Genomic DNA, 71039 nt, shown 5'->3' on the forward strand with positions numbered 1-71039 from the left:
CTCATGGACTTTCCTGCCTGGGCTGGCTTTGAACCGAGATCCTCAGATCTTAGCCTCCTGAGTAGTTAAGGGTGACAGGTGTGAACCACTGGCACCTTTTATAGCTTTTTATTTGGCAATGCAAAGGGGGAAGGAAGGGTCCCTTTTAAAATCTCTTTGTCTGGGTGGCCTCAGCTGGGGTCCATACGTCCTGTTTCTCTTTGGCTTCTTGTGGGACTTCTGGATCCTTTGGTTCAGAGACTTCAAGTAAAACCAGTCATGAAGGGGGGGAAAAGTCTTCAACAGGGATGTGATCTGCTGATATTTGATCCAATGATATCTGATCAAAAGATATTCTGACTATAGGTTAGAAAAAAGGCTGCAGGGAGCTGAGCACAGAAGAGCTGAGTTCAGGGCTTGAAGAGAATGATGGGCAGCAGTCAGAATGAAGGAAATACAGACCAAGTTGATGTCAGCAGTCGGCGGAGGAGGAAAGGAAGGAGTACGTGAAAGAAGTCAGCGGGTGATTCCCAGGGCTTTGCTCACCTAGGTAGATCACGATGCCATTTCACAAGAGGGGAAAGACCTCTGTGAGGATGGGAGGAAGCTTCAGCACACAGACCCTAGCAAGATGTTCCAGGTACAATCCCCCCCCCCTTCTCTCTCGTACTCCTAAGTAATCATCTTCTAATGATGAGTTCAAATCTACCCTCTTCAAGATCCTCACTGACTCTACTACCCTCAGCTTCCTTGTTTGCTTAATGTTGATTACCTATTCACCATGTACTTGGAAGTTGCAAAACAACATTTTGTGTGTTGTAGAAAATATATATATTTATATATATGATATATATAATATATATATAAATAATATATATATAAAATATATATAATAAATATATATATATTTAACCTCGTGTGTGTGTGTGTGTGTATGTGTGTGTGTGTGTATCTTTAACCCACGTATATTAGAAGCTCCCAGAAGACTAACCATCTACAAGCCTTTGTAATCCACCCCAGATCTGGTAGGTTGCCCAGAAGAGTTAAAACAAAACTCTGGTAATGGATGCTAACATTCACTCTTGTTTTCTTTTGGTAGTTTTGTGCCAGGCCTTGAGAACTCATCTGAATCTCGTGGGCTTGGGGTGGCAGCAAGCTCAGCAAGACTGTATCAACCAACCCCCCTGAAAACGAGGCTGCAATTTTCCAATGCCTTGAAACACCCACGGAAAATAAATGCTGATCACAAACAGAGAGAACATGACTCAACCAACACTGAAAAGAGTCAGTTTGAAAGTAGTTTTCCACAGAGACAACTGACAAAATAAAAAACGAATGCCTAAGAACCACTTCAACTATGTCCACCTCTACTGATGGATAATATTCTACCTAATCAGTACATATCTTGGTGTATTTGTGTGCATTTAACACCATCTACCTCTTGCCAGCCTGGAGTCCATCTACAGCCTAGGAACTTTCCAGAAATACCTCCAGATGGCTCACCTGGCCCTCAGCCTTGAACGGCTCAGAGGGCACTGGAGATTCTGCAAGGTCCCCATGCAGTATTCCTCTTTCCTGCTGGTGCCAGCCCATCTCCCCTCCAGACTGCCCCTCACCTCTCCAGTTGCATTTGTTTTAACTTTGAACCCCCCAGTCCTCCATCTGGTTCTCCTGGCTCTGCTCCCCACAACAGCCTCCTTCTACCAGGCAATTCACCTTCCCTTTGGTGCCAAAGCTGCAGTTTGCAGCCCCCACTGGCTGTGACAAGACGCGGAGACACTGATTAGGTCTGAGTCTGTTTTCCATGGCTGACTGCTGCTGCCAACTGACCAGTACCTGAGTGTTTCCCAGAGGCCCCATTATTTATTGTCACCAGCGTGTCTCCACTAGCTGCTCCACCCTGTTTCCTCAGGAGAAAAATGGAGGCAAAATCCTGTGAAGCGTTGTTGTGGTGGTTCAAGGAGATGGCACAAGGCAAAAATGACTATCTTGCTTCTAAGTAGGTAGGGGCTCAACAAACATTAGGTTGGACTATATGAAACTGCTATTTGTACAAGTCAAGAATGGGCTGAATTTTGACAATTGTACACAGTCCCCCTTCCATCAGACCTCCCATGAAAGCATCATTTACTTGGGTTACTGACACAAAGAAGGTAGAACCTTAAGAGGTAAATCTTTGGAGTTGACTTTTACTCAAATCATGAAAGATTCAAACAATGTTAGTTCCCCCACAAGACTCTTCTTTTAAATTGCAACAAGACTTTTTCTTTTAGCTTGTGATGGGGCTTGAACTCAGTGCCTAGGCACTGTCCCTGAGCGTCTTTTGCTCAAGGCTAGCACTCTACCACTTGAGCCATGCCACCACTTCTGGCTTTATCTGTGTATGTGGTACTGAGGAATCAAACCCAGAGCTTCATGCAGGTGAGGCAGGCACTCTACCACTAAGCCACATTCCCAGCCTTGAAGCAAGATTTTATTAACCTATATATTTTATAAACAGGCAAAAGCCTGTAGAAGTACTATATTATCAACTGGAATAACAAATAATATAGTATTGTAAAGCCAGATAGTTAAATAGAACAGGACAGAAACACAAAGGAGTATACATTTATTATATGAAGAATCTTTTACACTACCACTGGAAAATAAACATAAATCTTTCACTTATTACCATAGAATAAATATGTTTGGTACTGGGGCTTGGACTCCGGGCACTGTGTGGTCATTTGGCTTTTAACTCATAGCTGGTACTCTACCTCTTGAGCCACAGCTCCAGTCCAGCTTCTTTGCTGGTTAATTGGAGATAGAATCTTCTAGGCTTTTCTTCCTGGGCTGGCTTAGTATTTGGTTGTCAAATCTCAGCCTCCTGAGTAACTAGCATGACAGACATGAGCCAACAAGACTCTTGAAATGCTGGGAGATTCTCTGGAGACTCAGCTTATAAGAAAAGCTGATTTAAAAGATGAGGCCTAGAGTCAGATTCCAACTCTGCTACTCAGCAGCGTTAGGAATTTGAGCAAGTTTGTTAGCCAGTTTTCCAAGAGTCTCAGTGTTCACTTCTATGACATTGGGATCACGCAGGATTGTGGCAAGGTTTACATAAGGTGGAAAGCTCTTACAACACCCAAGTGTTAAGCCGCTTTAATTTGCCTGTAGGAAGTGGTTTGGTCTGATGAGTTAGTGACATCTCTGTCACAAGAAAGCACTGATGGGGATGTCAGAGGCCTAGAAAGGGGGTTGGCTTCTCTTTCTGGAACAGGCAAGGGCAGAGATGGGAACCAGCTTGTGTAGAGTGAAAATGGAGGATGTCGCTATCCATGAGAGCGCACTTTCCTTCTGGATGCTTCCAGGGCCAGGCGCAGAGCCCAGGTGCTCTGTCTATACCCACCCATGAGTAACTCTAGAGGTGAGGGGATGGATGGGGCTGAGAAAGGTGGGGAGAGCCACAGAAGGGCTGACAAGAGATCAAGGCACAGCACGTGCATAAATGAACGTGCAACACCAAAACCCCTTTGTGCAATTACTTAAAATACAAAAATAAAATTTAAAAAAATGTAACTTAACTCTGGGAAAGGGACAGCAGGGGATGGGAGGGAAGGGGGTTTATCCACCACCCACCAAGAGGCAGGCACTGTTCATTCTGGTGGGAACATGAAGTATCATTTGAATTCATTATCAATTCAGGAACTCAGAAATTATGGGGACAAAGATATCATTAAAAAAAAAAAAACCATGGCTTGCAGTGCAGCTCAGTGGTGGAGTGTTTGCCTAGCATGTATGAAAGCCTGGGTTCAATTCCTTAATGCCACATGCACAGAAAAAGTTGGAAGTGGCGCTGTGGCTCAACTGGTATGCTAGCCTTGAGTAAAAGAAGCTCAGGAATAGTGCCCAGGCCTTGAGTTCGAGCCCCAGGACTAGCAAAACAAAAACAAACAATTTTTAAAAAGAAAAAAATGTCCTATTTTGTAAATGTCATAATGAAAGATCGTTATACAATTATGCTATAGAAGTTGAATTTAAAAAAATACCATGATGTCCTCCTATAGCGCTCCCTATAACCCTTTGAGTTATGTTATCTGGATATATCCTTATACAAAAAATCTGGGAGTCAAGTAAGCCAAGCCAGCATTGTTTCCATGTATAGGGAGCTGGAGTGTGTGTGTGTGTGTGTGTGTGTGTGTGTGTGTGTGTGTGTGTGTGTGTGTGTGTGTGTGTACTGAGCCTGGGTGCTGTCCATTAGCATTTCTGCTGGAGACTGGCTCTCTACCACTTGAGCCACACCTCTACTTCCAGCCTTTTGGTGGTTAATTGGAGATAGGAGTCTCATGGACTTTCCTGTCTGGGCTGGCTTCAAACCATGATCCTCAGATCTCAACCTCCTGAGCAGCTAGGATGACAGACATGAGGTACCTGTAATCCTGTAACCCAACTCTTGTTAGAAGGCAACTGGAGTCTGTGGGTCTGTCTCCAAGGTTTCTAGATGCTCTATCACACTCTTTTTGTCCTTCTGCACACTAGTCTTCACGCTCACGAATCTGCTTTTCAATTGTGTATCTCACACACTCTTTATCAGTGGAGTATTTTTACCAACTATCCTAACATGAAGAACAGCAGAAAAACCTGAAAAGAGATCACAGCGCTCAAAATAAGTGCAGGGACTTGCCATGTTCTTGGGAGGGGAGAATACACAGCAACATAAAATTGACAATGTGTAAGTTCACCTACAAATCCAAGCAACTCTAACAAAACCTCAAGAGAATGGATTTTAATAGACACACCATCTAAAGTTAATTGGGGGTGTATTTTAAGATGGCAGGCTTTTATCTGCTCGCCTGCCTGAGGTGCCAGTCATTAGAAAGGAAGGGAGCTACCAAAAACAAAAAGGTAGAAATGCATAAAAGGCAGAGAGAATAAAGAAAAAGATAGCAGACAAGAGGATCTGACATAATCCTGAAAGACGGGATGGGATGAAGGACAGGGGCACCATGAGCGGAGGAGGCAATGATCTAAGTCCTCTGGAGAAGGTTACAGTGACAAGTTTTGCTCTGTCACTCTGGTGGACATCAAAGGTCCTCCAGGCTAGGAGACTCTGAGTGCCAGGGGAGGGGCTGGGTTGATGTGAGGGGCCAAAGCTAGGCATTGTCAGACATCTGCTGATGAAGGGATCACATCTCTCCATCATGTCACAGGTTCTGACTACTAGTCTACAGTTTAACTGGGTTACCCAGATGGGGACAAGCCAGAGGTGACATGTGAAAATCTGTAGAAGCTACCTCTGCATATGAAAGACTTAGGGAGAAGCAGAAGATTCTTTCTGGACAAATCAGATGACTCTAAAGAAAAAGCTTCTAGGCCCACGGTTTGCATTTATAAGCTCTGGCTCAGCAGCCAGAAGGGGGAAGTCCACAGGTTCTGACCATGCACTCGCAGCCTCCAAATCATCTTGTAAAGTCTTAAAAGATGAGACATAAACTGAGGGTCCAGGTTTTCCCTACATGATGAAGAAAAATCAATGCAGAAAAGAAAAGGAGTTGGGTATCAGTGGCTCACACCTGTAATCCTAGTTACTCAGGAGGCTGAGATCTGAGGATCACGGTTCAAAGCCAGCCCAGGCAGGAAACTCCATGAGATTCTTATCTCCAATGAACCACCAGAAAACTGGAAGTGGAGCTGTGGCTCAAATGGTAGAACGCTAGCCTTGAGCTGAAGAGCTCGAGGACAGCTCCCAGGCCCAGAGTTCAAGCCCCATGACCAACAAAAAGAAAGCAAACAAGAAAGAAAGAAAGAAAGAAAGAAAGAAGAAAAGGAAAGGAAGGAAAAGAAACTAAACCAAACAAGAGACACTGGAAGAAATAAGAGGATCCAAGATTTTTCAAATCTATAAGTCTTTGAGAAATAAAATTCTGTATCCTATTACCATATAGAAAAGGTTAAATCAAGAATAAGGAATAGAATTTTTCTTATTAAAATTGAAAAAGGGGGCCAGGCACTGGTCGTTCCTGCTTGTAATCCTAGCTATTCAGTAGACTGAGATATGAGGACCTGAGGATCATGGTTCAATATCAGCAATACCAGTCAAGAAAGTCCACGAGACTCTCATCTCCATTAACCACCCAAATCCACAAGTAGAGCTATAACCCAAAATGGTAGAGTGCTAGCCATGAGCACAAAGTTCAGGGGTAGAACCCAGGCCCTGAGTTCAAGCCCCAGGCACAAAAAAAAAGAAAGAGAGAGAGAGAGAGAGGAAAGGAGGGGGGCTAAGAATGAAGTTGAAGGACTCTTCTAGGAGATAGCACAAAATCGAAAGAAACTGCACTAAAAATTGGAAAAGAATAGATTGATATTAAGGAGAAAAAGGATCGAAGAACAACATATCCAACCAAAATGATCTAGAAAGAGAAGAGAGAGGATGGAAGGAGGGGGGGAGCGGGAGAGTGACAGAGAATGGTATGTGCTCAGAGGGGAGGAAGTCTGAAAGTAATATGGCCATAAAAATTCCTCAGCTCTAAAAATAAAAGTCTCCAGATTGAAAGTGTCCCTTTATGCCTAGAAAGATGCATGGCAGGGCCTGGGAATATGGCCTAGTGGCAAGAGTGCTTGCCTCATATATATGAAGCCCTGGGTTCAATTCCCCAGCATAAATAGAAAAGGCCAGAGGTAGTGCTATGGCTCAAGTGGTAGAGTGCTAGCCTTGAGCAAAAAGAAGCCAGGGACAGTGCTCAGGCCCTGAGTCCAAGGCCCAGGACTGGCAAAAATAAAGTGGGGGAGGTGGCTGGGAATATGGCCTGTGGCAAGAGTGCTTGCCTCGTATACATGAAGCAATGGGTTCGATTCCTCAGCACCATATATATATAGAAAGCGGCCAGAGGTGGCACTGTGGCTCAAGTGGCAGAGGGCTAGCTTTGAGCAAAAAGAAGCCAGGGACAGTGCTCAGGCCTTGAGTCCAAGGCCCAGGACTAGCCAAAAAAAAAAAAAAAAAAAAAAAAAAAAAAAGGAAGGAAAGACGCATGGCAGGAAGCTCATCCACACCCCAAACTTGGAAGGCTTAAGGATGCAGCGGCAAAGCAGCTTCTGCTCTGATGAAGGAGAGATCCTCACAGTGCAGAGCTGTGGCCTTTGGCAGCTCCACTGGGCAAAAACTGGAAACAGGTGCTTGCCAGGTAGAGAGAGTCTGAGATATAGCCACACTGCAAGGTGAGATGCTTAGCAGAACTTCCCAAACCTATCCTCACATGTCAGTCACTGCAGAGCAGAGCTGCAGGCCAGGCCAAGGAGCAGAACCGTCACAGGCTGTGGCCGCAGGAGACAGGGCTCGCTGTGAGATGTTAAGGCCATGGGCCCGTGTATTGGGGTACCACTGCTGTGAACTGGGAGTTTTCAGGGTCCCCTGGATGGAACATTAGTGAAGGTGGTCCCAGAATGCCCAAGCACTTTAAACCTCCCTATGGAGACAGGCTCAAAATTCTTTCTAGAATGAAGACTTCAATGGGAGTTCTCTGTGAGAACGAAGGGTTTGAGAAGACAAGATAGCTACAGAGAGAGGTAGCAGGGGACATGTCTGCACTTGGGGGTGTGGAGGCTGGAAGATTGCTAGCTAGAGACCAGCCTCCACTACAACAAGTCCTTGTCACAAGAAACAAGTGATTCCAACTCAACAAAGCTGGGCATGGCGGTTCACACTTGCCATCTCAGTTATGTGGAAGTTGTAAGTAGGAGGACCACAGTCCAGGATAGTTTGGGGAAAAACACAGTAGACACTGCCTAAAAAAAAGTAACTAAAAAGCAAAAGGCAAGTGGAGGTGTGGCTCAAATGGGACAGGCAGCCCTGAATTTAAACCTGATCCTGCCAAAAAAAAAAAAAACCCCAAAGATTCAATGTGTATTATCCACATCCAAGTAAAATAAAGTTTATGAGGAGATAAGTTCTTTCTACTATTCTGTTATTATAGATATTAGTATATTTGGGGTGAGGGAGGTATGAGGGACAAGGTAACAAACAGTACAAGAAATGTATCCGATGCCTAACGTATGAAACTGTAACCTCTCTGTACATCAGTTTTATAATAAAAACTTAAAAAAAAAAAAAGAAACAAGCGATTCCAGGCTGTGAAAGCAACAGGCAGAAGCTGCGCACTAATAACAGGAGTCGTGGAGCTGTCATCAGCAACAGTCTGGGAGTGGTGCATTCACCACCAAAGTCCGCCTGACCCACTGGGTTCTGCAGAGTCTCCTGTAGGGGACGTTGCGTCTCTTAATTCAGGTGGCATTATAGGGGGATCGCTGTCCCTTTCTGGTCATGATTGCTGTCCTCTGTTCACTAGGAGTCCAAATGGCATTCAAGACCAACTTTCCTTAGGACTCCATGCTAAAAGTCTGTCACACAGGCCAGTTCACCCCACAAGGTTCTCGTTCCATAGCAGGAGCCTCAGATATCAGAGGAGGAAAACTATTTTAGCAGACTGACCCAAGCAATTAGAATATGCCACCAAACCTCTGGTCCAGCTACAAATTCTATTGAGGATTGCAAAGCCAGAACCAAAGTAAGACTGTTACACATGGGTGTGAACAGCCACACCCAAAGGATACTGAGTAAGGAAGGAAGGGAGGAAATCAGCCTTTAAACCCCTCATGCACCACCACCCCCACACACACACCAAGGAATAGGCCCAGGTGCCCAGATGGCCTAGATATTGCTTATCATGTTTTTCTTTCTTTCTTTTTGACTGCTTTCATAGCTTCCTGGCACCTGAGCGAGTTTTGCCTATGAGATTAGGGCTCTATCAGGGCTCTGGGTGGCCCCACAGCCTGTGAGTTGGGGTGTTCAAGTCAAGCCACCACTCCGTTTGTGCCAGGTTTTAAACAGTGCACTGCTAGCCAGAGTGGCACACGCCGTCGGAGGGCGTGAGGCATTCTGACTCGCCCCATATGGCTACAGCTATAAGGAGTTTGTCATTTGCTATATCGAGCCGAGTTAGAAAAATTTAAACCTGAGTTCTAATTCTAGCTTTTCCTCTAAATAGCTCCCTTCTACACTCTAGGGCTCCGTATGCTCAGCTGGGAGACGCCAGGCTTGGCCCAGGGAGCTACGAGCATTCCTCCTCTCGGCATTCGGTGGGGGCACGCTGCTGCTGCTGCTGTTGCTGCTGGCTATTGCCTGGCAGTCGTGCTTAGAAAAATGTACTTTCTGGGCTAACAGCTGGGACAGAGGGCTGACAGCTGGAACAGAGGGGGTGAAAGCTGGGACAGAGGGGCTGACAGCTGGGACAGAGGGGGAGACAGCTGGGACAGAGGAGATGACAGCTGGGACAGAGGGCTGACAGCTGGGACAGAGGAGGTTACAGAAGGGACAGAGGGGCTGACAGCTGGGACAGAGGGGGGTGACAGCTGGGACAGAAGAGGTGACAGCTGGGATGGGGACAGCTGGGACAGAGGGGGTGACAGCTGGGACAGAGGGCTGACATCTGGGACAGGGGAGCTAACAGCTGGAACAGAGGGGGTGACAGCTGGGACAGAAGAGGAGACAGCTGGGATGGGGGACAGCTGGGACAGAGGGGGTGACAGCTGGGATAGAGGGGGTGACAGCTGGAACAGAAGGGGTGACAGCTGGGACAGAGAGGTGACAGCTGGGACAGGGGAGCTAACAGCTGGGACAGAGGGGGTGACAGCTGGGACAGAAGGGGTGACAGCTGGGACAGAGGGGGTGACAGCTGGAACAGAAGGGGTGACAGCTGGGACAGAGGGGGGTGACAACTAGGACAGAGGGGCTGACAGCTGGGACAGAGGGCTGACAGCTGGAACAGAAGGGGTGACAGCTGGGACAGAGGGGGTGACAGCTGGAACAGTAGGGGTCACAGCTGGGACAGAGGGGTGACAGCTGGGACAGGGGAGGTGACAGTTGGGACAGAGGGCTGGGACAGGGGAGCTGACAGCTGGGACAGAAGGGGTGACAGCTGGAACAGTAGGGGTGACAGCTGGGACAGAGGGCTGACAGCTGGGACAGGGGGGTGACAGCTGAGACAGAAGAGGTGACAGCTGGGACGGGGGAACAGCTGAGACAAAGGAGGTGACAGCTGGAACAGAAGGGGTGACAGCTGGGACAGAAGGGGTGACAGCTGGGACAAAGGGGGTGATAGCTGGGACAAAGGGGCTAACAGCTGGGACAGAGGGGTTGACAGCTGGGACAGAGGGCTATTTCGGAGCTGCTTTCTGCCTGGCAAGTCTGCGAGGCCCTTGTCGGAGTGGGGGAACAGCCAGAGGAACTTTGCTTCCCTGGCTGTTTTTCATCTTCACCCAGGAGGATCATCAGCACCGACAATGGCGCCTGTTTCAGCTTAGAGGGTCTCGAGAATAGTGGAGCCCTCAGACCCCAGGCAGTGGGTCTTCTCTGGGGTTCAAGAGGCAAGTGAGAGCCAGGGCCTGGTTATAAGCAAAGACCCTGGGGCAGAAACCCAGGCTTGGAAATGGGTTATTCTCCTCACATTCTTTATGAAAATGTTCAGACTTCCGCACAGTGGAGAACCCTCCTCGGTATCCCATTATCTACCCACCTGTGCCTCCATTTCCCATTACTCCGTCCTAATTCTGATGGGTTTTAAGTAAATTGCAGGCTGCAATAGGACTCCCTAAACACTTCATCATGCCTGTCATTTGCTAGTGCTCGATATTTGTTTATAGATTTCTCTAATGTTCCATCTACCCCCTACGAAAGGCACACCACACCAAGTGGACAGGGGCTACGTGCCTGTGTAAGGACAAGTTCCCAGGGACTTCTTTTCAAACAATCTCAGTGGAAACAGCAAAGGCAGTGGAGAGGTAAAGGGAGGATGTAAGAGAGGACAAAGCCCAGCTAAGCTCATCATGGCAGATCTCGGAAAATCCAGGAATTGAGGAATAAGAGGCCAAGGCCAGAGACTTTGATAGTGTTGACTACTATTGGTGGTAAAAGTACTAGAAGGAATTTACTTAAGAGGAAATTACATATTCTTCAATACTCAATTAATGGAAAGAGCCAAAGGTTCAGTTCGGATGGATACAATTGAAACAAACGAAAAAGTCATTTTGGCCCAGTATGGTGATACATGCCTGTGATCCTAGCACTTGAGAGGCTGAGACAGGAGGATCCTTAGTTTGAGGTCGACCTAAGCTCTATGGAAGGAGATTCCACCTCAAAAGACAAAACAAAAGTTACTTTCTTATTTAATCCAACATAGAGCTAAAACTGGCCTCCATCTCCCTATGATTACCCACACCCAAGTCCATCCTGGCCTCCCTCACTCAGGCCCTGGGTGCCCACTCTCATTCCAATGTCTCCACAGCAGCCAGAGGAGACTTCTAGAACACAAACAGGACAAGTTCACTCCCTTGCTTATATAAAATGCTGATCATGGCCTTGAACCTTTGCAACTTCCTAACTTTTCACTCTCCTCTTCGGTCTACTGAACTCAGGACATGAACAGCTGTTTGGCTTTCTGGTACCAGCCCCTGATTCGTGCTGTTTATTTGTGCTGCCTGGAGAACTTCCCTTGGGCTCCCAGATGTGCTCTCCTGCTTTTCTCTAAGACCTCAGAGCTCTCTGCTATGTCCCCTCCCAACTTAACTGGGTCCCCCTGCTTTCAAGGACCCTGCACTTCCGGTTCCCTTGCTACTTACATAGGCATGTTGGTGTTGCTTCTGTTGCTCTGTGCCCCTCACTCATCCAGAGTACCGTGATGACTGACTGCTTTTATTCATTGTCCTGTCTCCAATTCTAAGCAGAGGACTTGACACGCAGAGACAGACTCCCAATAAGCACTTGCAGAGTGAATGATAAACAGATGGGTTGCCATGAACACACTACTCCATGGATCTAGTTCTAATCAAATGCCTTGGGGCCCACTGGCTACACCCCTCTCCGACAAGGTATGCCTCCTCTTTGAAGGCACCAGTTTCCAGGCAGGATATGGCTATTCCTTTTTTCCCCTCATCAGATTTCAAATACCTCTAGGGACTGGGACCCATGTGCCCACCTTTTGTCTTCTCTATAACGGCTACCATGATGCCTTATATAGAGTCTAAAGAGTGTTTAAAGAAACAGCAAAACCAAGATGGTTGACTTGGCACATTGATCTTACCTTTCTATGTCTACACTGTTAAATTGCATCTTTGTATTACCAGTCTAGCAAAGGAGAATGGGATAAGGGCAGAGAGAAAAGTGGAAGGAAGGAAGGAAGGAAGGAAGGAAGGAAGGAAGGAAGGAAGGAAGGAAGGAAGGAATAGATGAAGGGAGAAGAAAGGAAAAGGGAAAACATGGAGGGGACAGGAAACAGAGGTAGTAAGAAATGGAATTACAACATTATGTTATGCTTAATGAGATGGATTTAAAGTTCTGGTTATTTAAAACGGGTTTCACTTTTTCTCTGCCTTTTTCTCTCTACTGTAACTTGCATTTAGTGACTTATGTTCAGAAGTTTCTTGCTAAAAGTTGCAGGGTCTAACGGTGGCAGGTGGCATTTTCCTGTCTCCTTTGGCCCGGGTATGTTCTCAGGATATGTCTCATGGACTTTTTTTCTTTCTTAAGTGGGTATGCTATTCTTATTCATTAACTGGTATCAGTGGTCAATCATTATCTATTCCATCTGATATAGACCGTAAGTAGACTTTCAACCTATATACCAAGAAATATTCAGATGAAATATGGCTGCCAAATGAAGTTGACATGTAAGTGGAGAATAGCTTAGAACTCTATTAATATAATCTGAGATAGATACACCTATTTGTAGATATGAGGAAAGGATGGATGCCTTTGGAGAGTAGGGGGCTATAGTCTTAAGGAAGGTAAATTTGTAGGAGGGGTGAGGGGAAAAAAAAGGCCTGCAGGGAAATGTCTACTTCTTGGAACAAGGATTGGAAATGTGGGCTCTAGAGCTCCCTCAACCAGAGATTAGTGTGAATGAGTTAAACTGAACTCCCACCCTGGCCCTTTATGTCCTAAGCCTGAATACTATCTTAGAGATTACTTCTAGCTCCTATTCTTCAAGAGACAAGGCACTTAGGTTAGTGTTCCATGCAAGCACCTCTTCTTCTTCTTTTTATTTTTTGCCAGTCCTGGGCCTTAAACTCAGGGCCTGAGTACTGTCTCTGCCACTTAAGCCAAAGCACCACTTCTGGCCGTTTTCTATATATGTGGTGCTGAGGAATCGAACCCAGGGCTTCATGTATATGAGGCAAGCACTCTTGCCACTAGGCCATATTCCCAGCCCCAGCACCTCTTCTAAAGTGCTCTAACATAAACGCAATCCTCTTGGCTCAGACCTGAGTGACAGAGAACCCTGCTTCCCAGACTAGAATCAATTTGTGGTCCTAGGATCTGCTGAGCTGTGTCACTTCCTCTCACTGATCTTAGTCTGTGCACTCCAATAATTCAGAATGAGAGATCTTTTTTGGCCAGGTGACAACTGTTTAAATACTTAAAGTCATCATCCTGGCCTTCGCCTTCCAACTTAAACCTATCCACTTCCTTTCACTGTGTAAGTCACATGTAGCCAACACAACACCTATTCTTCTTGCCTATGCTGGCCTCCCTCTGGCTAATCAGGATCTATTTTAAAAATGGGTCCCAAGGGTGAGGAGAGTAGCTTTAGTGGTAGAGTGCTTGCCTAGCATGCATGGAGCCCTGGGTTCAATTCCTCAGTACCACATAAACAGAAAAAGCCAGAAGTGGTGCTGTGGCTTAAGTGGTAGAGTGCTAGCCTTGAGCACAGAGAGGCTCAGGGACAGAGCCCATGCCCCAAATTCAAGCCCCAGATGGGCAAAAAAAAAAAAATGGGTCTCAAACCTCACATGGATCTGCTCATTGTGGTCTGCAGGTTGCTGGAAGAGTGACAAGTTTGTTTGTTTTTCCTAGTAAGTATGGGCTGATTGCACATGTTTAAAAATGCAGCACCAGGAAACTGGTTAGGTGGATGAACCTATTAAGACTCTAAGACACAGAGAAGAGATTTATTATCTCAAGGAAATGCAAATTTCACAGGCAGGTCTGGAATGGATATATTTAATTCAAATGATGCCAAGAAAGGCTTCATTTCCGTCTCCCACTTAGCAGTTGCAGGGAAGAACTTAACCACTTCAAACCTCAAGTTTCTGACCAAAATAGACAAGGAAAACCAAACATTTGTTTTATTGCAAGTGTTAATAAAGCTCAGTGAAAGGTTGGCTACTTCCAATGAACTACAATGTCCTCAAATTCCAAAACAGAGATGAGCGAAGTAGCCAGCCCAGCGGACTGTAGTGAAGACTGAGCAACATGAAGCTCAACACACATGCACTCAGGCCCTGGAAGGGCCAACAGGAAGGGCTCATTCTTTTCATGATGGTGCTGGCAGCACTAGTGGCACTAACCCTGTGTGGCTTCTGGCAAGTATGTGTGACAGAAGTCAAAGAGACCTGACCCAAGCTCTAGGTGTGTGGTGCTTTGCATCTGAGAGGAAGTCCAGAGGACATGACTATGAAATCAAGAGTCTCGTCATCTCTCTTCTGCCTTCACTCCTAGAAGGCAGGCCCCTCATGGTGTGGGATGGCCGCCACGACGCCATGCCAGCCAGTCCCCACAGGTGAGAAGCAAGGAAGAGAGCGTCCTTCCTTTTTTTTTTTTTTTAACAACAAAAAGGAAAATACTTTGTACCTGCAAACCTTCTGATCTTCTTTTGTTCCAGTCCTGAGGTTTGAACTCAGAACCTGGGTGCTGTCACTTGAGCTACAGCTCCTCTTCCAGCTTTTTACTGGTTAATTGGAGAGTCTCATGGACGTGCCTGCCCCAAGCTGGCTTCAAACCTCAATCCCCAGAGCTCAGCCTCCTGAGTAGCTAGGATGACAGGCTGAGCCACTGGTACCATCTTAAAAACATGGATTTTTTAAAATTCAGTGTGCATCCAGCATTAACCCCTTTTCTCCAAAGAAACCTACCTGGTGAGTCTGCCCTTCACCCCTGCATAGCAGAAGACATGAAAATGAAAATAAAGGCAGGGGTAGGAGAGGGGTATCCTAGTGGTCACTTTGTAACCATCACTGGATATAGTCCTGGCAATATTGCCATTCTCCAGATTTTTCAGGTGAGGAAACCTTGACCGAAGCTGTCAGTTTTCTATTGGGGTCACCCTAATTTCACACCTGGCCTATATTCTCTGGGGTTCAGGTTAATTTGCAAGATTGCCCTACATTTCCTTTCAGAGAGCGGCTATTTGAAGGCACTTTGTCACCAGGGCACAAACACCTTTTCTGCTAATTAAGGAAGACTGGAACGCAGGAACAAGCCGGGAGGGCAGCCTCTGAGTCACCCACTGGCTTCATCTGGCACAATGAGCCCTGGGGAGCCAAAGGCAGAGAGAAGATAAAAGTCAGGCTGCCTCCAAGCTGTTGGAAAACATTTGAAACATGGCTTCTGTCTGACCCAGAAATAAGTTTTCTATAACTGAAATATGTTCACTCATCAGAAAAAAAAGAAAACCCACACCTCTGTGCCTTTTTTTCTCTCCCCCAAAATGCCTGTGGTGTCACAACCAATCTCAGCTGGTGTAGCCTAGAACACCTCCTCCCCTTGGAAAGACCAAAGCTGTCTAATTTTAGGGTCTAACAGTTGGCATGCAATTTAAACTATATTTATTATGGGCCTCGGCGGATAATAATTTATTTGTGGCTAAATTAAGATCATTGCAACTACACACATGTTTCCACAGATTAGGAACTGGCGATAGTCAGGGTCTGTGGACTGCTGCCACTGGTTACAACTTGGGGCTCACTGCTCTCAAAAACATCACAAAGATCAGACATTGATTGCTTGCTCACTTTGCAGCGTTAGTCTATATTAGTGCTTTGTCCATACCTTAGCACTGGTAATGCTCGGAGCTTATGTGATCAATGGAAAGTATGAACAATAATAGTTTCTCATCCTAACAAGAAACGTTCCAGTGTTCATGTTCAGCCTGAGTATTTTTGGTTTGGTTTGCTTTGGGTTTCTTGCAGACTAGAATAGAGGAGAGTCCACCCAGGCTGGTTTATTTTCTGTCATGGCTTTTCTAGAATACAGTAGAGGAAAGCCTGCCTTATATTTAAATACTGACAAAAGAGAATTCAGTGAAGCGGCTTGAGGAAAGTTTCCATTGGCCCCTGGAGAACAGGGGGATAATGCCTGCCTAATTGGTCTGTCTTTAATTTCCTCTATCCTTGTCCCAATCTAGTCAGAGTAAATCCCCACCTCCAACACACTGACTTTATAAAAAAGCTTTAAAAAAAAAAAGACAACTAAAAGCACATGCTATAGCCAGCTTTATCTCAACATTGCAATGTGAGTGGTACTTTCTTGTTGAACTTTTTATGTTCTGGTGGAGGAAAAAAGCCAGAAACCTACAACTAGAATGTGGCGCTGATATTCATTTCTGTTGCATCCAAATCATGTCTATGCAGTTTGGGACAATCTGTCACTCGGTGGCCTTGTTTACATCTTTCTTCTTCTGCCTCTTGTCCTGTCCTACACAGGGCAAGCACACGAGGACAAACAAGGGCCTTCTGCGTGTTCTCTCTGGCACCCCTGAATCAGACCCTTTGCTTGGGAGGAAGTTGACAGCTGACCCCTGAGCATCCATCTTGAACACACACAGGCATCCTCAGCCCGGCTCCATTTTCCTTACCCCATGGTCTCACCCACGAGTGCATGACAGCACCCATGGGCTGACTGCTTTGCTTGTTTAGCAATGTCATGATTCAGTGTCTAGGTCACAACTTAACCACATTTTCATAAATAAAAAAACAAAAAACCAACCAAACAGGGCTGAGATTATGACCAAGCTGAGCTTCAGGATAAAAGGGGAGGAGTCACCTGGGGGCAAAACTGGAACAAAAATGTGTGGCCCTTCCAAGTTAAGTGTCTACACGAGCTGATATTTGCACAGGTGTTTGGAATTGGGCCACACCCTCCTTCCTCAGATCTATTTATGTGTACTGACCTAAATGGAGGCTGGGCTCCAACATGGACAGACAGGGCTGGCAGTCACCAGGGCTCTCATAGAAGCCAGGTTTTGGGTTCAGGGGACCTCTAACCAGGAGTTTACCATCGTGGAGCAGCCTGGCAGTCCCAGGAACAAGGCTTTCTGAATAGAGGAAAGTGGTTCTGGCTAAGGGGTATTTCAGTACCCCCAGACCCAACTGCCTGGGGAAGTATCTGTGTCCCAGGAAAAAAAAGTTCTCTGGGTTTCAGGACTAGTAAAGCTACCCCTAACCCAGGAATGTTCTAGAATGGAAATCTTCCACAGGGGTGGGGCTGCAGTGCTTCCGGTCTACCTTGCTTGATCCCTTCTTCCTACTCTCAGTCCTCTAACTCTGTGGTGCCCGCTCTGTAATGTGAACTGTGGGTCTGAACCATGTTGGCCTCTACACAAAATGTCTACCACTTGCTTGCTGTGGCCGGGGACTCTCCGGACAAGAGCTGAGGTTTCCAGACCCTGGGAAGTTTGCCCATCAGGCCTGAACAAAGCTGCTGTCTTGGGTCTGTTCAGCGCTGACCAAAAAAGCAGAGAGCCCACAGTCTCCAGCAGTGTAGGGAGGCCCTGGCCTTGTTGGGGTTCAGCTTTGGCCTTGAGGGGGAAGGGCAATGGAGAGCACTCCCTAGACGCCGCCCTTCCCCCAGCCCTAGGGGAATGCGGAAGCAGGCCACAATTCTCTGGGTCCGGAACCAGAAGAACTGGCTTTGCGAACAGACCCCCAACTCTCTAGCCAGCCCATGTGCTCCCCATTCTCGAGGGCTTTTTGCCCCTGGGGTGGTGCTAAACAAGTGACGTTAGCTCATGACGGGGTCCTATGACAAGCTCGCCAGCCTATCGCCAGCTCTCTGATCGATCACCCCTTCTCTCGTCGCCCCCTACTATATCAACTGCTAGCCACTCCCTTATTAAATCATATTTGCTCTTGAAGTGTCTCTGAGATCCGCGTACGCCTGGCTTTCTTCACGGGTAAGGAGGGAGGTAAAGCAATCTCGTACGGCCGCGTGCACCTGAGGTCTTTCCTGAGCCCCCCCACTCCACTCTGGCCTTACCTGCGGGTCGGGTGACCAGGGAAGAGGGTGAGAAAGGGAGCGAGTAGAGTAAAGTAGAGCCTGACTCCCCGCGCCAGGGGAGGCGACCCAAGCCCGGCATGGCCTGCCCAGGTTGCTTACTGTGGGAGGGGTAGAACACATGGAGAATGCACCTAAGGCCGGGCAGGCTGGCCAGTGCGGGCTGACCTAGGCTGTTACCATGTTCTGTGGTGAGATGGAGGGCGGACAGCAGCAGACCCTTCCTGTCCACACAAGGCCTGGGGAGTGGGGATCCCTCTGGCAGCTTGAGGGAATTAATTATTGTGTAGCATCACTGAGATTCCCTTCCCACCTCCCCAGTCAGAATGGCTGTCACTGTCATCTTCGTCAAGAACAAACAAGGGCTGGGAATATATGGCCTAGTGGCAAGAGTGCTTGCCTAGTATACATGAAGCCCTGGGTTCGATTCCCCAGCACTACCTATATAGAAAATGGCCAGAAGTGGTGCTGTGGCTCAAGTGGCAGAGTGCTAGCCTTGAGCAAAAAGAAGCCAGGGACAGTGCTCAGGCCCTGAGTTCAAGCCCCAGGACTGGCAAAAAAAAAAAAGAAAAAAGAAAACAAACAAAAAGTGATGGTGAGGATGTGGACATCAGTGTGGAGGTTTCTTAAAAAATGAAAAATCAAACTACCACAAATCCTGCTATGCCACTCCTGGGCACCCAAAGGAATGCAAAGCAGCACACAAGAGAAGAGACCCATTCAGTGTTTATAGTAGCACTAGTCACAATCGCTGAACTAAGAAAATGAGCCCCAATGGATATCAACTGATGAACACATAAAGCAAATGTGGTGTACTACTCAGCCATGCAGAAGAATGAGGTCTCGTCCTCTACAGGAGAATGAATGGAACCAGAGATCATCACATTAAAACAAAAATAAGCCAGATTCAGACCAACATCTCACAATATTTCTCATATGCAGAATCTAGTCCTTAAAAATGAACAGCACAAGCTAGGGACCAGTGTGACTTACACCTTTAATCCTAGATACTCAGGAGGCTGAGATCTCAGGATTGAGGTTCAAAGTCAGCCTGGGCAGGAAATATGAGACTCTTATCTCCAATAATTGGCTGGTGAAAGATCAGAAGCCAAAAGTCCCTGAGACTCTCATCTTCAATGAACCAGCAAAGCATCAGAGGTGGAGCTGTGGCTCAAGTGGTAGAGCACCAGCCTTGAATGAAAAAGCTGAGAAAGAACACCAAGGCTTGAGTTCAAGCCCCAAGATGAGCATGCACAGAGAGAAGAAAAGAATGAATGACAGCAATGTAAAATAGCTTCTGTTTGGTGAATGGGCACCAGCAGAAAGAGGGAAGGGAATAGAGAGGATGGGGGTTAGCCCAATCAAAGTTTCCCATGCTCATACATGAAAATTTGCTGAAATTATTCTGAGAAAATGAGTTAGGAAGAGAATATAGGAGATGAATCTGATCAAGGCACACTGAATGGATATATGGAAACATCATATTGAAACCCATTGGTTACAACTAATATATGCTAAAAAAAAAAAAAGGGAAAAAATATCATTGGAGGCAACTGGCTGAAATGCCAAGTAAGTTCACTGTTTTATCTCAGAGACCCTCCTCCAACCATGACTGGATAAAGTGGTCTCAGCCACAGGAGACATTCCTATTTTATCTAGAATATTGCTTCCAGTTTACCTTGCCTTTGTCAACTTGAAGCTCACCCTGCCCCCACCCACCCACCCTTCTACATGAATTTGGTTGAATAAGTTAATGATCTTTGGACTCCTCCTGTCTTTTATATCATTTACAACCTAACAGGTCACCTTTTTCTTCAATGGCTTTGTTTGCCTTCTACATCTCAGTGACTGTCTTTCCTCCTTTCAACCACGAAAGCATGCTGGAAGCAGTAAGTTTGTTTTGTCCATAGCACAACACCAGAGGTGTTAAGGAACAGTGGAGAAAGAAGAGCTCAGTGCTCGTTCCTTCTCCATCTTACACACACACACACACACACACACGTTATTTTAAGCCGAAAATAAAGAAGATTTACAGAAATCAGAGCAGCCTTGTTTTGAGGGAACTGCAACAGAGCAAATGGTGTTCCTTCAGGAAAGTCATAGAACTGACATCGCATCCAACAGATGCTTCACAGTCACCTCAAACGGGGGTGTACCTACACATTCAGCACAAGCTGTCCTGCCATTCTTTTGTTTAAGCACAGTTTTTATGAAAATCAGGACTTTTTATAAACATAGAAACATCACCTGTACTCAACTAAGATTCTCCATTTGCAAGCAACAGAAACCAGCATAAGCCACCTCAGCAGAAGAGTTGTTTCAGTAAATCAGAGCTTGTCGGCTACAGGCCTGACCTGCATGCCTTCCTCCCACTTGCTTTTCCTGCCTCTCAGAGCCCTGCACAGGTCCAGGAACCCATCACCCCTCCTATACTGCTTGCCCTTTATGCCTCACGCCGCACGAACATAAACTGCAGCTCCGCATGAACGTAAACTGCAGCTGCCTGAATGAAAGTCCCTCTTTCCTGGGGAGACATGCTCCCTCAGGAGACTGTGTGCTGACAGCCTCTGAAACGCTGCCTAGTACACAGTACATTCTCAACAAAGTCTTGTTGAACACACTTTGTCACTTCTGAATGCAGTGTTTATCCTTCTAAGCTTCTTCTGAAGAGTCAATTATCACACAGAAAGTTGATGTGAGTACTGACACATGGAGGTGAAAATCTACAATATGCTGGCCTATGCCTATAATTCTAGCTCACGCCTATTTATCCCAGCTACTCGGGAGGCAGAGATCTGAAGATCACGGTGCAAAGCCAGCCTGGGCAGACAAATCCAAGATACTCTTAGCTCCAAGTAATCACCAAAAAGCCAGCTCAAGGGCTGGGATGTAGGTCAGTGGCAAAGCGCTTGCCTAGCAAGTGCAATGGCTTGGATTTTTTTTTTATTTTTATTTATTTATTTATTTATATATATATTTTTTGCCAGTCCTGGGGCTTCAACTCAGGGTCTGAGCACTGTCCCTGGCTTCTTTTTGCTCAAGGCTAGCACTCTGCCACTTGAGCCACAGCGCCACTTCTGGCCATTTTCTGTATATGTGGTGCTGGGGAATCGAACCCAGGGCCTCATGTATATGAGGCAGGCACTCTTGCCACTAGGCCATATCCCCAGCCCTGGCTTGGATTTGATACCCAGTACAAAAAAAAAAAAAAAAAAAAAGCCAGCTCAAGTGGTAGAGTACCAGCATTGAATGAAAAAGCTAGAGGACAACACCCAGAGTCACAAGTTTAAGCCCCAGCCCCAATACACATGCATGCGTGTATGCACACACACACACACACACACACACACACACACACACACAAAGTCAACCATATGAGGTGGCATAACAGGAACAGAATTGGAATCATGCCATCTCAGGTGGCCTCCTTCCTACATAGCACCAGATGGCTGTCAACAGCAACCACCTCCCCATATTGTGCATGTCTTGGCCAGAGGCCTGGTCACCTGATTGAGTCTTAAAGGACTAGCAGTGGTGAACAAGCACCTGCTTCTTAGCAAATACAGGCACCCAGCAACTGAGGCCTTCCTAAGCGTCCAGGTCTGCATCTGGGTGCAACGGACTTGGCCCCTCTCCTTTGACATCCCCCTGGCACCAGTGCTTTGCCTCTGGCCTGGCTTGGTGGATGTAGTGGCCGGCCCTGCACAGGGGTTGGGAAAGCACAAGGTTTGGAGCACCAATGATCCTAGCATGGTTTCTGATCAGCTATTCTGTCCTCTCATCTACAGAACAGAAGGAAAATACCTCCTTTCCCCATGGTGGCCTGGCTGCTGGACCCTGTGCTCTGGTCAGAGAGGCACAGACTTACTTGCAAGTGCAAGGGACACACACTTAGTGGTTAGAATGCTCATACTTCAAACGCTGTAGTTGCTTCCTTTGAACCATCAAATACAGATGATGACTGGGCACATCTTGTACACTTTGAGGGCAGCAGGCCTAGCTTTTTCAGGTTTGTTGTCTGAGCCTTGCACAACTGGAGGAACTATATCTAATCATTTGAAGACACCACTGCCTTCAAAGTGCTGTGTTCTCCTACCACTAAAAGGACAAGCTGCTTTCCAAATGATCAAGAACCTGTTCCTTAGCTACACCCTTCCCACAGGCAGCAAGAGACAGAATCTACTTCCCTCTGGGTGTCTGCGGTCAGCTCACAGGGCTCAACACATGGCCAGTATTCCCACAGACATGCAGTGAGAAACCCAACCCCCACCTTGGAGAGACCCTTCAAAGTAAAGTTTTCAAGACGTTCCACACAGATCTCATCCAGGGCATGCTATTTCAGGACTTATTCTAAATATTACACAATTTTTAAGGTATTAGGGTCTCATGACCGGGCTTGGCATGATTCAAAATTCTGAAATCTTTTCTAAGAGCTCTTTCCGTCTTTAAAGAAAGTATGTCAACTTTCTTGTTTCAAAAACCAGCAGTTCTTTTCAGTTTTATAATCTAGAATTCAGAAAATAAGACATTCAACTTTTGGGGTTTTTTTTTTTTTTGCTGGTCCTGGAGCTTGAACTCAAGGCCTGGGCACTGTTCTTGAACCTCTTTGGCCTCAAGGCTAGTAGTGGTGCTCTACCACTTGAGCCACAGCTCTACTTCCAGCTTTTTCTGGGTAATTTAGTGGAGATTAAGGGTCACAGGACACTTTCCTGCCCTGGCTGGCTTCAAAGCACGGTCCCTCAGATCTCAGACTCCTGAGTAGCTAGGATTACAGGCATAAGCCACCAACAGCTGGCAAAGTTTTTGGTTATGTATAAAATAATATCATTGTAGATATAAAGTTCATGTAAAGGTTTAAAGCCAAATAAATCTAGTGTTGAATTTTAATGACCTATTTTTTCCACCAAAGAAAATAACCTACTATATTTATTAGGAAAATATATTCTGGCTACTCAATGTAGCCTTACAGTGGTTTTTTTTTTAGGGAGGACGTTAAATGTTTATTAAACCAGGCCTTTAAACTCTATATCCACCTGCAGACTGTAAACAATTACAGTATACATGTAAGTAAAAATGAGCAAATTAGTGGAAAACAAAGTTTTATAAATCTCGAGAGACATATTCTCATTAACTATGAAATTGTAGCTTAGAAAAGTTACCTAGCTCAAGGGGTTGGAGGCATGGCTCAGATGGCAAAGCACCAGCTAGTAAGCTGGTATTGACAGTCAATAGAAACCCGTGCACTTAAGTAATGGATCAATCTCTGATACTCTGTTAGTTTTCTCTTCCAAAACAAAGCATGTTTGTGGTGAGTTCTCAACATTTATTAAATCTAATTGAATGAATAAGTAAAAGGCACACATGTAACTTTTTTTTTTTGCTGGTAATAGGCTTAAACTCAGGGTCTGGGCACTGTCCCTGAGCCTCTATGCTCAAGGCTAGCACTGTAGAACTTGAGCCACAGTGCCACTTCCATCTTTTTCAGAGTAGTTTACTGGAGAGTAGAGTCATGGACTTTCCTGCTCGGACTGGCTTCGAATCACAATCCTCAGATCTCAGCCTCCTGAATAGCTAGGATTACAGGTGTGAGCCACCAGCTCCCAGTTAAATCAGATTTTTTTTTTACACTAGAATTACAAATACTCTCTTAAAGCCTATTTGGCTGCACATTTTCAAGTATGTAACTTTTTTTTTAAAAGAGTCAAAAAGTTCACTATCAAAATTATATTGATCAAGTTCACAGAAATAGAGGGACAAAGGGTGAACAAATGCATCACTGGTACTCATTGGACACTAGGTGGAAAATGAACTAAACAGCATATGGGGGGAGGGATGGGAGGAAAAAAATAGGCGAGGGAAGGGGCAACACTGACCAAAAAGAAATATACTAATTACCTGACTTCTATAACTGTAACTCCTCTGCACATCACCTTTATAGTAACAATTAAAAAATAAAAAGAAATGCAAAAAATAAGTTAACATACACTTAAATTTGATGCAAATTCGCTTTTATTAAACCTTACAATGAATGTTGTGGCATATCACTTTCCACTGTGTGACAATTTCTTGGCTGGCATCTGAATACAGTACTTCTTGAAACACACACAATGGGAACTGACAACAGGGAGAGAAACTAGGTGCTCAAGTGATACATGAGGGAAAAGGAAAAAAAGACAGAGAGAAAAAGATGAATGCCAATTAAAGTTCCTTAGTATCTAGCTCCAAAATTGTTAGTGTTGTTGTTACTGCATGTAAGAATGTGGTATTACCTTATCTAGCCCATGCAATTCTGAGAAAACAAGTTACAAGGGCTATTCTGCCTATCAATTCAGCCTAGAGTTTTGTTAATTTTGAAGAGCTACTTTTCCAAGTACACCCTAAACAATATCCCCAAGTAACAGTAAGTGGGAGTTTCTAGAATATTACAAGTTAAGATAAAAGGGCGAAATTATCTTTGCTGATTTGGGTTTACTTTGGGCAGATGTAAAGGTAAGAAAAATGACCATGTTTAAGTCTATAATCCATGTCTTTAGAAAGCAGACTAGCATCTAAATGGAATGGCCTATTTCTTTAACAGAAGTGATCAAGACCACAGAACACATAAAATTCAGAAGAGGGCCAGATGTGACTTTTTTTTTTTTTTAGAAATGCAATCAAAATATACACATTAATCCTAGCCAATACTACCATGCTAGGATGAACGGTTTGATTCAAATGAGTATAATTAGCTCATCTAATTTACTCATCTTTGGCTTCTAAAAACATAAATTGAAGTGTCTCACAATTGAGAAAACTTTCCAAGGAAAGACTGAAGAACATCCGGTGTCACATTTATTACTCAACTTCCTCTAATATAAGCCATGGGTGATTCTGATTTTCCATGTGCTCCCAATGGCATTTGTGGAGAGAGCAAGCAGCAGGGAGAACCACATTCCAATGGAGGTACAGCACTGCAGGTATCAGGCTGAGCACTAGCCCTTCTGATTCTATGTTGAGTGGTAGAAAAATGCTAGGAAGAGAAATCCTTATTGTACGTTCTAGAATTGCAAGGTTCAAGTTTCCCTGTGGACAGATAAGCTGTGCCTTCCTCTAAGGATGAGGAAGCACATAATCCACAACCCTGAAAAGGAAGGGGGAGTGCTAACTCACTGACAAACCCCACTGTCACCTTGTACCCTTCAAGCTGAGATCAACCAATGTGGACTGACTAGACTGACAAAAGTTAAAAATAAAAAAAAGTAGCTCATGCCTATCTACCTCTCAACACCACCAAGTTAGAGGCAGATAACTTAAAAATACTCATGTTTGGTATCTCTAAAATATTTGTCTCAATCACAAATTAAAGTATTCTTAACATATGACAGCTGAAATGTTTTATTTGCCCATAGTAAAATCTTTTTATCAAAAGGTTGGAAAGCGCCCACTGATACATAATCCACTTTATCCCAATGGTGAAATGCATAACCTAATAAAATGAGTGAGGACACCTTTACTTAACCCAAAAGTTGCTAATGTGTATTAATTTACTGCTCTTCATTACAACTGTACTGCATAAAAATGAAGGTAAACCTACATGACTATGTTGCAGCCAAGACTTGAACAGCTTGACATCAACCTCGAACAAAAGCCAATACAAATCCAGTGAGCTCCAGCTCATCACACTCTGAGGCCCACTCTGCAAGGAGCTCCTCACAATTTCAGCAAGACATCCGCAGCACAAACATGCCGTCACAATTGTATTCTGAAGAATAAAGTGCTGTATGACAAATACCTGAATCTTTTTTTGGTACTTTTCAGTTATCTTTTCCTAAGTTAAAATAGAGCCCTTTCTGTGGCATTAGCAAATATGTGAAAGAAAGGAGAGAAGGAAGAAAAGGGAAGGAGGGAGGGAGTCAAGAGGAGGAAGAAGAGAGGACAGAAAGAGAGAAGAAGCTTGAAAGAACAGAACAGAAAGCGTTGTGCAACCTTTGTATTTAACTAGGGTGACAATAACTGAGACCAAAGTAATTCATGCAAGTATCTCAAAGGTGCACATCAGCTTGAAGAGGGCAAAGAGCGCCGTTGCTGACCTCCGATGCCACCACAGTATAGGGCGTAGGGATACCTGTGCAAGTCTGGAGCCTAGGGCAGGGCAAGCACCAGGCCACCAACACCCTTTAGCTCTTTTTCTAACTAACACTGAGCGGCAGTCCAAAGATGGAGTATTTCAACGTGGCTTGTGATGTAAGCAGTTTGATAGATAACTTTGAGGTTCAATTTAAGCAAATTCTCTACACCTAGTCACACGGTGAGCACAAGCAGGACCACGCTGATGCTGATGCTGGAGCAGCCCGGGGGTGAAGGGGGTCATTCTGGAGAAGGGGATTCCTTCTGCAAGACAGGTTACGAGGATAGACCTGCTCTGCAACTGGGCTAATGAATTATAATGCTTTCCCAAAATTAGCACACCAACATTTCTATAGAATTAGAGAAAGAAACCTCATATGTAGGGGGAAAATAAAAACACGGCGGGGGGGGGGAGAAGAAAGTTTGAGCTCAGATAAGCAAATCCTCATGTTCAAAGAGTACTTTCAGAGTGAACTTCATAAGGAACACAAGAAACCAGGGGTTTTAGTGAAGCTGACAACTGCTGCATAGGGATTATGCTAACATACAACAGTCAAGTTTAAGCCAGTGCATAGAAAAGATAAAGCACTTACGGTAACTGCAAATGGTAATGAGTTCATAAAGTTTGTACGAGCTAGCATGGGTCTACACAGGGAAACTGGTAGAAATGTTTAGGAAAGAAAGTAGAAATGGACAAAGCTTGGAGAAGAGAAGGAATAAGCAGAGGAAAAAAAGGACTTTCAATCTGTATAAAATTCACAAACTAGTAGAGTATAAAGACACCACTTAAAACCAGATAACTCTGTCCCAAATACCAACCGCGAACAAAACCAGAATGGATTAAGCCTTTGGCAGACAGTTTCAGAAATTTGAATAGGACGTTACATTTTTCAATAATTCACAAACAATATATTATATGGTGTATTTATATTAAATACTGGGAAGCCAATCCTGTAAGTCTGACGCTTGCGATGCGTTAGCCAGTGAGAGCACAACACAATCAAGCCGAGTGAATGCTGGTGTTACCACAACAGTGCTCGTGCAGGAAACAGCCGTCTCCGTGCTCCGGCAGGGCCCCATCAGTCAGACTATCATCTGTGGAGCGAAACAAAGGTCTCCAGCTTCTCTGGGATGTGCCCTTTGTAATATATTCTATGATTCACAATGACACGCGCAGCCAGGCACTGCAGTGTGGTGTGGTTGATGGGCTGGATCAGGTTTTTAGCAATTTCCTTCTCATCCAGCAAGTCACTCGCCGTTTGCTTGTGCAGGTTTGTGGCATCAAAGTGTGCACCTGATTTAATGAGGAGGTTCATGATGTCCGGATGGTTGTTGATGGCGGCGATGTGCAGGGGACTGTTGTCATCAGAGTCCCGGACATTCACATCAGCACCACATTCTATCAGGATGGCAGTCACTTGCAGTGATGGAAACTTACATACGGGGTACCGCCCCACACAGGTGGTGTTCTTGTCCACAGCCAAATGAAGAGGGCTGAAGCTGTTCTTTCCCCGGGGGTGCAGCTTAAGGAACCTGTAGATCGTTTGCTTCTTGAAATGATCCTGTTCCAGAGTACAGGGGACTTTTTCTAACAAGCAAATCAAATGCAGAATGATGGACAGAGCCTTATTCAGCTGCAGAGGGTCAGCTGGACACTGAGTTTGTTTAATGGCGCGCTCAATTTCAAGGACGCTTTTGCACAGTATGCCCATAAGATCATCAAACGTGACCGTTGTGCCCAGCAGGCCTTTAGCCCTGTCCTGCAACATGAAGGAGAACAGCTCGGCAAATGACAGCAAGCTGCTGGCAGTCATTGGGCTCAAAGGGTCCAAGTTGCTCTGCTGCATGTCCAGGGCGTACTTCCACAGGTTGATGCATCGCTTGAAGTTCCCCGAGTCCGCATAGACGGCGCCCCTGTACCTGATGTAGTAGGAGGTATCAGGGTGAGAAGGACCCAGAATGCGCTCCCTTATTAGCAGTGCTTGCATTCGCATCTCATCAGGATCAGCGATGAGGCCTTCCAGCTCCTCGGCACTGTTGACCTCCTTGGCGTAATCATAAGCCATGATCAGTGTCTGCGGCACTGGTTTACTAATGATATTAGTCCTGTCGCTATACCGCATGGTCATGGCCTTCTTCCAGTATTTCAGAGCCCCCAGAAGGTCTCTTTTCTTGTCTACAAACGTGGCTCCCAGAAGTTCCAGCGCATTGATCCGCTCTGTCTTGCTCGTCTGGGCATGGTGTGTCAGAAAGTCCACGATATTTGTATGGCCGGTAACGCTTGCCGAGAGGAGGGGGGTCATTCCGTAGCCATCCTTCTCCATCTTGGCACAGTACATAAGAAGCATCTTCATGATGTCCAAGCTTCCAGACTCTGCGCAGTCATGCAGTGCAGTATTACCTTAAAGGGGGGGAGAACAGATACTTTGAGGGCTCATGTACCTCAGAGCTCCCCCCCACTTAAAGAGCACTCTCAATGTGATTACAATGGAGAAAATAATCACCATATCTACCATCTGGGAAAAAACTGTTTTCCACATGGCAGGAACTGAAGAAAATACCCTTACTGATTAAATGATATGAATAGATTGGGTATGAAAAAAAAGAAAAACCTATTTCGTCTGATGAAACTAAAAATTAATCCATGACATCTAGGTATGTCTCACTGTTCTCAAGTGTGCATTCACTGGCTACGAACTGGTAAATACAACTAATAAGCTACTGGTAGTCTTTATGACAGTCACTGAACTTCCTGGGTCAGCTTACACACAGATAAACAAGGACTCTGGACCATAAGAGCTGATTTTTCCATTTGACTCTAACAGTGGCTAAGAATTACTTTTCTAGCTACTTTGAGCTATATTAGTCAAAATTCCTAGCTACACAGTACTTTCTCCACAAAACTGCTCCCACAAGAAAAACAAATCTGACAAACACGTGGGTGGCTCCATATGAACTTTCAGGGAGGCATCTGAAGTGTCCTTTCATACATGACTACTTCCCACCGCAGCCCAGCTTCCACCATTCCCTTCCTCGGTACTGAATGTTCTCACAGTCCTGTGCTTCCCACACACCCGCACCGGCCTCTCTGGAAAAGCCTGTCTGGAGTACATGGAGACTCTATGCAGCGGGTATTTTAGCAACGTTAATGATCAACATTTCACTACCTATCAAGAGAGAAATCATGCCGCTTCTGAGAGGTACATCCTTGTGGACTGCTTCCACAGTGAGTCCTTTTAGACATATCTGTAGCCAAGTGTTAATGAAGCAGGCTAAAAGAGCATCCTTAGACAGATTTGCAAGGCTGACCCCTGGGCTGGGGACTTGGTACATAAAACTCAGGGTGTCAAAACAGTAAGTAGTTCACACTAAACACATGGACTCCTCCCCTAGGAAGTGGAAGTCCTAGAGGGTCAAGTGACAGATGTCAGTCCACAGCAACAGGGTCTCCCAGGGCAGAAACTTCCAATGTACTTTCACTGTGGGAGAGTTGTGCTGTGTGAACCTTCATACCAGGAGCCTGACCTTGCTGGGCCTTTCCCCTCACTGGTCCAGTTGAGTGCACTCACAACCACACTGGGATGAACTTAGCCCCCCAATACAAAGGTGGCTCTGGGGACCCTCAACAGAGCATGTGTGCCAGAAAAGACTTTAAACTCAAATGCTCCAAACAAATCCACTTCATCAATAAGGCCAGAAGACTTTCAATCTCCTGTGATATATACACGGCCAACATGGCTATTCTGAATGCTTGTTCTGACCTAGAATTTCAAAGATCAACAATGCAAAGCAGTGTGTAAGATATCCAAGCCAGCACGTTGGCTCACTGATGCTCATTTGTTCACAACCATATCCATTAAACACAACCATGCAAGTGTATTTAAAAACTACTTTGAATCAAGATTCTAACTACTCCCATTTTCTCCACTACATCCAGTGAAAAAAGGGCAATACTGTAAGTAAAAAGAAATCTGAGGAGAAAAGGCTTACATCGCATTTTCTATTCAGAGTAACAAAATCCAGCAAAAGAATGCAGCAAATGCCAAGTTTAAAATGAATTCAATTTCTTGTTTTCTTGGAGAAAAAAAAGGAATATGTATATCTTGAATAATGCACATATAGGGAGAAAGGGGGGGACTTTTTTTTTTTTTAAGAGAGGAGACTTTCACACCCAGCAACAGCAAGCCTAAGATAATCACCCTCCAAACCCAAGAACCAGGAAGGCTGGGCATGGAGGCACACAGTGAAGGCCTAGCACTCAAGAGGATAGCTGGCAGTAGAGGACAGCCAGTTTGAGTTAAGCCCTGGCAATATAGTAAGGCTGTCTCAAAAAACAAATACCTTTGCTAGGCACACTGGCTCATGCTTATAAGCCCTGCTACTAGGAAAGTGGGAACTGGAAGGATTATGGTTCAAGGCCAGCCTAGGCAAAAAACACAATAAGCTGGGGGTAGTGGTATGTGCCTGTGACCATAGTTACACAGGAGGAATAGGAGGAGGATTGAGATCCAAGGCCAGCCAGGCAAAACCACAACAAGCGATATAAAAAATAACTAATGTTAAACAAAGATTTGGGGGGGGGGGGCTGGGAGTATGGCCTAGTGGCAAGAGTGCTTGCCTCCTACACATGAAGCTCTCAGTTCGATTCCCCAGCACCACATATATGGAAAACGGCCAGAGGGGGCGCTGTGGCTCAAGTGGCAGAGTACTAGCCTTGAGCAAGAAGAGGCCAGGGACAGTGCTCAGGCCCTGAGTCCAAGGCCCAGGACTGGCCAAAAAAAAAAGATTTGGGGCAAGGCTCATGTGGTGTGTGGTAGAGTGTCTGCTAACTAAGTTTGAAGCCCTGAGTTCAAACTAAATATATATATATATATGCAATAAACAGTCACCTTTCCTTATTCTTTTTTGTTTTTGGAAACAAAGTCTTAACTGTGTTGTCAATGGTGGTTTTAAACTCTATGCTGCTGTGATTAAAGCTATACAATATCTTGCTCAGTGATAATGCTTTTCTTGTCATTGTTGGTCATGGGGCTTGAATTTAAGGCTTGCACACTGTCACTGAGTTCTTTTGCTCAGGGCTAGTGCTCTACCACTCGAGTCACAGCACCACACTCTGGTTTTCTGGTGTTAATTGAAGATAAGAGTCTCATAGCCTTTCCTGCCAGGGGTTGGCTTTGAATTGTGATTCTCAAATCTCAGCCTCCTGACTGCTGAGAATCCAGCTACGTACTATTATATTCAGTGAAAACGCATTTTAAATTTCCATAGCAGCATTTAACAAACAGCAAGGAGAACTCTGGAAAAAGCTGCTGAGAACACTGAGGACCTCTGGTCATTTTCAAGGCTGAGAAGGAAGGGAAGTGGCAGTCCACAGCCTGCCATGAAGAAAACTGGGCAAGGCCTCATGCTTTGGACTACAGCTCTGTAAAAATAGACAAGCCACAGAGGAACTGAAATCAACCTTAATAAAAATAACCCAGTACTGCCAGTATAGGTAATCAAAAAGCTAGAGAAAATATAAATATCTATCTGGAGGAAGACAGCTATACTCTTTGACGGCAACACACAGGAGTTCTGAGTGCCACCGGGTGGATGAGCCACATATCGCGAAAGCTACTGGCACACTAGACAGGGAGCAGTTCACTAAGGCCTAGAAACCAGCAGTGACAAGGTCTGACTGGCAGTGGAAGAGGCTGTGATGGTCACACACTCACATCACAGGAGGAGTGACTGTCACACACATCACAGGAGGAGGTTGTGACTACCACACATTCACATCATAGAAGAACTTCAACACAGCACTGTATCTTTACCTGGTAAAGTGACTTAAAATAACCAGGATCAGGAATGTTTCTTTCTTTTCTTTTTCTTTCTTTCTTTCTTTTTTTTTTTTTTCTTGGCCAGTCCTGGTGCTTGGACTCAGGGCCTGAGCACTGTCCCTGGCTTCTTTTTGCTCAAAGCTAGCACTCTGCCACTTGAGCCACAGCACCACTTCTGGCCATTTTCTGTATATGTGGTGCTGGGGAATCGAACCCAGGGCCTCATGTATACGAGGCACGCGCTCTTGCCACTAGGCCATATCCCCAGCCCCTTTTTTTTGCCAGTCCTAGAGCTTGAACTCAGGGCCTGAACACTGTCTCTGGCTTCTTTTTGCTCAAGGCTAGCACTCCGCCACTTGTGCCACAGTGCCACTTCTGGCCTTTTCTGTTTATGTGTTGCTGAGGAATCGAACCCAAGGCTTCCTGCATGCTAGGCAAGCACTCTACCATTAAGCCACATTCCCAGCCCCAGGACTATGTTTCTAAAAGCCCTCAGCATATGAGGAAGTAGCAGATCATTTCAATAAAACAAAAATGCCCTCATAAGGACTCCAAAGTATTTAATAAACACAAGAAGCAGATAATTTGTTTTTCTAGCAATAAAAATTCAACAATTTTGCTGTATATAAACTCTTCACATAGTCCATGTGTTTAAGTCTATTATAGCTGTGCTTCTCGAATATTCCTGTAGAAAAATCACCAAGGGATCAAGGTAACATGCGGGTTCTGACTTGGTTTTGTGGGGTGTTCCAAGTGACGTGTGTCTGACGCTGGTCTCTAAGGAACAAGAGGAAAAACTGATCTCTTGTTTGTCACACAGATGTGTGCCACAAGCTAACATGACTAATTACAGCATTGAATTACATGAAGCCAAGTTCACAGGGCGGTCACAGCCCCAGCCCCATGGTATACAATCCAGAGGTGAAATGCCATCACTCCCCTTTCCTCTAGGTTTAAACACATACCAAAGCCGGGACAGGGTGTGTATTACAAACTACCTAATAGTTTTACCTATGGAAAATTTACATAGTAAATGTTATCAGTAAATCTCATTGTCTATTCTTAACTATTTTATTATTGTAACATGTGACTATTATAATAAGTAATCTACAGCCAAAATGAAAAACAATCAGCATGCTAAATAAATATCCAAATTGCTATAACCCATATTGTGCAAGATGAAAAACCAATCCTAGCATGGAATATATCATATAGCTGATAAAGCCTATATTCTGAATATATAGACAAGTTCTGTTTTGTTTTCGCCTAGAGTCCTAGGGCTTGAACTTGGGACCTGGGCTCTGACCCCAAGCTACTTTTGCTTGAGCCACACCTGCACTCCTGGCTTTTTCTGAATAGTTTATTGGATATAAAGAGTCTGAAGGACTTTGCTGCCTGGGCTGACTTTGAACCGAGATCCTCAGATCTCATCTCAGCCTCCCAAGTAGCAAGGATTACAGGCAGGAGCCACAAATGGCCAATAAGCCCATGAATTAAGCACATGAACATACACTAAGAACCACTAACACATGCTAAGAACACTAACAAGAACCATAATGAGACATCCAGCATACCACACTTCCTAAAACCACCAGATTGAAAAGAAGAAGTGCTGGCAAGGAGAAACCTGGACCCTCTTGCTCTGCTTGTATGAATGTAAGTGTACAGGTACCTTGCAAGTTTGGTGGTTGCTCAAAAGGTGAATTACCATATGAATCAACACAATTGCACTCCTAGACTTATTGGTTGGTTCATAGATATGTCTGCCTAAGAGAAACAGCCTATCTCTAGAATTTTCATATAAATGGCCACAACAGCATTACTCATAGAAGCTAAAGGGAGGAATCAATCAAACCCATCAGTTGCTGCATACATAAAAAGTAGTAACATCCACACAAGGAAATCCAGCAATAAAAGGGATACATGCCACAACTGAATGAACCCTGAAAACATGTTAAGTGGAAGAAGGCACAAACCCTACACATTAGAATCTACTTCCCTCAAGTCCACGCATCAGAATCCATTCACTCAAGCCCACACATTAGAATCCACTCACACAAGTCCACACGTTAGAATCCACTCAAGAAGTCCACACATTAGAATCCACTCACACAAGTCTACACATTAGAATCTACTCACACAAGCACAAATATTAGAATTCACTCACATATATCCAAAGGCAGCAGGGAAGGTAATGTGTGGACGAAGGCCGGTCTAAGCCCGAGAAATCAATTTGTGAGGCTGGGACAGGACAGACATGTGTGCTCCTTGCTGGCTTCCCTCAGCCTATCTGCCCATGTTGATGATTTTGTACCCATCAATGATGTTATATCCAAATGGCCCTTGGCAGGAAAAAGGGTCCCCACCTCTGATAGGATATTAGAGACAGAGAGGAGATTAGCTAATCACCCAAAACAGTGCAGATGCCAGTAGAGGCCTGGGTATACCTGGTGACGAGCAGAGGTATTTTTTTGGGGGGGGGAGGAGGGCTGTCAGGGGGAGCGTTGAAAAGTCTAGTGATAGCTTCAAAACTCAGTAAACATACTGAGTTGAAATCAGTGAACAGTATGAATTATATTTTAATAAAGCTGTTTAAACAGCCAATTAAATCAGAGCACTTGTTCTTATGGTAAAAGTATAGTTCTCACATAAGAAGAATTACAGGTCATATACTGGAATAGATTGAGCCTACTACCCTTGGCCCCAACCCATTCCTGGTCAACTCTGAGGATGGAGATGGCAGAGCTGAGTTCAGAAGAGATCCAGGGGCAAGGATGGGGCGGAGCCTGGGCAGGGCAGGTCAACTGCACAGCAATGCAGATTGCAGGTATTGCAGCCCCTCTACAGCTACCCTGTATGCATTACTGTGGCAAGAAGGGTAGGAAGAAACAATTTAGAATGTTAAATGAAGCACTAGAAGGATCCTTGACTCCAAATGTTTCCTATCACCTGGCACATTCTACTGGGGAAGATGCTCAAGGACAGGAATTTATTGAAAAGGAGGAAAATGGTGGAGGAAGATGAAAGGGGTGACGGTGACCAAGATGCTTTGTATTCATAAACTGCTTTGTTGAATGGTAACTCCTTTGTACAACCACTTAAAAGATAATAATAAAGGGAGGGTGGGGATGGGGGGGGGGAGATCTAAAGACAAACTGTCCTGAGGCTACCACATGACTTCCCTTCTTCAATTCTTTGTCTGAGCTCTGAGTTAGAAACACACAATTCAACAGTACAGCTCCTGGAGCTCACCACAAAGTTAAAGACCAAAAATACTCGCATGCAGAGACTAGGCTGCAGGACGTTGAACTGCTCTGGAAATGGATCTGGATTAGGGAGTAGAAAGCTCATGTCAAGTTCTATCACAATTGTCTTTCTTGGCCACTGTAGTTAAGGCCCCAAAGGATAGTAGATGCTTGAGTCAGAGTAACACCCATGGTGCTTTCCTGAGCCCCTCTCCTCCCACCTCTACCCGCCATCACACTGAATGCCCGAATCTCAAGAGCACAAATCACTAGAAGGCCAGGGATTTCATCAATTTCATACTGAGCCAAACTAAGCCACTGAACTCAGTGAGAGAATCACAGGTCCTAAGACTAAACCTCTATCTTAAGTTCCAATACTCAGGTACTGCTCACCCCAGCACCTCAGCTAACAGAGGACAAACAGTGTAGACTCACCAAGGGAGAGAGAAGGGCGAATTTCTTCACTAAGTTTAATTTACAATTCAGCTACCCCTTACTTTAGGCAACCAATATACCCAGACTCCCTGAGAACACAGAGAAATGTTCCAGAAGACACAAAAAGAAAAAGAGCATTGGAACAACTGCAAAATCTGGGATTAAATGGTAATGAATGCAACTAGTCAACTATTTAAGCATTTTTTTTTTACTAATTTTGAATTTTTTTCTTTTATTAATGTTTTTATGTGGTACCAAGGTATCAAACCCAGGGCCTCATGCATGCTAGGCAAGCACTCTACTACTAAGCCACATTCCCAGCTCCTAGTTAAACATTATTAATAAATCAAAATTATACCAGATATATCCCAAAGCAGACCAAATTTGAAGGCCCTCCCTCTTTTCATTTTCCTCCCAGGCAGTATTACTTACTGAAATAACCAACTGCTGAGAAATGTTCTCAAGTCTACTCCCAACATGCTCAGTACTTGGTCCATTATCTTAATAACAATAGGTCGGAAGCTACAGGGGAGATTTTCTTATTTAAGATTCGTGTACATTTGAAAAACTGAAATATACCCATCTCCTAAAATATCTTCACTGTAGAAGAGAAACATCATTATGCCTTTTGCTTTGAATTACTTCAAAAATCAAAAGGAGGGGTGAGAGTTGATTTCACAATTTGGCAGGTTATAAAAATTGAATAGATAATTCTCTCCAGTTACATACATTTGAAAATTTCCATAACAAAAAGGTAAAAAACTCTGCCCTAATCAGCTGTCATTCAAATCTTTTTAATGTTAACTACTCCTGTCACAAACCTACACAAGATTTTTCTGAATCCCCACAAAGTTCAACCCAAAGTTCCACTCATTTTTGACAATTTGTACCTTGTTATTTCAAATCTTCATCTATTTATCTCTACAGAAAAGACTACAAAGCACAGTGGTTGTCATCAAGGAGCTTAGAACCATTCTCTTATAGTCAATTCATTCTTTCAACAAGCTCAGTTACTAAATATGCCCACTGTGGACCAGTACACTTCCCAATGCATAGGATAAAAACACCAGACCTCTGGCCTCAAAGACCAGTGTTGGTAGAAGACAGTCAGATGAGTTTCTCTTAAATATTAAAATAAATAAATAAATAAAAAGGGGGGGATGGGAAATGTGGCTTAGAGGTAGAGTGCTTGCCTAGCATGCATGAAGCCCTGGGTTCGATTCCCTTAACACCACATACACAGAAAAAGCCGGAAGTGGCACTGTGGCTCAAGTGGTAGAGTGCTAGCCAAGAGCAAAAGGAAGCTCAGGGACAATGCTCAGGCCCTGAGTTCAAGCCCACAACTGGCAAAAAATAAAATAAAATAATAATGCGTTATCCTGTGGTGTGAAAATTTTTTGCTGGCTTCCCAATGCATGGCAAATAAAATTAAAATTATTTTCCCATGGCTAGGAATGTGGCTTAGAGGTAAAGCACTTGCCTAGCATGCATGAATCCCTGAGTTTGATTCTTCAGCATCACATAAACAGAAAAAGCCAGAAGTGGTGCTGTGGCTCAAGTGGTAGAACACTGGCCTTGAGCAAAAGAAGCTCAGGGACAGTGATTAGGCCCTGAGTTCAAGCCCCAGGACTGGAAAAAAAAAAAAAAAGTTTTCCCTAGAATTCAAAGATCTTTATAATCTGCCATAACTGCCCTCTGGTCCATATATGCCTACTTTTCCATCCCTGGACTTCCAAACACAATTTCCAATGCTCCTCCAGAAGAGCCATTTCCTAATCTCAGAAAACTTGTCAGAATCTTCCTGCAGATCCAACTCTAACACTCTTTTCTTCTCTGCCACTTGAGCCGCAGCGCCACTTCTGGCCATTTTCTGTATATGTGGTGCTGGGGAATCGAACCGAGGGCTTCATGTATAAGAGGCAAGCGCTCTTGCCACTAGGCCATATCCCCAGCCCCTCCAACACTCTTTTCAAGAAACACTTTCCAATTTCTCCATGAAGCATTCCTAGGCAGTACACCCCCTTTATATCATTCTTTTAGCAGCAGCTGTTAAGTGCAACACCCTGTGTGTACCTCCTGGCCTCCAAAGCAGTCAACACAATGGTTGCCTACAAAGTCAATTTAATTACCTGGAATATCTGATTGACCTATGGAGAGGACAGAATGTTTCCTGATCCCAACCCGGAGAGCTGAAGGCCCTGTTCTGTAGACGGGCAAGAAGCCATCCAGCTGTGCAGCTCCCAGCAGACAATGGGTGCAAGGCAGAGCTGAAGGCTTAGTTAACATCACTGCAGATCTGCAAGGTCCCACTGTGTCCAAAAGAAACACGAGCCCCCCACAAACCACCAAAGAATCAAGGAAGTGAAAGGTGACTGTGACCGTGAGGCTGAGGCGTTGGAACCTGGGAGGGCTCACCTGACCTCTTCCCACATGAGGTGCCTTTCAGTTTAAACAGCAGTCAATGCTGACCTCAGAAATCAAGTGTTACGTTAAACTAGAAAAGTTTTCTTGGATATCTCAAAGATATTCTCCATTTCTGGAATGCTATGGGAAAGCCACTGTCCTCTTAGGGAGTGTGTTGTGAAGGACAAATGATTCCCAGTATCAAACAGAAGAAAGCACTATTGTTGCACTTACCATACAAGCATCTTCTCATAAACCATCTCTTGTCTTACTCATCTTTGTCTATCCCTGGCATGCCAGTGGACTCAAGAGAGGCTCTCAATTAATCAATTAATTCCACTCTAGGTTAAAATATGTTCAAAATGCCTATGGTCTGTTAAAAAGTAATGGGAAGAAGTTAAATAGTATGTTCAATTGTCAACTGCTCGTTAAAAAATAATGGAGTGTAGGAGTCACATGCAATTTACACTTAAGCAGGCCAAGCAAAATCCACAGGCAGTTTCTTGTTTTAGAACCATTTCAATGGATGACATATAAAATACCCTAAGAGGGCTGGGAATATGGCATAGTGGTAGAGTGCTTGCCTCCCATACATGAATTCCTCAGCACCACATATATAGGAATAGCCCGGAGCAGCACTGTGGCTCAAGTGGTGGAGTGCTAGCCTTGAGCAAAAAGAAGCCAGGGGCAGTGCTCAGGCCCTGAGTTTAAGCCCCAGGACTGGCAAAACAAAAAAAAACCTAAGAAATCAGGTTGAACATGTAGCACAGTGTATAGAACTTGCCTAGTAAGAAAGAGCCTTAGGTTTGATTCTCCAGCACTACAAAACCAAAACAAACTATGCCATGTTATACCTAGTCTTACCGATATTTTACACTTTGGGAATAGGGTGAAAAATGTGGGTGAAAAAAAATCCTGTTCAACACCATATTTGATACTTTTTCTATCCCAGTTTCACGGGCTTTTTGGTTACCACACTGCCTCCTAAAAAGATCCCCCAAGTCAATCATATAAAAAACATCAAAGAATCCAGGCTAAGACCAGAGAGGAGGAGGGTGCACAAATGCTTGAATGTGCCCCAACATTCATGAAACTGCGCAAACCTCAAGTCCTGCACACATCTCTGTACAGCTAGCTATAACATTGAAATCTGAAGACACTTTTTTATTTTGCCAGTCCTGGGGCTTGAACTCAGGACCTGAGCACTGTCCCTGGCTTCTTTTTGCTCAAGACTAGCACTCTACCACTTGAGCCACAGAGCCACTTCCGGCTTTTTTCTATATACATGGTGCTGAGGAATCGACCCCAGGGCTTCATGTATACGAGGCAAGCACTTTACCACTGGGCCATATTCCCAGCCCCGAAATCTGAAGACAATTTGTGCTCTTCTATCACAGGTACTCGTTTTTGTGGAAGACGCACAGGAGATACCTATACGGAGGAAATAGAAATAGGACCTTGAACTGGCAGACCACTTGGCAAAAGGGAGCAGAGATACCCAAGGCTATAAGATGGTGGTGGTGAGAGGACAGTCCTCCAAGGTAGCTAAAGGTCATCAGTGTTGTGCAGGTTCCTAAGGATGATGCTGACAGCAATGCCAGCTGCTTGTACTATGGTTCTCTCATAGCTTACACAATACAGCTTTCGATAACATCAAGGAAGCAACACCAGTAAGTCATTCCTACAGTAACCTAAGAATTTAAAACATACCCCATTTCGTTTAAACATGTAAATTTATCAATAATCATTATACTGCTAAATTAAAAATAAACAAAAATGTGAACAGCAGAAACCAGCAAGCAGTCACTCCTTTTAATCCCTCAACTTCTAGCTGCCTAACTATTCCCAATAAGAACACCATTAAACAATTTGTTCTTCTAAAGCAAGCATTCTTCCCCAGAATGTGCTTTTAAAGCTTTTTTTTTAATGTATCAATCTACCTCTAAAGACAATCAAAAATAAATCTGTAAAGAATGCATACAGAAACATTGTGTGGCCAGCACTAGTGGCTCATAATCCTAGGAACTCAGGAGGCTGAGATCTGAGGATCGCAGTTCAAAGCCAGCCCAGGCAGGAAAATCTGTGAGACTCTTATCTCCAGTGAACCACCAGAAAACCTGAAGTGGTGCTGTGGCTCAAAGTGGTAGAGAACTAGCTTTGGGCTGAAGAGCTCAGGGACAGCTCCTGGTCCCAGAGCTCAAGCCCCACAACTCTCCCCACCCCCATAAAAAAGAAAAGAAACATCGTAGGCTCAAGCAGTAGTGCACTAATCTCCAAAAACAACAACCACCACAACAAAAACCCAGGGATAATGCCCAAGCTGAGTTCAAACCCCAGGCCCAGAAAAAAAAAAAAAAAACAGAACAAAACTAGAAGCAATGTAAAAGCTTCATTGAAAAGTATGCAGCTCTTGACATTAAAGACCATAACTAATGGCATTAAACCTAACACTAAGCTAAAAAGCAAGTTATAAGACATGTAAAATAAAACTGCACATACATATCTGTGTACAACATTCAGAAATATTTTTGGAAAGAATATCTTTTAATGTTAGGATGTTTTGAGATTTTTACACTTGCTCTGAAACTTTTTCAGAAAATTAGTGATCTTGTGTTCTTTTCATAAGAAGCTGCTCTTTAAAAATAATACTAACTTCAGTAAATACGCTAAATACAAAAGGGGCTCATAATTGTGTGGTTTACTCTGTGAACAGCAAATATGTATCACTTTGATTCACCAATTCCAAATATAGCTACTCCCATACAAGTGTGCGGATTCCCAGTTAAGAACATTGACAAGTGAAATGAGTCTAGAAGTCTATCAACAGAGACTACATAAATGTACATACACTCAAGGAGACACCTACAGCCACACAACAAGAATGAGATAGCACTTGTACCAGGGCTAAATGAAACCCACAAAAGTTAGGGTTTTAAAAAAACCGAGGGCTAGGAATGTGGCTTAGTGGTAGAGTGGGTATCTATCATGCATGAAGCCCTGGGTTTGATTCCTCAGCATCACATACACAGAAAAAGCCAAAAGTGGCACTGTGATTCAAGTAGTAGAGGGCTAGCTTTGAGCATAGAGAGGTTCAGGGACTGTGCCCAGGTCCTGAGTTCAAGCCCTGGGACTGGCAAACAAATAACAACAACAAAAAGCAGAACAGTTGGGCATAGTGGCTCACACTTGTAATCCTAGCTACTCAGGAGGCTGAGAGCTAAGGATCGCGGTTTGAAGCCAGCTGAACAGCACAGTCTTTTATCTCCAGTTAACTATTAAAAAAAAAAAAAAAAAAAAAAAGCTGAAGTGGAGCTGCTGCAGCTCAAATACTAGAGTGCTAGCCTTGAGCACAAAAGTTCAGAGACAGAGCCCAGGGCCTAACCTAAATTCAAGCTCCAGGACAGACACCAGAAAATTAACAACAACAAAAATACAGAACAAGATGCATCCAAGCAACAGAGAGGGAAAAAAGAGGGGCCGGCAACACTTATGCTAGTATCTGCAGACTATGAAGACAACAGAGAGGTCCTGAGGTCTAAAACCGAGGGTCAAAAGACATGTTCCTGTGTGTAATCTGAGAATCAGAGTTCAAAGCCAGCCTGGGCAGGAAAGTATGTGACACTCTTATCTCCAATTAACAGCCAAAAAACTGGAAGTGGCAGTGTAGCTCAAGTGGTAGAGCACTAGTCTTGAGCTAAAGAGCCCACCAATTTATATAATACACAATTATAGGCTAAACTCTTGTTGATTAAAATCTTTACACTGTTACCAGTCAATAAATCCACATTGACTTGACTAGTCCTTGTTTGGTTCTGAGGATTTGAAGCAGTTTTTAAAAATCTGTTTTCTCTCTTGCTACAGTAGATACAGGTTCTACATAAAGGGATTTTCTACTGGCCACAAAAATGAGGAATCAGGAAACAGACGTCCTTTCCAGCCAGTTGGGCCTACCCTTCCCTCACAGAGCAACAGATGAGCAAACAAGATGATGACTCATTAAATAGAGTAGTTCTATTCCAAAGCTGCTCTTAAACAAAAGGAAAAGAAACTTAAGAAAAATGTATACATTACATCAAACTGTATTCTGTATTCCCAGATGGATTAAATGATAGCCTAAAGGTTCAGACCCACAACTACCAGGTTCAGACCCACAACTACCAGTGAGACTCTGGAACATGGGGAATAAATTCCTGGGAGTCTGAAATTGTTCTGAATTAGAGCAAAAACGGGGGGTGGGAGTGGGGGGGGGGCCTTTCCAGCACGATCAAGTTGAGAAATTTGGGTTACCTCATCAACACTCCACAGGTAATATTCCTGTGTATTAATCTTCCTGAAAATAAGTGGTGGTCACTTTGGTTTTTAACAGTTAGAAGGAAAGCAAACTCACCTTTAACACTTTTCCTATTAACATCTGCCCCCTTTTCTAGTAAATACTGAGCGATCTCCTTATGTCCTTTGTAGCACGAAATCATCAGGCATGTGTGCCCATGCCGGTTTGACACTTCCAAATCAGCCTTATGTTCTACCAGGTACTTCACGATTTCCAGGTGGCCGTCAAAGCAGGCGGCCCGGAGCGGGGTGGAGTTGGTCAGAGTCGTGTTGTTGACGGCGGCCCCGTGGTTAAGCAGGGACTGGACCACCTTCAGGTGCCCGGCGGCGGAGGCGGCCCACAGCGGCGGGGCGCCCTCGATGGTCTCCCCGTCGAAGTTGACGGAGCCCCCGATCTCGATGGAGGCGCTGCACTGCTCCAGCAGGAACTCCACCATGTCCAGGTGCCCGTACCTGGCGGCCATCAGCAGGGGCGTGGCCCCGTTGGTCTTCTCTGAGATCAGGGAGGAAACCTCCTCCTTGGACTTGCTCGCCAGCAGCTTGGTGAGGAGCCGGAGTTTGCCATCCCGCGCTGCGTTGAACACGGCGGTCTTCAGATCCATTTATAAAGGTCCGGTTCTCAGGCGGCGCTCGGATTTGCCCTTCGGAAACACGGAGGGGTTCACGCGCGCGACCCCTTGAGTCCAAGTCCCACGCTGGTCAGTCCCCGCACCCCGAGACGGACATCAAAGCGCGGAGAGGGTGTCGCGTCCTAGCGCATTCCGGCAGCCGAGCTGGGGGGTGGAGGGGGAGAGAAATCGGGAGCCCCGGTCAGTTCACCCGTCGCACGGGCCTGGTCCCCGGCCCTGGTCGGGCCCGGGGGCTGCCGGCTGCGGCGTCCCAGCTGGGAAGGGAGGGAGGGGGAGAAGGGCACCGGGCGCGCTGCGGAGAGTCCAGTGTCCCCGCTCCAGTCCCCTGGCCCCGGCCCAGCCAAGAAAGGGAGGTGGGGGGGCTGCGGAAGGGTGTGCTGGAATGTCGGGGGGCGCCCGCGCTCCCGTCCGCGGCTCCGGGCGGCCAGCTTTGTTCCGGGGCCAGCGGCGCCCAGACCCGGGGAGAGGAGAAAAAGACAAGGCGTCCCGGACTCGAGAGAGGTCTCCTTTTGCGGACAACGGCGGGGCCCGGGTCGCGAGGCGGCCGAGACGGGATTCGACCGCAAACAAAAAAAAAAGGTCGCGGGCCCCCGGAGTTCCCCCCCCGGAAGCCAAGCCGCGGCCTTGGGCCTCGACCCCCCCCCCGCCCCCAGCTGCCATCCCTCCCCTCCCCGCTCGACCCTCCGCCGCCGACCCCGGCCCTTGGCCGCCCGCGCCCCCGCCAGCCCCCGCCGCCGCCTCCTGCCCGGGCCTCCCGCGCCCTCCACCGGACGCGGCCTGGTCCTCCAAGGCCCGGCCCGCCGCGGCCTCCGCCCGCCCGCTTCCCGCCCAGGCCTCCCCGAGGCCCTGAATCGCCTCCCGGGTCCCGGACGCCACTACCTGCCCGGGGCCGGTCCTCCCACCGCCGCCGCCGCCTCAAATGAAAGCCGGGGTCGCCGCCGCCGCCACCCGGGCCGCGCCGTTCCGCCCGCCGCGCCGCGCCGCCATGCCCCGCGCCCACCGGAATGGAGCCGCCGGCCGCTCGCCCCGCCCCGCCCCGCCGAGCTGACTCCCCGCCCTCCCAGTCGGCTCGGGCTGCAGCGGCCGCCGCGCCGGATGGTGTAATGGGCTGCGGGCCGGGGGCCGGACCAGCCAGAGCGCCGCTTCACATCACTGACGCGGCAGCCGCGCCATTGGGCCGGGGCAGGGCGGCGGCCGCCGCGAGCAACCGCCTAGGGGCGGGACGGACGCCGCGGCTGGGGCGGGGCGCCGTGGGGAGGGGTGGCGGAGCCGCCGGCGAGCCTGCCAGAATGCGCCTGCGTGCGGTGGGCAAGGGGGGGCGGGGCGCCGTGGGGGAGGGCGGAGCCGCGGCGAGCCTGCGAGAACGTGCACCAGCGTGCGGCGGATAGGGGGCGGGGAGCCGTGGGAGGGGAGGGGCTGTGGGTGGGACGAGGCCGCTGCGAGCTCGGAAAGAATGCGCCTGCGTGAGGTGGGCCGGCCGCAAAGTGCCGCGGAAGGGGGCGGGGCTGTGACGCACGCTAAGGAGAACAGGGGGGGTGGGCGGAGTCACGGCGAGCTGTGGGACCACGCGCCTGCGTGCGGTGGGAGGGCGGGGCCAAGTGCTGCGGGCGTCTCGCCGGCACCCAGGTAATTTGCGTGTTTCCCGGCTCCCTGGGGCGGACTGTTGTGCTTTGGGGGTTCAGCCCCGGTGCACCCCGGGGAGGTGTTGTTATCCGGCTCCCGGGTTAGCCCGGCCTGAGCGCGGCGAGCGTCGCGATCCGGAATCTACGGCGTGGAAGCACGCTAAGGAGCGTTTCCACGTGCTCGGGCCGGCCGAGGTGGCGCATGTCGGCAATCAACGTGGAGGAGGAGGAGGAGGCTGGAGCATCACGAGTTCGAGGCCAGCCTGGCCTACACCTTAAAACAAAAACAAACCGTGCTCGGCACACAGCTCCCCAAGACACTTTCTGGAAATCCTCGAGGTTCTCCTTGGAACCAGAGGAGAAAACGACAGCTCGCTCCTCGTCAGTGAGATGGCCATCATGAGGAGGACGAGCACTGAAAACGGGGCTACTAAACATCCGTACCGTTATGCACGAGACCCACCGGTGCTCAGGCCTGCCATCCCACCCGCTTGAGAGAGAGCTGAGGATCGAGGTTCAAAGCCCTCCTAGGCAGGAAAGGCCATGAGACTCTCCAGTGAACCACAGGAAAAAGCCAGAAGTGACGCCGTGGCTCAAGGGGTAGAGGACCAGCCTTGAGCTGAATGAAGAGCTCAGGGACAGCGCCCAGGTGTGTGGATGGCATGCTTGCTTGCCACCTCCTCGTCCTGAGCTGGATCACAGAACTTCTTTCTGCCCCGTGCCTGGATGGTCACAGTTAAACCCGTCTGCCATGCCACCAGCAATTCTTCCTGAATGATTTTATTCTTCTAAACTCTTGTTAGCTTCATTGTGTTTTAAATGGTACGGCACCGTTTCTCAAGTTTGCCTGGCTACCCTTCCCATTTTTTTTTTGTTTTTTGTTTTGTCTTGGTGCCAGTACTGGAGCTTGAACTCAGGGCCTCACTCTCTCACTTGATGGCTCTGCACATGGTTGGCACTCTACCATGTGAACCATCCCTCCACCTCCAGCTTTTTGCTGGTTAGGATTGGAGATGCGCATTTCCCAGACTTTACCAAATTGGCTGTGTTTAAACTGGGATCCTCAGATCTCAGCCTCTTTTTTTTTTTTTTTTTTTTTTTTTTTTGCCAGTCTTGGGGCTTGGACTTAGGGCTTGGGCACTGTTGCTAAACCTCTCTGTGCTCAAGGCTAGCACTCCACACTTGAGCCACAGCGCCACTTCTAGCTTTGTCTATGTGGTACCAAGGAATCGAACCCAGGGCTTTATGCATGCTAGGCAAGCACTCTACCACTAAGCCACGTTTCCAGCCCCCGTTTCAGCCTCTTGAGTAGCTAGGGTGACAGGCCTGAACCACCAGCGCCTGGCTTCTTCCATTCCTGAGGGTCATATATTTTCCTGTAATTAGTATTCTGTCTGCCTTAATCCTCCTAGGTGTAGCTTAGTGGCTCAGTGCTTGCCTAGCAAGCACAAAGTCCTGGGTTTGAGCCCCAAAACCCAAGAAAAAAAAAGAACTTAATTTTAGTTGCTCTTAGTCTGGGTTTAAACCAGAAACTTCAATGGAAAAAAACTGTTTTTACTGTTTTGGTTAACTTGATTCAATTTGGGAAAAGGCCCGAATAAAATTTAAAATACCTCTACCTTTTAGTATTAAACTGAACATCAGTTCAGAAAAGTGTGAAACAAAACATACTTTCCAGTTTTCAAGAAATGGATAATCTGAGAGCTAGAGGTATATAGCTCAGTGATAGAGTGCTTGCTACCAAGCCTCAGGCCTTGGGTTCATTTCCCAGCACCACAAAAAGAAAAGAAAAAGGAAAGGAACCAAAAGTATGCTGAAGATTTGTTAACTATAAATGAATCAGAGAAAATGTGAACATAAACAGAGCCCAGAAGACGAAGCTGCTACCTCTGCTTGGGCAAGCCTGAAGAGGTTATGGTATACTAATTTTTTTTTTAATGCTCCTGGGACTTGAATGCAGAGCCTGGGCACTGTTCTTGAGCTGCTTCTTGCTGAAGGCTAGCACTCTACCACTTGAGCAGGCTCTACTTATGATACTTTATTGGAGAGAAGGGTCTCACAGACTTTCCTTCCCTGGGCTGGCTTTGAACCGAAATCCTCAGATCTCAGCCTTCTGAATAGCTAGGATGACAGGCATGAGCCGCTGACACCTGGCTTAAATTAAAATTCAAAAGGATTACTGGGAGTAGGTGGAGGCAAAAGGCCACAGAAGAGAGGAAACACCATTCAAAAGGCAGGGAGCAAGAGAACCTCCCTCCTCACAAAGTAGGGGATTGGTACCCCAAGATACCTTCTGAGGTAGCTCCCACAACCTCAATCCAGATACATCCTCACAAGCCATTGCTTTGCTCCGCAGCTCAACCAGAGTTTACGAGTTCTTTCTGTTTTTAGGAGTGCAGTCTGCTTAATCTACCTAAAGTAAGAATACTTTCTTTGGGTACTAATGTTTAAAAAGAAAACTTGTGAACCCAAATGAAGCTTTAAATTGAAAAAATAGGCATAGGCAGGATGGATTTTTTGTAAGCAAGGAGATTTCTAGAATATTTTTGGTCTAGTCTCTACTTCACAGAATGGTAGAAGAACTAAGTCACCAAATTCCAATCATTGCTTAGCACCGTCTCCCTTATTGGTACAGCACTAACATTTTACTCATCCTACAAACACAAGCTAGCCATTCGGTATGCTTGTAGAGGTGTCTGTTTCTTTCCTTTGTCATCTTATTTCCTGAAGTTGTTAGGGCCCAAACTCTAGCTCTCTAGGACTATTAAATAAGAAGGAATTTAAAGATTTTTATGAATCAGTTTCCACCTATTGGTAGTATCTCCCTTCACATTCCAACCCAGCTCAGCTCACTCAAAGATTGATTATTGCTCAGCCTTCTTGGCAAACCCAAGTACCTTGGAAAAACAAGAATGGAATTGGGAACTTGGAAGCTGAGGATCTATCTGAAGGAGAGAGAGAAAATGAGCATGTGTATGCTTGTTGCATACACAGACCAATTCTAGAGCTTGAACTCGGGAGCCTGGCATTGTCTTGTGCTTGTCTTTGGGCTTCTTCACTCAAGGCTAGCTCTTTATCATGTAAGCCTCAGTTCCACTTCCGGTCTTTTTTCATGGTTAATTAGAGATAAGAATCTCACAGGTTTCCTGTGAGAGCTGGCTTCAAAGCACTACCCTCAGATATCAGCTTCTTGAGTAGCTAGAGTTACAAGTGTAAAACTGTGGATCAAGAGGTAGAACACTATCCTTGAGCACAAAAGCTTAGGGACCACACCCAGAGTTCAAGCCCCAGAATTAGCACATACAAAAAAAGAAAGGACAGAAGGAAGGAAGGAGAAAGAGATAAGGAAATTCTGATTCACTAGGTCTGATAAGGAGCATAAAAGTCTGCAACTTCCACAAACATAGAGATGACTCTTCTAGCTTCTAACTTTGATGCCCATGACCTTATAGATGACTGTCCTCATGTTTCTAAAGAGACTGTGACATCTCTGGTGTGAATTCCAGACACGTATGGACACCATGACTCCCAGCTATGATCTCTTCCTAGGACATGTTGGACAGAAAATACAGGATCTCGGGCTGGGGATATGGCCTAGTGGCAAGAGAGCTTGCCTCGTGTACATGAGGCCCTGGGTTCGATTCCCCAGCACCACATATACAGAAAACGGCCAGAAGTGGCGCTGTGGCTCAAGTGGCAGAGTGCTAGCCTTGAGCAAAAGGAAGCCAGGGACAGTGCTCAGGCCCTGAGTCCAAGGCCCAGGACTGGCCAAAAAATAAATAAATAAATAAATACAGGATCTCCAAGCAGTTCAAATGAGCTGGAGCTCAGGGGCCTATGGTTTGATTTGTGTTGATTTAGCTGTTATCCAAAGAGGTTTCAGTTCCGGAAGTCAGGTTATGAGTACAACGCATCTTGATCCATGCCACCCCTTCCATCATTCCCCCCTTCCCCATCTCTCTCCATCCCATTCCTACCCTCAAGTTGTATCGTTCAATGGTTACATCATGGACATTGAGTATAAAGAGTGCATTATGGCTGATGGACTTCCCTGCCGATGTTTGGAGAATTGCATAGGAGTTTATTAAGCTAGTCACAGCCAGCTGAGTCATAGGGTAAATGAAGAACTCTGGTCTGAGTTTTCTGGCACCACCCACGCTGACGTGGGACGAGGCTGAGTTCTTATCACCAGCCCCACCCAAAGGCACTAGAGCCACACTGGAGTGGAGAAGGAAGCAACAGATGTCTTCTCATTCAGTTGGAAGCCTCCTGTGGGCCCCTGTAGTGAGCAAGGAAGGCCTATTGCCCACCCTGCTGGGGTCTAGGGCATTTCTAGGCCTAACCTAGTGCTGAGCAGAGGCCCTCAGACACCACTACAAAGCTGATGTTAGTTAGCCAGACCTAAACACTTGACTGCTTTTCTAGGGCTTTGCTTCTTTCAGAGCCTGGGAAGGGGGAGGGTTGCTTTCTTTTATGGTCTTCACTAGCCATGTCAATCTACTACAAAGCTTCTGTCTGGGCTAAGGGATATAAGGATCTAGCTCAGTGGTAGAGTACTGACCTGGCATGGCTGAGGCCACAAGTTCGATTCCCCAGCACTGCACACGAAACTAATGGAGAGTCCGACAGAAGGATGCCATCCCACATACCCACCCCTACTATTTCCACTCAGAAGCTCCAGCCACCCTCTCACACACTCGGCCTGAAGGTCCCCTTCCTACCACGTGGCTAGGATGACTCATGACTGATGCTTCATTCTCTGATGGGAACACAACTCGAATTCCAGAGCTGGGGCCATACCTTCCAGGTGTTCACAGCTCCAGAACCCTCCCATCATCCATCCTCCAACCTCCTAGAGGAAGCCACTATTGTGCTAGCATGGGAATCTCTAAGAGGCTTCCATCCTAGGCTCAGATCTGCCTCTGACTTCCTCAATACCCAGGGACTGTGTCAGCTGACTCCAGCTTTCCCCATCGGTCAGTGTTTCCTATGTGCATAGGCCCGCATGCACACTGCCCTCAGCTGGGCCCCAAACTCCAAGCAGGTCTGCTTCTGGCTTCTTTCTCCTGCCACCATTGGGCAGTGCTGACATAGCTTGTCCTTGAACTCGAATGGTAGGGCCCTTCCTCTTGGCTTCCTTGCTGGAGTCAGCTATGAACCTGGTACCTTTGAACTCACAATAGCTGTCACTGAAAAGCCTCAGGCTTCTTGTTGTCTGGTTGTGTCTGAGGCTGTTGTCACCCTTCATAAGGCTGGTTCCTCCCTGGCTCTGCAGCTGGCATTATTCTCTGCCACTGGGTTACCAAACAGGTCATATGACGAGTCTCAGCCTCTCTTCCTGCCAAATGTCCAAATGTCCAGTGGACTACTGTAGTTACAATGAAATCACGAGTTGCAGTTACTAGTCGAAAGGAGAGGAGCCCTTTGGTGTCACTTTGGTGAGTTTGGTGCTCCCATGGAACACCCGAGAAACCATCTGAAGACTGATGGGTGTTCAGTCTTGGCTGTGGATTCCAGGGCCCTTGAGAGGTGGAGATGGATCATCTCAGGAGCAGGCTGGCAGAAACCTAGTACCTCTCTTAGTCTCTTCTGTTCGGTGTAGGTACCGTGTACTAAGACTTTTTTTTTTTTTTTTTTTTTTTTTGCGCCAGTCCTGGGCTTGAACTCAAGACCTGAGCATTGTCCCTGGCTTCTTTTTGCTCAAGGCTAGCACTCTGCCACTTGAGCCACAGCGCCACTTCTGGCCATTTTCTGTGTATGTGGTGCTGGGGAATTGAACCCAGGGCCTCATGTATACGAGGCAAGCACTCTTGCCACTAGGCCATATCCCCAGCCCCGCATTCAGTTTCTTGTGACTACAGGATTCGTGTCCTGTTCCTCATATCCATTGGGGACCATCCATTCCTACAACCTCTGTGAAAGTGAATCCCTCTGGTGCTTTGAATCCCTCTGAGCTCTGCTGTCACTAGCCAGAGAAAAATCTCTGCTGTTAAAAGCTCATTTAACCACACTATGGGGGCCTTGTTTATATAAAACACATCATAATCATATGTGTGATATCATATCCTGGTTCCACCCACACTCAAAGAGTGACAGTTGTACAAGATTACTAAGGTATAATTTTGATGGCTCTCTCCACTCCCTGACATCATGATCCACCATGAGCCCCATGTAACATGCATGCCAGCCCTTCAAAAGACTCACAAAGGTCTTTTCCATTCACAGCATCAAAGTCTAAAACCTGGTATAATGAAATTAGCTCCAAAGTCCAACACATCTCAAGTGTAATGAGGTGGTAAAAAGGAAGGGTCCCGAGTCTAACTAATTCTGGGTATCTATCCTGTCTATCCATGGATGTGTGGGATTATTAATAATGACAAGTTACCTGCCCTACACTTTCAACAGACACTTGTGGAATCAGCATGGGAAAAGTGACAGGCCATTTCAGCTCAAAGCAAAGATTTAAAGTTATCCATTCAAAGCAGCATAGATATCAGCCTGGACTGACTGTTGAGTTGCAAAACTTGGGAATATAGTAATTCCTCATGACTCTTTTCTTCATGCTCTAGGCTCTTAGCTTTTCCCATATAGATTTCTGGTTTTACACTTTTAGGTGATTATTTTCGGGGGGGGGAGGGCATTCTTGGAATTCTGCCTGCCATAGCAATTATTGGACTTTTTAATATAACTCTTATTCCTAAGAAATCCACACTAGATATGTAGGGGTGCATGCTATTGTGGCAAAGTTTATACGGTGAATAAATGGCACCCCAACTTTCAAGGATGATGATATTAGCCACCATATGTGAGATGATAGCTAGGTCCCTTGGTCATTTCTGGGAGTCGGCTTAGATCCTAAGTAATGACTCCTAGAGGTGAAGGGGCATTCCTACTGATGACCACATAGACAATTATCTCAAGGATGAAGTATGAAGAAAGCAAAAAACAAAGAAAAAGGTCCCCCATGAATGTGTTAAACAAAATCCACTCGCAGGGGCTGGGGATATGGCCTAGTGGCAAGAGTGCTTGCCTCGTATACATGAAACCCTGGGTTCGATTCCTCAGTACCACATATATAGAAAAGGCCAGAACACTGTGGCTCAAGTGGCAAAGTACTAGCCTTGAGCAAAAAGAAGCCAGGGACAATGCTCAGGCCCTGAGTTCAAGCCCAAGGACTGGCAAAAAAAAAAAAAAAAAAAAAAAAGACAAAATCCACTCACATTTCCTCATGCCAAAGTTTCTTTAGAATTATAGAATCTCCTCAATAAGGAAAAGTCAGCCAAGTCTCACTCCCCTCTAGGTCATTTCGTAATATCAGAAACATAATAAGAGATTCCCCAAGACCTCATCTAAGCACAATGTCTACCCCATGAGAGACTCCCTAGAGTAATTTTGGCAATGGCAGTTAAATCATGCCACCTTGGGGATCGCTTTCCACGCACACTCTCCTGGGTGGGGCCTGGGTCACAGTCATGGTATGTGGTGGTTCGGGGAGACAATCTTTAGACTATGAACTATAGCAAACAGGGGGCTGGACTCTGAAGCCTCAACTGGGCTTGTTCTTCTGTAGAGGGAACAGAGAGATTCACGTTGTTCCCCCCACAAGCCAGAGAGAACACTGGTAACAAAGGAGAACATGGACTAGAGGATGGGGGTGAGATGAGGACAGGTGGAGACATTTCCAGGATTCAGGTGGACTTTCAGTTCAGAGCAGAGTCACATGCCTGGCTGTGAGCACAGATTGTTCCCTGGCAATCAGGCATCTGTGCGAACGTAGTCATCACTTCTTATCCGCTCCGGCCCAGAACGAGGCAGCGGTTACAGCGGGTTCTTGTGCCAGTCGCTGCAGGGCAGGGGCGAGTCCAGCGTGTGGATGAGAATCACACCAATGTAGCCACACCAAAGGAGCAAGCAGTCCGGATTCCGGCCAGAGGAGATAAAGGAATGGAAACCATTTATCAAATGCCCGCGGTGCGGGAGACACTGCCTTGTGTGTTCTTTACAAATGCTATCTCATTTAGTGCTCAAGGCAAGCCACAAGGACCTTGTGGCTCAGTTCTAAAGTGGAGGAAACAAGATTTGTGGCCTGGGAGTTTAAGGTTCCATGGAGACATGTGCCAGCCTGAAGCCTTTCATGACAGTCTTTGGTCTGTAACCAGGTTGTTCATTTGCAGAGCTTCTGGTAAGTGTATGGTTAGCTAGAGGCTCGCTTTTAAAATCAATAACCTTTCTTATAGTAGTAGCCTTTAAACTCTGATAATCTCAAGTGTATCCAAATGTCAAAAGGCACCACCACTGGGGCCATGGTGGTTCACACCTGTTATCCTAGCAATTTGGAAGGCTGAGGTGTCTAAGGATCATGATTCAAAGCCAGCCAGGTAGGAAAGTCCATGAGATTCTTTTTTTTTTTTTTTTTTTTTTTTGCCAGTCCTGGGCCTTGGACTCAGGGCCTGAGCACTGTCCCTGGCTTCTTTTTGCTCAAGGCTAGCACTCTGCCACTTTAGCCACAGCGCCACTTCTGGCCATTTTCTATATATGTGGTGCTGGGGAATCGAACCCAGGGCTTCATGTATACAAGGCAAGTGCTCTTGCCACTAGGCCATATTCCCAGCCCCAGTCCATGAGATTCTTATTTCCAATCAATCAGCAAAAGGTAGGAAGTGGAGGTGTAGCTCAAGTGGTACAGCACAAGCAAAAAAGCCAAGGGAAGAGTGTGAGGGTCCTGAGTTCAAGATGAAGCACTAGAACACACACACACACACACACCCGTGCATGCACACCACAATTTTAGTCCTGCAGAAAATCTCTTTTGTTTTGTGCACCATGGGCTTCTTGTTCTAAGAGCACATTCTCTTTCAGTTAAGTCTTTCTTAGACATTGTCTTTCTCAATTTCAGATTACCCAGTGAGCTTACAAACCAGGAATCAACCATGCAACAGGTGTTTCATCTCAGGCAGTAAACTTTTTTTTTGTCAGTCCTGGGTCTTGAACTCAGGGCCTGGGCACTGTCCTTGAGCTTCTTTGTGTTCAAGGCTAGCACTCTACCACTTGAGCCAGCTTTTTCTGTATGTGTGGTATGGAGGAGTCGAACCCAGGGCTTCATGCATGCTAGGCAAGCACTCTACCACTACACCACATTCCCAGCCCCAGTAAACTGTCTTTGAACCGCATTTCGTGTCTCCTTCCATATAGTTCGTTGTGTCTTATACACAGAGTCCTTAAAGATCCTTTCTACTTGCGTGGAGAAGCCACTGCTCTCCTCCTCTAAGGCATTGATGGTTTGCAATGCCAGGGGCGTGCGCGCACGGGGCAGGGCTTTGTTCAGGGGCCGCAGGGGTATGACAGAATTGTACTTGTGCTGCCGGTTCACCGAGTTCATCAGGGATGTGTAGAACTGGAAGTTGCACCAGGTGTCCCTTAAGAAGTTCTCTGTCAACAGCAAGATGGTCCACGCTGACCCGTTCACCGCATCATCCAGATTCTGCAGGTGCTGCCGGCCACTGGGCATCTCAGCAAAGATCATGCCTGGCTTGATGCCGAAGTCGTTCTGGAGCAGCTCCAGGACCCGGAGGGCCTCGTCCGTGTCATCTTCTGCATGCAGGATCACAAATTTCAGGAACACATCCTCTCCTGCTTCCTCTTCTGGCACCTTCTCCGTGGCCTCATCTCCCGCCTGCTCTCTTGTTGGCCCCTCTGTCCTATTGCCATACCCTGCAGTACCACAGGAGGACACAGCTTCACATTTCTTGGATGCTGACTCCACACTGTGGCTTTTATGCCAAGAGAGAGAAAGAGGGCAAGCGTCTATTTTAGACTTCCCAGTACCCATTGCAGGAGTCCAAGGCTTATACAAGAAGAAAGCTTCATCTACGTCTCAGCATTTCCTTCCCAACCTACAAGGAAAAATAACCACCAAGGAGAATAGTGTAAATAATTAAAGCATTAAGAATGAGATCTTAGGGGCTGGGGATATGGCCTAGTGGCAAGAGTGCTTGTCTCATATACATGAGGCCCTGGGTTCAATTCCCCAGCACCACATATGCAGAAAATGGCCAGAAGTGGCGCTGTGGCTCAAGTGGCAGAGTGCTAGCCTTGAGAAAAAAGAAGCCAGGGACAGTGCTCAGGCCTGAGTCCAAGGCCCAGGACTGGCCAAAAAAAAAAACAAACAAGAATGAGATCTTAGTTGGGCGTTGGTGGCTCACACCTGTAATTCTAGAAACTCAGGAGGCTGAGGGGATCACAATTCAAAGCCAGCCCAGGCAGGAAAGGCCATGAGACCCTTTTCTCCAATTAAGCACCAAAAAGCCAGAAGTGGAGCTGTGGCTCAAAGTGGTGGAATGCTAGGTTTGAGTACAAAAGCTCAGGTACAGTGCCCAGGTCCTGAGTTCAAGTACCAGAACCAACACACGCATGTGCGTGCACACCCACCCACCACACACACACACACACACACACATACACACACGGAATTAAACCTTACTTGTGGGGAGGGATGGGAGAAGAAAATGGGGAAAGCAAAAGGGTTACGTTGTTAAAACAACACAACAACAACAACGAAGAAAAACGCTATTCGGGCTGGGAACGTGGCTTAGTGGTAAAGTGCTTGCTTAGTATGCATGAAGCCCTGGGTTTGATTCCTCAGTACCACATACACAGAATAAAACAGAAATGGTGCTCTGGTTCAAGTGGTAGAGTGCTAGCCTTGAACAAAAAGAAGGTCAGGGACAGTGCCCCGGCCCTGAGTTCAAGCCCCAGGACTGGCAAAAAATAAAATAAGGTTCACTCATCTCAGAAGAGGCATGCCGATGTTACATTACTGTCCATGTCACTAGGCAGAGTAGCCAGTGACTGCCCTAATTTCCATGCGGTATCAAATATGTCTCAGTTAAACTGGTGTGTCAAACCAGATTAAGGAACTTTTTGTCGGTGGCAATGGGATTTGAACTCAGGGTCTCATGCTCTACCACTTGAACCATTTCTCCAGCCTGCCTTTTTTGCTGGTTATTTTGGAGATGGAGTCTTTAGGACATTTTCTGCTTTGAACCAAGATCCTCTTTCCTGTCTACACATCACCCTCTGGTGGCAGATGTCTGTAAAATCAATGATTGCTTCCCTTGTTTAATTTGTATTTTTGCTACTAATAAATCTTTGATTGTTGTTAATAACTAACTAGGGCTTGCTAGAAATTTCTGCTGCATGATATAAAGTCAGGATGATTAGATGGACTGTTAGGTCCCATGATGCAGGTACTTTGTTCAGAATTTCAGGTGACTCTGGAAGCCCTTAATGGGGTCACATGCAGTGGGAAGCACTTTACACTAGCTAGACCAAGATGGGGGGTATTTTGCAGGGAGTGGGGTGCATGATTTCCAAAGACAATCAGGTATATATAGAGAGAAACCCATTATGATCGCTTTGCACTAGACAAATATCACCAGGCAGGGTGGAACTGATTGAAGTGCTTTGATATGAAAAATGCACTCTGTGTTTCTCTACAGCCCAGGGGCTCTAGCTAACACTTGTGAAAAGTACAAGAAACCATGACTGAAGGCATTTCACAGCTGTATGTGCGCGTGCGTGCGTGCGTGAGTGTGTGTGTGTGTGTGTGTGTGTGTGTCCTAGGGACTGAGTGCTGTCCCTGAGCTCTTTTGCTCAAGGCTAGTGCTGTACTTCTGGAGCCTTGGCTCTACTTCCAGCTTTTATGGCGCTTAATGGGAGATAAGAATCTCATGACATCCTCAGATGTCAGCCTCCAGAGTAGCTGGGATTACAGGCATGCCCAGCCCCTTCCTTCTTTTATTCCTTCTCCTCCCTCCTTCACCGCTTCATTCCGTTCTCTCCCCACTTCCCCCTTTTATTTTATAGCCCAGGCTGGTCTTAAACTCAACAGTCATGTCCTATACACCCTGTTCTTTTCTTTCACCTTTTGGTTTTTTGTTTAAGAGAAATAAACGTGGGTGTGGGTACAAAGGAAAAAATCTTGAAAATTGGGAAGGTATTTTATTAAAAAATAGAATTTGAGAACAAACTATGTTATGACAGTAGACAGAAACATGGTTGTGCCTTTTTTTTTTTTAACTGTTAGGGAGTCCCTGCAAACAACATTTTAAAGATGTTATAAGCCTCACAGAATACAGTAATTCCCCTTCTCCATGGTTTTGTTTTCTGAAGTTTCAGTTACATGTGGTTAACCACAGTCCAAAAGTATTAAATAAAAAAATTCCAGGGCCGGGAATATGGCCTAGTGGTAAAGTGCTCGCCTCCTATACATGAAGTCCTGGGTTCGATTCCTCAGGACCACGTATATAAAAAAAAGCCAGAAGTGGCGCTGTGGCTCAAGTGGTAGAGTGCTAGCCTTGAGCAAAAAGAAGCCAGGGACAGTGCTCAGGCCCTTAGTCCACACCCCAGGACTGGCAACAAAACAAACAAACAAACAAAAAACTAAACAAAATTCCAAGCCAGGCACCAGTAGCTCACGCCTATCATCCTAACTTCTTGGGAGGCTCAGATCTTAATATCATAGTTCAAAGCCAGCTCAGCCAGGAAAGTCCATGAGATTCTGTGTTTTTTTTTTTTAAGCTTGTTTTGTTTTTGCCAGTCCTGGGGCTTGAACTCAGGGCCTGAGCACTGTCCCTGGCTTCTTTTTTGCTCAAGGCTTATACTCTACCACTTTAGCCACAGCTTTTTCTATGTATGTGGTGCTGGGGAATCATGTATACAAGGCAAGCACTCTTGCCACCAGGCCATATTCCCAGCCCCCATAAGATTCTTATCTCCAATTAACTGTTCAAAAAAAGCAGGAAGTTGAACTATGGCTCAAGTGGTAGAGTTCTGGCTTAATGCAAAACGTTTAAATTGCTTGTGGATCTAAGCAATGTGATTAAGTCTTGCCCTGGTTTGCTACTTCTCCCACCCAGCATGAGAGCTTCTCTTTATCCAGCGGGCCCACACAGTGTATGCTACCACCCAGAGATCACACAGGAGCTCTATGGAGTTGGGGATTAGGTATCCTGTGAAATGATTGAATTCAGTAGCCTACACTCCAAAGCACAAAATGAGTGATGGCAATTTGACTACAGCCCATCTTTACTCTTATTCTATTTTGGTTGTAGTTACTGTTAATTTCTTTTTGTTGGTGGTGATGGTTGTGGGGCTTGAATGCAGGGCCTGGGTGCTATCCCTGAGCTTTTTTTTTGCTCAAGGCTATCACTCTACCACTTTGAGCCACAGCACTACTTTCAGTTTTCTGCTGGTTACATGAAGATAGGAGTTGTGAGCCTTTCCTCCATCTTCCTTCCCAGTCTGCCACCTTAGGCCATCGGCAAATACAAAATGGCCTTTCCCTAAGATCAGGTGACACAACAGGCCTTTTCCTGAAAACAGGTGACAGGTTTTTACCTGGAAACAGATGAGCAGGTAGCTGCAATCTCAAATGGCAGCCCCTCACCCCCAAAATGCAATTTCCCTCTCCCTTGTTTGTGCAGCTACAACTGTAAATATTAACCCTTTCCACAACACAGGTTCTTGCTCTCATGTTCTACATGAGCCCAGCCCAATAAAACTGTGCTGATAGCCCTGTCCAGCTGCTACTCTGCCCGCGAGGTAGCCTGTCTAGGTTACTGACATTAAATAACTTTTCCTTTGTATGTGACCCAGTGTCTGAGTTATTTTCTTGGGGAAGCCTTTCAAGAGTCTCACAGACTTTCCTGACCAGGCTGGCTTTGAACCACAAGCCTCAGATCTCAGCTTCCTGAGTAGCTAGGATCACGAGCATGAGCCACCAGTGCCTGGCTGTTAATTTCTTATTATGCTTAACTTACAAATTAAACTCTATCATCAGTATGGATGTATGGGGAAAAAAAGATCTCCTTGTATAACGAGTCTGGCAGTATGCATGTTTTAGGGAGTCCACTGGAGGTGTCAGGGAGGGAGCCCCCACAGATCAAGGTCTCCTGAACTGTAGAGCAGCCATGAGGACCACGAGCTGCCCACTCCAGGGAAATCCAGACAGGAGAGTAATGCCAGAGACGATCGTGAAGAAGGAAGCGAAGGAATGCATAGACTATATATAGCTTGCCACAGTTAGGTAGAAGCACCCTGAAGATAAGGGGTGTGGGGAGAGAAATGTCAGTGCCAATGTAATCTTGGGGAGGGGCTGGGAGGGAAGTTATGAAATGAGATCAGAGAGGCAGACATGACTTTCAAAGCCATGGTAAGAATTTGGTTTTCATGACTCTGGTGAGAAGCCAGCAGAAGGTTTCGAAAGGAAGTGAAAGTGTGGACATGGCAGAGAAAGAAAACCACTGCGCCACTGCTATTTAGAAAAAGATGGTAGAGGGGCAAGGACAGAGCTGGTTTATATATAGATAGATCTATCTATCTATAGTGTGTGTGTGTGTGTGTGTGTGTGTGTGTGTGTGTGTGTGTGTGTGCTGGTTCTGGGGCTTGAACTCAGGGCCTGGGTGCTGTCCTCAGCCTCTTTGGCTCATGGCTCGTGCTCTACCAGGTGAGCTACAGCTCCACTTCCAGATGTTTGGTAGTTTGTTGGAGATAAGGACCTCACAGACTTTCCTGCCCCATCCAGTTTGGAATTGCAATCCTCAAATCTCAGCCTCCTGAGTAGCTAGGATGACAGGCCTGAGTAGCCCAACAAGTCTTTACAAATCTTTTAGCCCAGAGAAGGAAGACACACACACAGACACAGACACAGACACACACACCCTAGCTCCAGTCTTATCTCCAATTAACTGTTCAAAAAAAGTAGGAGTTTTCTCAAAGTTATGCTCAGTATAAGGCTGGGGCTGAGGCAGAGCGTGGGCAACATGTAAGACAGGGCTGTTTGGTGAGGGTTCACCTTGAGGTGTTTCAAAGTTAGCTTTCCAGCGTTTTGGGGGTGCTGAGGGCGAGGGTGGGGAGGTCCATGACAGCCTGGGCCACCAAACAAAGAGACAAGCAAAGGGAAAGGAAGGCAATAATGAAAACAACTACAAACATATCTGGAAAGGAGTTGAAGTCTTCCAGTTAGAAAGGGACCAGGGCCAGGCACAGCTTGTCTCTCCAGGGTAAAGCTACCAGGAGAGGCCTGGTACTCTGGACCCCTGCTGGCAGCTCGCCCACCCCACTCTGGTGGCCCCGGCCCGTGCCCCCAACTTGCCTGTCTTCTTGCCTCTGCTCCAGGGCTCCGGCCACAAACCTGGTGCCCGTGCTCCTGCGGGGGTCCCGGGCCTGGAGGACTTGGCGGTGTGGAGTGGCCTTGTTCCTTCGTGGGCGGGGGAGCCCCAGCAGGAGGAAGAAGCCAAGGGGAGGAAGGGAAGCTGGTTTGGGGAACCGCTCTGTAGGCAAATGAGCGCTCTTCGGTTTCCCCTTTTATTTTCCCTCCCTTTTTCACCCAGGGGGGCCCTGGGTCCGGGCAACTCCAGAGACTCAGGCCAGTCCCTAAATACTACCTGCAGTACCCCACTTAGCAAACAGAACAGGAGGTGGCACTTGTCACAGCCCCTGACCAGGTGGTACTGGTTACAGCCCCAGGTTTTAGGACACAATGAGGAAACAAACAGGCATAGAACCGAGCACTGGGACATGCCCAGCCAACAGTGTAATGTTCACAAAATACCTGTGTGATGGCTTTAAAAAAAAATTAAGGGTGTAAGAATTACAAACAAAATTGGCTTCATTAAAAGGACATTAAGTACTTCTAGTGGGGAGATTCAGGGATGTCCCCAGCAAAACACAAACAAGGTGCTGATCATGTGGTAATTCTTACTCTCAACCCGGTGCCTAGAGTGCTCCTTAAATCACACCTATTGAGAGCTGGCAATGTGGCCTAGTGGTAGAGCGCTTGCCTAGCATGCATGAAGCCCTGGGTTCAATTCCTCAGTACCACATACACAGAAAAAGGTGGAAGTGGTGCTGTGGCTCAAGTGGTAGAGTGCTAGCTTTGAGCAAAAGAAGCTTAGGGACAGTGCTCAGGCCCTGAGTTCAAGCCCAGGACTGGCCAAAAAAAAAAAAAAAAACACACCCAAAAAACAAAACAAAACAAAATCACATATTGAATTCCATTCTGTATTATGACAGGATTCACACTTTAAAAGTGTAGCAATTTGTTGTAAACGCAATACTTAACTCCTTTAAAATACCTATCTACATAAAAACAAATGAAATAAAATTAAAATGTTGGCACTTCTTTTTAATAGTAGTGATTGTTAGTATCTGACAGCACTGACATGATGGCAGATCAGGGTTATTTCTAAATTGCTCTTTTCCCATCAAATGGAAAAACGAGGACTGAAAAACAGGATGGCCTCTCTGTGTTTCCCTCCAGAATTTGGAGCCTTGAAAGTCAACTCAGGAGATCAAAAAACCACCATTGCTCTTAATGGTTAAAAAGAACTTTTTTTTTTTTTGGCTATACTAGGGATCACTAGCAAACATTCTACCATTTGAGTCATGCCCCTAGCCCAAGATTTTCAATTTCTGGCAAGAGGTGAGGAGACCCATATCCCTAAAAAAGTGATTAAACCACTCAAGTACTGACAGTCTTAGTGTAACAGACCCACAAATACACTCCCTAGACCCTTGTCCATTCTGTTTCAATACTTGCTATGTTCTTAACTCACACTGCTGTCCTATCTCCATCAATTAGGTCAGGCTCCTGGGGTTGGGCCAGTATGTGATTATATCAGTAGATACTCCTTTCCCTGTTTGTGTCATGTATAGAACTTGAGAACTGAAGAAAGGTCAAGAGACTAGAAAGAGGACTGATAAAAAACAAACATAGCAATTCAGTGCTTACACATGTGAGGCACTAATTCTAAGGGTTTTACAAACATTTCATTCATTATACTAGAGTTGCCTTGGTAGAAAAGTAGAAATAGTTAATAAATTTTGTTGTGCAAGGTCACACAACCATGATTTAACTTACCATGACTCCAAAGTCAGAGCACTCAACCATTTAAGATAATAGGTGAGCTGGGGGAGATCTGTCCTTAATTGAAGCCAATGCTGCACAGTGTTGAAATAGAGGGCTTGAGTGCTCCAGCTCTACCAGACACTCTGTCCACCTTGGGAAAGAACCCTGCTAACATAAGGTTCATGCTGAGTGTATAGTAATACACCTGTACCAATACACCCATCTGTACTCCTATCTCCCTGCTACTTCCACAGAACTGTGTCCAGGAATCAGACTGCCTCATTGTGCTGTGAAGGAGAAAGTAAAGGTAACACAGTGAAAATACCACATGATTCAGTTAACTGAAAGGTAATCTACTTCACTACTCCCCAAAACCCTGAACAAGGAGTGCAGGAAAGCAGTTGGGCCCCTCCTACTTGTTCCCTGTCATGTCTTGGGCCCCTCCTACTTGTTCCCTGTCATGTCACTCAGAGAGTAATGAAGTCCTGGACAACCCTCCCGTTACAGAAGCCTATCCAACATAAGGAGCTTCAAACAATCCAGTCCTGACAGAGACAAGGGAAGTCAGTTTGCGCAAAGATTTTGTCTTTATTCTTCAAGAAATGGATCAGTGCAAATCCATAGAACTGGCTTTTTAAGAGAAATTTCCTTTTCTTTCATAAGTAAATGAAAAAAAATTCCTTGAATTGTTTATATATTAATTTGTTTAATTTCTGAAAACAAGTCATGGGGTCTGTTTTGTCTTAGTAACTACAAATGTTACATTTACAAACAGAAACCAAAAAAAAAAAACAGTGCAAATTTATATGTCTCTAAAGAATAAAATTCCTTTTCAGTCCCCTTTTCTTTGAGGCTGATCAATAAGCCTGGACGAGAGCTGTGAACCACAAACCATTTCTTTAACAGAAAACCAAAAAGGATGTCTATAGATTATTAGCAAAGTAATGTCTCCACACTTATCATCACCAGGTTGAAATTTTAGTATAAACTTGTATATCAAATCACTTTCCATTATTTTCTCTACTTGAAAAATATATACAACGATGGTATTCAAACATGTATTCTAAGTCATCATGTCAGAACATACTTGGGAAATTCACACTTGTGCAACTAGTTATGGAAGGATTACACATCAGATGTTCCAAATGATGTAGCAGGAGGAAGAAAGAGCATGGCTTAGCACTGATGTGCACACAGCTGTCTTCCAATCCGTATGGACACAGGTGAGTAGCAGCTGTCAACATGTGACCAAAGCCCACATATCTCAAGACTCTCACCAAAAGTTATTCGTGGAAATAGGCTAATATGAAGTTTTTGTTTTGTTTTGTTTTGCCAGTCTTGGAGCTTGAACTCAGGGCCTGAGCACTGTCCTTGGCTTCTTTTTGCTCAAGGCTAGCACTCTACCACTTGAGCCACAGAGCTACTTCTGGCTTTTTCTATATATGTGGTACTGAGAAATCGAACCCAGGGCTTCATGCATGCTAGGAAAGCACTCTACCACTAGGCCATATTCCCAGCCCCTAATATGAAGTTTTTAGAGGCACAGTTAGATGAGTGCACTGTCTCTACCAAACTCGGTAAGTTCTGCACCTGGCTCTTTAATGACAGAAGTATCTCAACATAATGGTGTCTGTAGGCAACTGGAAAAGAACATTTTACATATGCCATGCGTGTCAATCACATTGGAGCCAGGGCTTTAAACTTCTCGATCTGTCACACAGAGCCTCACAGAAAGCTGCAGGACAACTTCAATACAAGAGTCCAATTAATAAAAACTGCAATATCTTAAACTTCTCTTTATAACCCATAAAGAAAGGGTGTTTAAGGAACAGCTTTTTGAAAGTATTGAAAACATATTCACCATTGTATACTGTGAAATCTCAGCATGACAGTTTCAATTCATTCTGTTCTAAGATGCAAACGTGTGTGTATGTGTGTAAGACAGCTTACAACTGAGAATTTTTTTGTCAGTAGTGTTCATGACTAGAACTGCCATGCAGTATCCTAGGATTCAAATGTCCAAGTCTTTACAAATGATATTAATTTTCCATCATCTTATATTCTATTCTGGAGTATCTGGAGCAAAATCTTATTTCAGTCAAGTTGAATTGACACAAGCTGTGAGTGAATTTACACAGTCTAAACCCTACAGGGGACAGGATATGAACTATTTAATACTCATTCAGTGAAGTACAAGATTATCAAACAGGTAACAAAGCATCCTAACTTTTGAAAAAAAAATCACTTCAGGCTGTTAAGCAGAGACTATGGAAACAAAATGAGCAAACACGGGAAGCAAACTGACTTTTCAGTGCCTCACACCCACATGAAAGTATGGCACTTACAATACTAATGTTACAACCATCAATTCAAATGAATGGCCTGAAACCCAAAAAACAAGAGCCAGCCTAGACAATGTCAAAATGACACGCCACATTCCTTTTCCTTGTAAAATCACTGGAAACATGAGTGTGGTTATTAACCCAGCTAAACTTTCTCACTGTACTTGTTATAACAGTCTGAGAATTAAGGTCTATATAAACTCTACTAAGTGTTTTCTGTGTTGTAAGAATGCTTTTATAAAACAAAACAATTCAAACACATTGCTAGTTACAAATTTTAAAATAAACCCAAAACACAAAACTTAGGCATTTTCTAAATTACTGAGAAATAAATTATAACATGATATATCAATTAATATTGTATCAATATTAACTAACATTTCTGTGGTAGATCATTTCCCCCATAAAAATAAGCAGTGCAGAATAGGGCTTGGGCTATTTAGATCACATTTGGTTTTCTTAAAAACACAACTTTATTCACTACAAATAATTAAAAGGCAGTTTTCTTCCTCCATAACACATATAGACATTAAATCTAAGGTTTTAAAAATATTAACTACCTATAAGAAAAGTATCTTTAAATGGTTAAAAGGAATCAGAATACCAAAGTTTAGTGTGTGAAGAGCAGATATAAACAACCAAGAAAAAAGTAGATCACTGGTGTATACTGAACATGAACAGCCCAAGTAAGTCCCAAAGTGTTTCCACCATTATGAATTTAAAAAGGCATCTTCCACGGTTTGGGGATACGCACTGAAATCTCTCCCAGGAAGAATGAAGGTTTTGAAATGTTGCCAGTGTCAGGTCCTTCGGTACCAAGATCAGAGGACAGCCTATCACAGGCCATGGGCCCTCAGTTCTCACAATGGTGTTAGGATCCAACACGGGTCGTGGTGGTTCTTTTATCGGAGAAAAAGCTTTTCAGCAGAAACACCTGCCCTATGCTGACCACCAGAAGAATGAGGGCTTCACCCACTGACCAATAGGCCACTCTTGTGTTCAGATCCTCTGCTCGGCTTCGGCCCTGGGCCTCTCTCAGTCGGAAGTGAGTCTGATAGTCGATGACAGACTTCAGAGCTTCATGGATGGAGACGCAGGCCGATTCCATCTAAATAGGAACACTGTAGTTAGTGTGTTTAGTACTTTATGTGCACTCTCATCGAGCAGGTTCACCTTCTCATTGGATCTCAATCTCTTGTTGACCTAGCATGCTATAAACCAGCATTCACTCACTCATACCAGCTGTAAAGCAGGGCAGTCATATACTCAGTAAGCAAGGTTCCTTCCCACACAGTGAGATCCACAAAGGAGCAGACACAGGTTAATTTATAAACAATGGCCCCATAATAGAAGGTGGATCTGCTCAAAGTTGGCGTGCATGCATGCATTCATATATAAGCACACATGGAAATATAACAGAATCCCCTTGGACAATTAATATATGCTAACATAAAAAGAAAGAGAATAAAAATTTTAAAAAGAAAATAAACAACAGCCTTAAGGAAAAAGTATCTCACAATGTAAAGTGTATTCACCCAAAGCACTAAAGAGAACAGTTCCTTTTTTTTTTTTTTTTTTTTTTGGTGGGTCCTGGGGCTTGAACTCTGGGCCTGGGTGTTGTCCCTGAGCTCTTCAGCTCAAGGCTAGTGCTCTACCACTCTGAGCCACAGTGCCACTTTTCTGATGTTAACTGGAGTTAAGAGACTCACTGACTTTCCTGCCCAGACTGGCTTTGAACCATGATCCTTAGATCTCAGCCTCCTAAGTAGCTAGGATTACAGGTGTGAGCCCGGTGAGAACATTTCTTAAAACAAGAGCAACTAAATATACCCTGCTCACACCCCTCTAATATCCACCCACCTCTAATATCTGGACCTTAGCTAAGGGGCCACAGGAACCTGGAAACACTAAAAGACCAGGGGAAGGCTATGACAACGAGGTGACAAATAATTTCTTTCAATACACAGTTTAAGCACCTTTTAGATGTGATCTTAATTAAGTATTCCTAGTATTAAGAACTGTATTTGAACTGGAAATAAAGCAGCCTTTCTCATCACTTGAGTAGTACCAGTTCCGTGGCTTTGAAGTTTTCTTAACTTTTCCTCAAAATAAAACCCAATTTACCTAGCACAACTATTTTCATTGGATGACTTACTACTACTCTAACACTTTACCTGATGTTAGAGCCAGTTACTGAAACAGTGGGATATAGACAATAGTGTACAAGCACACAGCAATCCAGGCATATTGACGCCCCAACTATCTCTTAAATGTCCTCATGCAAGCTAATGGCATCACAGAAATGCTTCCAAACACTCCAGCTCTCAGCCTTCCTAAGTTTCCCTACAGCATCAACATTTTTATTTAGAGATTGCCGTGACCCCCACCAAGCCCATATGCTAAAGACTTGATGGCTAACACATCACACTACCAGGAGGTGTTGGAACGAGCAGGGGAGGAGTCTAGGGGAAGAAAGTGAAGGGTCACTGGGGGCAGAAATAAACTTTTCCTTCTGTTACCTCAGTCATTGGTCTCAGCAGTGGAAAGCTGATTAACAGTGATCTCTTATCTTTGTACTCTTTTACACTTAGATATTTCGTTATGCTTTTTTTTCTTCCCTTTACTATATCAACCTTTGTTTTTAAAAACTAACTTGTTTATTTACCTGGGTAAGAGCATTGGCTTGGTTTTCATTGGGAAATAAAGGTGGGTCTTCTCCAACTTGAAAGTCAAAATACACCGTTTTATGTGTGAAAGTAGAAAATTCATTGCTGAAGCAAAATTTGTATGTTCCATTTCTGGAGGCTGTGAAGGTAAAGCTATCATACTGTTTCTTCATCTCCTTGTACAAGACTTTGCCATCAGGGTCTTCAAGTCGACAATCGACATCATAGTGACCACCAGTAATTACCTGTGAGAGGTTTGGGGGAGGGTGAAAAGAAAGGGGAGGGGAAAGAGAGGAGAAGGAGGTCATTGCATCTAACACATTTGAAAAAGTAACCAAAGTTCCTATTAATATGGAAATAAGGTTATGGACAAATGTCTTTAACTATCACACTCGCTTTTACATTTTTTGATTTTCAGATTTCAGTTTGACTTAAAACTTTATAAAACCTAAACACCTTTCTCATGACAGGAGACAGAGAATGTTCATTCACTTCAAAATAGTTGATGTGCCAGTTAATTTAGGTCTACTCTATCACTTAGCTCACAAAGTTAACATAATATTACTCACTCTGTGTGTGTGTGTGTGTGTGTATCAATCAGTAGAACAAAAAGCCAAATTTAGGACTTCAAAGGAAGAGTTGTTACTTATGTGACCTTTTGTCACTTTGAGAGGTGACTAAAGCATGTTACAACATCACTTCAATAATTAAATGAAATATAATTATAGGCGTGGAAAAATGTACAATCTTGGAAGTATTAATAAACCCATAAAAATGTTGGCATTAATTTCTGGGGATTGAATCCAGGGCCTCACAAAGCATTCTACCATTGGGCTACATCCCCACCCAGCCTGTTTTGTTTTTTTTTGTTTTTTTTTTTTTTTGTTTTTTTTTTTTTTTGGCCAGTCCTGGGGCTTGGACTCAGGGCCTGAGCACTGTCCCTGGCTTCTTTTTTGCTCAAGGCTAGCACTCTGCCACTTGAGCCACAGCGCCGCTTCTGGCCGTTTTCTGTATATGTGGTGCTGGGGAATCGAACCTAGGGCCTCGTGTATCCGAGGCAGGCACTCTTGCCACTAGGCTATATCCCCAGCCCCACCCAGCCTGTTTTGTTTCTTGAAACAAGATATTGCTAAGTTGCCCAGGCTCGTCTTAAAAGTTATGTTAGAACACTGGGCCATAAAAATGCTTTAAACAAACAAAAGGCTCAAGTACTTTAGCCCCAGATTTGAGCACAAAATCTCAGGGATAGTGCCCAGGCCCAGGGTTCAGGTGCCACAAATGGCACATAAAAAAGATAAAGAAACACAAAAAGCAAGCACCTGAATCTTATCAACTGGAAATTTATCCCCTCCCCCCCTTAAAAAGTCAATAACCTTTTCTCCAGGAGAAATAATTACTCTTTATTTCTATATACCCAGTTATTTATACTTGACCACTGTGCTCTGAATAATCAAATAAATACATACTAAACTTTATCATGGCTCAGCACCTCACTTGACTTCTAATAAGTGCTCTTATTTATCAGCACCTCTTTTAAACATGGCTGGTCACAACTGGAAATTGAGTCCCAAACTGGTCTTCCCTACCTGTTCAAATGACCAGAGCAGTTGTTGTCTTACTGGCTCTCAAATTCATCCCCTTCCTTCCATTTCTAATCCAAAATGTACTACTGTCAGTTTCCTGATGGGGCTTCTTACCATGCAGTCAGTCCCCCCTTCTGACTTAGGGCTTCCCAACTTGAAGTCATTCCCATTAGGAACTAAATAATGCACCATATCAGAAGGTTTCCCCATCCTTGCACTAAAGCACCATGAGCAGCACCCTAGCATCCCTTAGGTGAGTGAGAGGGAAGGGAACATCCTCAAGGAGGCCAGGTACAAAAGGTCAATCTTGATGTTATGAAGAATGTTTACAAGCTGGTAGAACAAACCATCCCCCAAAGCCCTAAGACCCACAGGTCACAAAGCAAAACTATCATGACTCAGTGTATTTCAGTGCCACACATAAACTTAACAGCAGCAGAGTGAAAGCACTCCTCAGACTCATTCTGCTGGAACCCACAATCGTGTGCCCTTCCCTCCCTGGGCTGCCATACTGTAAAGCAAACACTATTTTGCCTACTAGACTCAACTCAAACATTAGTACCTCTGCCAAATTTCTCTTGGAGACCCCTCTATCCTTTGTTAGCAGACTCCCTGTTGTGTTCTTGCAGTGCTGAGCCTAACATTATGTGACTGAATGTCTGGGAAAGCTGCCTGGAGTCAAAGCCAGTCTTATTTTAAGGGAGGCAAGAAAGTTAAACTCAGGACTCCATGCAGAATCTGCTACTTTTCAGTGTGGTGGCCTTGGGTGTAAATCTATGTAAGCCTGTTTCATCAGTATAAAAGGAATAAAAACAATTTCACATCAAGTTTTGCTCAGGACATCTCAATTGCTTGACACACAGCACGCACACAACAGATGCCATTTTTTAGGCACAGGGCCTCACATAAGAATTCAAATGTTTATTAAATGCAAACAAAGAAATGTTGACTTATGTGTTACATGAAAATTTCTGTTTTCTTCTATGTGTGTGGCTTGGTCCTAACCATGAATTTAAGCAACCCTAAGGGTGATCATTAGCCTCTCTTCTCACGAGGCAGGTATAACCCAATCATTACCAAATCCTGTTGCTTTTACCTAGCATACTCTCCTATCTTTCCTTTTTTTTCCTTCCCTACCAATACCTTCCTAGTGTAAACCACTACCACTTCTTGCCTGGCCACCAAAATAGTCTTCTATCATCAGTCCTCCACACTCACTCTCAGCACCCTATCGGCCTTCTCTACCTGCACTAACCATCATTCATGCAGCAGCCCAGAATATTCCCATCATGGGTACCTCCATCTCCCTTACCGATGTACTTCCAATTCATCCTTTAAAGTTCAGTGTAAAATGAACCAGTGTCTCATGCTGGGAATCCTAGTAACTCAGGAGGGTGAGACCTGAGGATTGTGGTTCAAAGCCAGCCTGGGTACAAAAGTCTATTATAGACTCTTATCTCCAATTAAACAGCAAACAAGTCAGAAATGGAGTTGTGGTGCAAGTGGCAGAGTATTAGCCTTAAGCAAAAAAAAATTCAGGGACAGTGCCCAAGCCCTGAGTGAAAGCCTTAGGACCAACACAAAATAAAAAAAAAAAAAAGCAAAGATTTAGGAAGTGTTCATGGATCCCTCAAATGAGATCACATAACCTCCATTTACTGGTTACAAGATGGTTCTCATGAATAAGGTACTAAGTAAGTACATTGGTATGAGGGGTGGGGATGGGGACCAGGATCTGGGATCAGGAAGATGGCACTGTATCTCTGCTTTCCATCACTTCTGTGTCACCAGCACCCAAGAGGTACACTCAGTAGCTATTTGAATGCTAAATGTACCTGCTGAGAAGTCAGTTGAAAACTCACATTCTGATGAATATAGTGCCTTTTAAAAAAAAACAAAAACATAATCCCCAAATTGAGAAGAGCTTTATTTGCCAGGACTTTAACTCCACCAACCATCAGAAAAAGGGAGGGCAAGAAGGGGGGGAGAATGATGAAAAAGGGTAATGTGGGTGAAGATGACACGCTGAAGTGAAACACCTTTATACAACTACTTAAATAACAAAAGTTTAGTTTATAAAAACTGAAATGTAATGGACTTTGGTAGCACTTCTAATCTGATCATAGCGGAGGTGTGTTTTACAATACTAAGAGATCGGCTCTGGGTATAACAATTGACCAGGAATAAAGAAAATGCTAAAAAAAAATGGAAAAGAAAGATGGAAAAGCAATGGAACTAGACATCGTATTAGCACTTATAATCCGATTATAGTGGACACAGGTGTGGGTTACAACACTGCGGGTTGGATCTGGTCCTAACAATTGAGCAGGAGTAACTGTGAAAAATGTCACGTTTCATTAGGGATATGTCGGAAAGAAATGTCACAGGTGGAGGAAGCAGTTCCCGGACGTGCCTGCCGTTGAGGTCTGTGGCAAATTCGTCGGCAAGGGTGGGCTACCTCCGGGAGATTCTCCAGTCACCCAGGGACCAACCCTCCCACCCCGGCGCCGGTCAGCCCTCGGCCCGAGCCCCGCCCCCACCACCAGGCTCCGCCCTCCGACCCCGGCCCGGAGCCGCCCTAGGCCCCGCCCCCGCGCCCCATCGACCGCTGCCGGGAGCCCCCCCCCCCGCCCCACCTCCACCCCGACCCCGCTTCTCCGCCCGCCGGCCGGCCGGCACCTGGAACTCCAGCGTGCACTTGGTGCCCTGGACGACGTCCTCGTAGAAGCACTGCTTGGCGTTGTCTGGCAGCTCGAAGGTGATCTCGGAGGCGCCGCCGGGGCCCGGCAGCAGCGGTAGCAGCAGCAGCTGCAGCAGCAGGAACAGCGGCGGCGGCGCAAGCGGCCGGCAGCCCCAACGGCCCCCGGCGGGCGCCCCGCGCGGCGCCGCCACA

The 71039-nt window shown here is 45.5% G+C and overlaps 3 protein-coding genes and 1 long non-coding RNA gene across 4 annotated transcripts in view; 1 reads left to right on the forward strand and 3 right to left on the reverse strand.

The window, feature by feature from the left end:
• Positions 1 to 5061: 5061 nt before the first annotated feature.
• On the forward strand, positions 5062 to 25060 carry LOC125341898. Its single transcript, XR_007209103.1, has 3 exons — positions 5062 to 5072; positions 22676 to 22682; positions 24917 to 25060. It is a non-coding gene; the product is annotated as an uncharacterized LOC125341898 (long non-coding RNA).
• Positions 25061 to 25294: 234 nt separating this feature from the next.
• On the reverse strand, positions 25295 to 43959 carry Fem1c (fem-1 homolog C). The gene is made up of 3 exons (XM_048334026.1): positions 43904 to 43959; positions 42454 to 43168; positions 25295 to 28565 (listed from the first exon to the last, which is right to left on the reverse strand). The coding sequence occupies exons 2-3, from the start codon at positions 42995 to 42997 to the stop codon at positions 27256 to 27258; spliced, it is 1854 nt and encodes a 617-aa protein (XP_048189983.1). The 5' UTR covers positions 42998 to 43168; positions 43904 to 43959; the 3' UTR covers positions 25295 to 27255.
• Positions 43960 to 53752: 9793 nt separating this feature from the next.
• On the reverse strand, positions 53753 to 54523 carry Ticam2 (TIR domain containing adaptor molecule 2). The gene has a single exon (XM_048334261.1). It carries the CDS (start codon positions 54473 to 54475, stop codon positions 53774 to 53776), a length of 702 nt encoding a protein of 233 aa, XP_048190218.1. The 5' UTR covers positions 54476 to 54523; the 3' UTR covers positions 53753 to 53773.
• Positions 54524 to 62123: 7600 nt separating this feature from the next.
• Positions 62124 to 71039, reverse strand: part of Tmed7 (transmembrane p24 trafficking protein 7) — a 9162-nt gene continuing 246 nt past the window's right edge. The window contains exons 1-3 of the mRNA XM_048334260.1: positions 70826 to 71039; positions 66563 to 66808; positions 62124 to 65005 (exon numbers count right to left, since the gene is read on the reverse strand). The exon at positions 70826 to 71039 is cut by the window's right edge and continues 246 nt beyond it. Of these exons, the coding sequence (XP_048190217.1) occupies positions 64769 to 65005; positions 66563 to 66808; positions 70826 to 71039 (697 nt within the window). The 3' untranslated portion in view covers positions 62124 to 64768. The remainder of the gene's footprint in view (positions 65006 to 66562; positions 66809 to 70825) is intronic.

The sequence above is a fragment of the Perognathus longimembris genome, chromosome 25, assembly GCF_023159225.1.
Source record: "Perognathus longimembris pacificus isolate PPM17 chromosome 25, ASM2315922v1, whole genome shotgun sequence".
Lineage (NCBI taxonomy): Eukaryota > Metazoa > Chordata > Mammalia > Rodentia > Heteromyidae > Perognathus > Perognathus longimembris.

What these genes read in the sequence shown, in the direction of transcription:
- Ticam2 (XM_048334261.1), bottom strand. Translation starts at nt 54,475, where the DNA reads ATGGGTACTGGGAAGTCTAAAATAGACGCTTGCCCTCTTTCTCTCTCT.
- Fem1c (XM_048334026.1), bottom strand. Translation starts at nt 42,997, where the DNA reads ATGGATCTGAAGACCGCCGTGTTCAACGCAGCGCGGGATGGCAAACTC. An exon ending in TAATAGGAAAAGTGTTAAAG is followed by an intron (nt 28,566 to 42,453) that starts GTGAGTTTGCTT and finishes CCCCCCTTTAAG; the next exon opens with GTAATACTGCACTGCATGAC.